The sequence below is a fragment of the Mytilus edulis genome, chromosome 6, assembly GCF_963676685.1.
Source record: "Mytilus edulis chromosome 6, xbMytEdul2.2, whole genome shotgun sequence".
In the NCBI taxonomy this organism is placed as follows: Eukaryota; Metazoa; Mollusca; class Bivalvia; order Mytilida; family Mytilidae; genus Mytilus; species Mytilus edulis.
This window is the reverse complement of record NC_092349.1, coordinates 14,100,342-14,172,430: the sequence shown is the minus strand read 5'-3', so window position 1 is coordinate 14,172,430 and position 72,089 is coordinate 14,100,342. Positions and strand designations below refer to the sequence as shown.

General features: G+C 31.8%; 3 protein-coding genes across 4 annotated transcripts; all 3 read right to left on the bottom strand.

Moving 5' to 3' along the window:
- Positions 1–21,505: 21,505 nt before the first annotated feature.
- Positions 21,506–22,459, bottom strand: LOC139526212 (endoglucanase A-like). Its single transcript, XM_071321338.1, has one exon. The coding sequence runs from the start codon at positions 22,457–22,459 to the stop codon at positions 21,506–21,508; it is 954 nt and encodes a 317-aa protein (XP_071177439.1).
- A 23,036-nt stretch (positions 22,460–45,495) lies between these two features.
- Positions 45,496–50,520, bottom strand: LOC139527197 (cellulase/esterase CelE-like). 2 transcript variants are annotated; one of them, XM_071322520.1, is made up of 2 exons: positions 50,379–50,520; positions 45,496–46,695 (listed from the first exon to the last, which is right to left on the bottom strand). In XM_071322520.1, the coding sequence occupies exon 2, from the start codon at positions 46,641–46,643 to the stop codon at positions 45,600–45,602; it is 1,044 nt and encodes a 347-aa protein (XP_071178621.1). In that variant the 5' UTR covers positions 46,644–46,695; positions 50,379–50,520; the 3' UTR covers positions 45,496–45,599. The 2 variants fall into 2 exon arrangements, with proteins under 2 accessions (XP_071178621.1, XP_071178622.1); XM_071322521.1 differs by lacking the exon at positions 50,379–50,520 and adding an exon at positions 48,665–48,869.
- Positions 50,521–62,634: 12,114 nt separating this feature from the next.
- Positions 62,635–71,716, bottom strand: LOC139527196 (uncharacterized). Its single transcript, XM_071322519.1, has 5 exons — positions 70,984–71,716; positions 68,822–68,959; positions 66,927–67,068; positions 64,274–64,471; positions 62,635–63,195 (listed from the first exon to the last, which is right to left on the bottom strand). The coding sequence occupies exons 1-5, from the start codon at positions 71,658–71,660 to the stop codon at positions 63,013–63,015; spliced, it is 1,338 nt and encodes a 445-aa protein (XP_071178620.1). The 5' UTR covers positions 71,661–71,716; the 3' UTR covers positions 62,635–63,012.
- Positions 71,717–72,089: the final 373 nt, after the last annotated feature.

Genomic DNA, 72,089 nt, shown 5'->3' with positions numbered 1-72,089 from the left:
TTTTAAACCAATCATAACGTTTTAGTGTACGCATAAGGAAATATTACCCATAATGCATTAGATTCTGAAACGGCGAATTCCTGAAGTTTTTTTTTTTAAAAGATTTTGCTTTTGATCAATAATTTAATGATGCAAACAATCATTTATGGATTCGGAGCACTTGGAACAAATCCTAGATTTTGATTGGGTTTGTGATACTAAGTTTTTTCTGTCTAGGTTTTCGAAATATTGTTTTGTAAACTTGTCTTTTGGTTTGTTTTTATCGTCGTTTTTCGTTTCGTTCTTGCGTTATCAAATTCTTTTCAAAACACGAGTTGTAAAGTTTCGCCTTGGTGCAACAACCCTTTTTCTAGCAGATTTGACAATAATGTGAACAATTAGGGCTTTTGATTATACAAATTGATTAATTCAAAATCAACAGTACAAGTTTTCAAATTTCATCAATCTATTCATATCACACAAATCAGTAGAAAATAAATCTAAGAAATTTAAAAAGAAGAGAATTAGTGAGACCGGATGCACAGAAAGAATTTATGCTGCAGTTTGGTTAAAAAAACAGTTTTTGATAAAAATTGAATGATGCAAACTATACTAGACGGATTCGGAGCATTTCAGATTGTCTCAAATTTTGATTGAATTAGAGTTGATGAGTTTTTTGCCTACGTTTTCTAAATATTGATTTGTGAACTTTTGTTTTATCGTAATCTTTCGTTTCGTGTTTGCGTTGTCAAATTTCTCTTCAAAACACGAATTACACGTGTCCCTTTGGTGTACCACCTCCTTTTTCTAGCAGCTGTAAGTGTGTTTCGATTCATTGCTTTAGTTATCTATAATACTAAAATAACGAGGTCCAATTTGTCAGCCGTCATCGGGTAAAAACGACAAATCAAAGAATTCAACTTTATATATAGCTAATAAATGACAATGGTGCAGATTAAAAATTACACCCTTCTAGACCCTTTCGTTTTCCACATAATTAATATTGCCAATAAAAAAATAAAGTTCCGGGTCGAATCCGATACCGATACCAATAGTATATTCACCTGTTACCTATTATCTGATCTGTACGTTCTGCATCTGATAGGCGCACCACCAAAGTTTAACGGTGTATTTAGAATTTTGCTATACACACGGGTCATAACCACAGGGTTGACACTTCTAAATTCAATCATTTTCTAATTGTTCCTTATTGTAGCATTTTAATCAGTAATACTTTCTAAGATAACAATACGAATACTAAAAATCTAGACTTAAAATAAGGCGTATAGGTACAGTTTTCAATTTATTAGCGGGCATGACGTAAAACAGCAAATCAAATAATTCAACTTTATTATAAATAATAAAGGACAGTGCTGTTGATTCAAAAATACTTCATTCCAGGACCTTTTGTTTTCCAAATAATTAATATTACCAATAATTGATAAGTTCCAGGTCGACGGGTTCACAAAGAAAGAGTTTTAAAGCAGAGTAAACTGTATATCTTATAATTGGCCTCACTTTTCTTAGATGACAATACCAATACTAAAATAAGGCTTACGCATAGTTATATGCTTTAATTCAGTCACGGACCCGCGATATCACGGGTGTGTTCTAGTATTATGTTATATTATTTAGGCATAGATAACCTTAGCCGTATTTGTACCCATTTTTTAGAATTTTCGGTCACCAATGATCTTCAACTTTGTACTTGTTTGGTTTTCTTAACTATTTTGATCTGAGCGTCACTGGTGATGTAGACGAAACGCACATATGGTGTATAAAAGTATAAGCCTGTTACCTTAGAAAACTATTAGCATGTCGAAATGTCCTATTCTAATGTTTATATATGTATTTCTTTGTCCTGAATGTTCTTGTATTTACTTTTACTGTAGTCCTGTCATGTAATGTTGTCATTGCAATGTTATTTTTAACATTGCCATAAAAGAACGAGGTTTGGCTGGCCGCAAAACCAGGTTAAACCCACCTTTTTCTTTTAATATGTCCTGTACCAAGTCAGGGAAATGGCCATTGTTATATCATAGTTAGTTTCTGTGTGTACAACATTTTAGTGTTGTGTTTCTGTTGTGTCGTAGTTCTCCTCTTATGTGTTTTTCTCAGTTTTAGTTTGTAACCCGAATTTGATTTTCTGAATTCATTTATGAAATTTGAACAGCGGTATACTACTGTTGCCTTTATTTACCAAGGCCAAAAATTAAATAAAGTTTGTCAATTATTTCAAAATGTCTCAAAGTAATAACAAATTCAAATAATTATGACACATTTGGTTTCGTATACTGTTATATTGCTTTCTTAATGAAACAGAATGTTTTCCAGGGGATCAAACTACATTGTAGTTATTCTAAACTTATATGATTCTGACAAAAACCGGGAAAATATGCCGACAGGAACGTAAGCTGTAAAAGATTGTTCGAAAGTTAATACGAGTTCGTCTACACCATTAATTGTATGTCTTGGAGGTATCTTATTTATCATTAAAAATATATGTAGCTTTTATTTAGTTATATCATCGGTTTTATTCGTTTTTCTTATATATATATTTAGAAAAGTTTCAAGAATGAATACAATGTAATTATGAAATACTGAAATATCATCGGTTTTATTTCTTAATAAGAAGTTTTTTTAATATATATTTTTTTAGGAAAATTTCAAGAATGAATACAAGGTTATCATGAAATCATGCTGTAGATGGACAACGAATACCGACATGTTAGACAGGAGAACACAAACACGATTAACACCAAGTTCCACTGCGGTCAAGCAGACAAGCTTGCAATGATTTAATTCCTATAGATACAGTATTCAATTAGAAGGGGACAAATAATAGTTTTTGAAGTCACCAATTCTGTTGTTTTTTCTGTAACACATATACAAATCAAAAACGAAGGAAGATATAATAGACGTAGAATACAATTGAACCTTAAACCAAATATATTTTTGTAAATTCGATTTTTTAAATGATTATCAACATTTTCCATTTCGAAAATGTCTTGTTCTTGAGTTAAAAGTACTGAAACAAGAGAACGTTTCTACACCTTCGTTATAAAGCCAAAGCTATACAATAATATAATATAATAATACTTTTGTGTTGACATGAATTATCATTGATATGGTTATAATTATAAATTAACTGAAATACTAAGACTTTTCTATCTCAGGCATAGATTACCTTAAAAGCTGTATTGAGCAAAACTTTTATGAATTTTGGTCCTCAATGGTCTTCAACTTCGTACTTTATTTGGCCTTTTTATTTTTTTTGGATTCGAGCGTTCCTGATGAGTCTTTTGTAGACGAAACGCGCGTCTGGCGTATATATAAAATTGAGTCCCGGTGTCTATGATGAGTTTATTATTATAAAGCCATAAATGCAGGAATTGTGTTTATCTAATCGTTGACAGAAATGTATCTATGTTTGCTACACAAGGATCACTTTCATTACAGAAAAGTAATACTTTACCAGTATACCAGCTCTCCGTTGACATTGACGAAATAATTCTTTCATGTCATGCTCTTTGCTCATATAACGACAATATTTCACCCCTGGTTGTGTAGGGTCAGAGTTTGCTGGGTCTTTAGTTTTCTATGCTGTGTTTTGTATACTGTTGTTTTTTTAAATCGATATGGGTGTTTTGCCTGATATCTCAGTTTGTTTTTTACTTTGGAGTCTGAATATCCCTTTGAAAACTTTCGCTGTTCTTCCTTAAATATTATAAGCGCAATATATGTCTACCATGAACAAAACCTGTTCATTAATAAACCCCGCCACATTCTGTATGTTTGTGATTGTCCCAAATCAGAAGCCTGTAATACAGTGGTCGTCATTTATTGATGTGTTACATATTTGTTTTTCGTTAAAGTTGTACATAAATTAAGCCGTTAGTTTTCTCGTTTGCATTGTTTGTATTTGTCATGTCGGCGTCTTTTATAGATGATCATGATGTATGGCCTTTGTTCATTATTGAAGGCCGTGCGGTGACCTAAAGTTGTTAATTTCTCTGTCATATGGTCTCATTGACAATCATACATCATCTTCTTTTATATATATAAGATAAAATATTTAAAAATAAAAGCGTACCAATTTCAGCATGAATGTTAGAAACCGATTAAAAAAAGTCACTATAGAGTTTTTGATTTGGAGATAGACTTACAAAACTGATAGAAATGCAAACATGTTTAATTAAAACAATTTTTTTTTTATTAAAACAATTATAGTGGAAATACCTCTTAAGAGAAGAACTTCATATAAGAACTTCATTTTTAAAAACTTCCTTACTTGATTTTAACATGATGATGACATCAAGTACTTGAATCCAATGTTTTAGTGGAAATGCGTTTTAAGAGAAGAACTTAATTTAAAAGCTACGTTTTAAAAAGCTTCCTTTCTTAATTTTAACATCACTGATTAATTCATTAACATGTATTTGTTACATGACGTTGTGGTACAAAATCAATCACAGCACGCCTTTATCATTTCCGACTAGGAACAAAATTTTAGCAATCAAAATTTTATTTAACAAAAAGAAAATACTTTGTCTTAAAGTATCTGGTCTATGTGAAGTTAATTTGTCGAAATTAAAAAAAAACCAAATAGCTTTGATGAGGATATTAAAAGTAGGATATTGATAAATATAAGGATACACCTGAATAGAATGACGTTTCTGGTAAAAGATTTTGTTCCCTCGGGTTAAGTTTGTAACCCAGACTTGTTTTCTCTCAATTAAACTGCGATGTACTACGGTTGCCTTTATTTGAAATTCGTATATGAGGCTGACGGCAAGACATTGTTTGAAACTATGTTTTGACTATGATCACATTTATCTACTTTCCTCCGAAAGTCATTCAGAATAATATGAGTTATGAGTGGTACATGTAAAAGGAAAAGAAGCCAGGGCTTCTTAAGGAGGCTCGAGGGTCTAAAAATTTCAGAAAAAAATCAAACATTTGTTTTTCATTACAAATTTTATTTATTTCCTTTTGTAGTTGTTACTTTATCATATGGTACAAAAATCATTCAAAACAATCAATTCGTGTTGGCCCCAGATGACTTTCAAAATGTATACATCATTGAAAAAGTTCCAAATTATCTCCCTTTGGTGGAAAAATGCCATTTTTTTGCTCTAAAATTGAAATATCTTTTTCAACTCATCGGTGACCTATCTTTTTTAATATAATTTCCATATAAGCTGTACTTAAGCTAAATTATTGTAAAATTTTAGAGATTTCTGTAATAAATTTCTTTTTTTTATTTCGATATAACCTTTATTTCTCCTATTACTTCAACAGAAAAAAACCACCTTTACAAAAATGTAAGCTTTTTTTGAAGGCAAATTGTGAGCGCAAATGAACGGTGACCCCAGTTTTTTATTTTATTTTTCTATTAACTATAAGATAAAGTTCATTTATAGAAAAATATAGAGATATCCTATATAAATGATTTAGACCCGCGAACCCCCTTAAGTATACCATTACGTTTGTGAGTTGGACGTGTACACCTCAACTAACTAAATATTGTTTTACTGTACATTGAAAATTAATATTATACTTAACGACGAATGGCTCTTCTTACCATTCTTGATCACCAATGATGACCCTTGGTCTTGAATGTGGCTCGTATTGCGCTGTATTGAGTTTTATATGTTATATTTTGTTTATTGTTGTTTGTCTTTATCAATTTGGTATCTTCAGCCTCCCTTTGAGAATTAATAGAAAACCAATCATTATATGATCATTAAATGAGATGATTCTGTGGCCTTAGATTATATGCGAGGATAGACATCCGATCTGTGAAAACCAGGAAGGAGACAATCAGAACTCATACATCGAAGAGAAACTGACATCACAAGGGACCAAAAACCAAGAAAAACGACGAAAAAATAAGCATGATCCACAAAGAGGTGCGAAAGATACCAGTGGAACAGTCAAATTAATAAATCGAAAATAAACTGACAACGACACGGCTAAAAAGGAATAAGACAAACAGACATAAACCTACTAAGAAAAATAATGATATAGCAACAAGAATCTTTGTAATTCTTTATTACAAATTACTAGTATTTTATATGTTTTTTTATTTGATAGCTCTTCCACTGTTTCGCTATTAAGCATGTTTTTCACATTTTTATGCATAACCTTGGAACAGTTGTATGTTGTTTAACTGTTAAAGGAGTCCGTATAGAACGTTACTACGAGATGTATATAATTGATTTGTTTTTAGTACTCACATACTTCTTGGAGCTATATAATACAAACAATTGTTTTTTAGAATAAGTATTATCATATTTATTCTTTTTGGAATCCTTTTTTCTTTATAATAAACATAAATAAATAAATAGTTTGACGTTTGACAATTTTTCTAATTGGAATTTTCCTTTGGTAGCCATTAGCAACTTATGTAGCATAACTAAATGATAATTTTTAATCTGTTACTACCATTAAAAAATAATGAAGCACATGAACGAATCATTGTTTAGGGAAACAAATGATAATAAATTTCATACAAATATTTCTCACTTTGAAGGTTTCATGATTCCGTCTTTCATTGCAGCTTACTAATGATGGAAGGATTTAATGATTTTGAGGCATTGAATACAAGTCTTATTTTATCAGATATTCATGCTATGTGTGTTTCATCATACGCGTGTTTTGCTTACGCCAGACACATATGCAATAAGGTTAAATCGAATAACGAACGAGCCAAATAATTTGGGAGATTGTGAGAAATGCACTGGGGTGGGGCTGTCTATGAATCAATGAAGTCTTAAATAGAATGTCATACAAAATGAACTACTCCTATACCAAAAGTAAATTAAGAAATTATTGCATTCATTTATTATTCATGTTATTTTTGCGATGTATTATTTAAGACCAAAATGTATTTTTTATTCCTGCGATACCGAAAATCCAAATTATTTTATAACAAGAAAAATATCTCCTTTTTCATCAATAATAAAAATATCGCTCATATTTTCAAATTTACAACAGGGAGATGTGGCATGGTTGCCAATTGGTCGTTTTAAAATCAAATGCAGCTTGGTTAATATTTCCAAAAGCGTACACCAAAACTTTGTGTTTTGTTAAAAACATTGTAAACAATGAAAATTCAACCAACGACGTAACGTTATTTTTATTTTGGTTTACGAACAATGAGATCACCCATAGTCCTGTAGATTCTGAAACGGTGAATAGGTCAATAAGAACACTGCGTAAAGAGTAAAAAATGAATCAGATGTAAGTAATTATAGGCAACCCCAGGGAAAATGAACAGAATCCATCCTGAATAGTCGGAACTAAAAGGCATCTAAGGATACAAACACCTATCACGTCATTGCAATTATCTCTGGTTTGAAAGAAGATAATCTTCTATCTAACGACTATAAAGGTCTATATCTTGACGATTGTGTGAATTACTGCTTATTGGTATTAGGCTATTTACAAAGTACACTACAACGTTTCGGTTACGACTGGAAATGTAATGACTATTTATCATGACTGTTTATTTTGGTTAAACAGATTATGCTCTCAATATCTAATTTAGAAAAAAAAACAGAACTTTTTTTATTCTACATTGACATGTGATCATGTAAACTTTGAACTTTTTGTTTTTGTCATCACATTTCAGTGTAGCCACCATCGAACATCAGCTTAGCCATCAGCATTATAAGCCATACAAACCCAACATCGAACTTCACCTTTATCTAAATGCACTCCAGGGTCAAACACGCTGGGGTAAGCTGATGACCGTAGCTGCATTCACGGTCATCCCAAGATGTCGGATGAAAAATTAGGTCAGTTTCTGTATTGTCCGTTACAGTGTTTCTATGTCATTTTCTTTACAAAGTATACATTGATACGATGTAAATTTATAAAAGATTCACACAGAAATCACAAATTACTACCGAAAAATGTTCAGGAAACGCGAAATTCAATTTGAAAAAATCGCTAAGATGTCCGTAAATCATTATCAAAATATTTTCAAGATGACCGTAACATAAAACAAGGATGACCGTAACTTGTATAAAAGATGACCGTTATTTGTAAAGAATGACTGTAATTTTTAAAGGATGATCTTAACTTTTAAATGATGACCCTCAATTCTAAGAATATCCGTATTTGTATTCATAGATTTTTGTTGTGTTTGTCTCAATAGGGGCTTAGTTAGCGGATATAAACATGTTTCATCAATTTATTTTTAACTATTTGCCGTATTTTGAGTTCATGACATTGATAGTAAATTGCAAATTTCTCGTAAACAATGAAATATTTATTGATAACGACTTTAAAATTTTAATACAAATTGACAGAGATACGACGAAAAGTTGAAGAAACAAGAATGTGTCCCTCTGAGGTGTCTATAGTACATGCCTCATCTACATGCGTATAAATTTCTATGTTCAGTGGACCATTAAAATGGGAAAAACTGTTATTTGGCATTATGATTAAAAAGATCATATCATAGAAAACATGTGTACTAAGTTTCAAGTTGATTGGACTTCAACGTCATCAAAAACATCCTCGACCAAAAACTTTAACCTGAGGTGGGACAGACGGACGAACGAGCAGACGAACGGACAAACAAACGAACGGACGCAAAGACAAGAAAACATAATGCCCATGAATGGAGCATAAAAAATGCTAATCAAACATATGAATATCCGGTAATTGAGCCCTTGTGTTTGGTTCCAGAGGAAGCAGATTAAAATCTTAGTTTGTCTTTATATATGAATAACATTGCTATACATACAAATTGACAAGGTTCCCGTCAGTGGTGGATCCAAGGGGGGTCCCTTTTTATTTACCGATCAGTGCATTTGAATGGGAACACATAGTTTGAATCCCCTTTACCCTGGGTTGGGACCCTCCTTTTTTGAAAATGGCTTAATCCACCCCTGTCCCTTGTGATATGCTATACGCACAAGACTATGTTAAGGATCTATTTTGCTGGAGCTCGCCTTCACTAGTTTGGTCGTAGTATTTTAAAAACAGGTTCTGTTATTTTACTTGCAAGACAAAATAGAAGACAAATCAAAGACGATATAATATCAATGGGTGTACATCCATTGGGATTTCTAAAAAAGTGCATTTATTATATGTCATTACAAGGAATTCCAAAAATAAAATAAATCTTTTGGCTTTTAGTTGGAGGCTGTTTTTTTATTATACTTGTAAGGTGTCATTTAATCGCGCTTTTGTTGCATGTTATCCTCACTCTTTCATGCGCATGTCTTGTTGTATGTTCATTTTAAAAATTATACTTCTACCGTAAAAAAAGATATATATGGTGAACTTTGTATTTAAAGCACGTCTTATTTTCTCCTACCTATAGGATAATACTCTCATATAAATACGTCTTATATCTACCAATGGCGGATCCAGAACGTTTCCTAAGGGGGGCGCTGACTGACCTAAAAGGGGGTGGGGGCGCTACAGTCATGCTTCAATGATTCCCTACATAATCAACCAAATTTTTCCCTCGAAAGGGGTGGACGGGCCCCCAGGGCCCACTAGATCCGCCTATGTCTACACAATTAATCATTTGATACAAAAAAGTAGTTATACAAATACGGATATTTCTTAGAATTGACGATCATCCTTTAAAAGTTACGGTCATCATTTAGAAATTACGGTCATCCTTTACAAATTACGGTCATCTTTTCACCAATTACGGTCACCCTTGTTATGAATTGCTGATTCTGTTACGGTCATCTCGATTGTGATTTACGGTCATCTTAACGATTTTTTTAAATCGAATTTCCTGTTTGATGCACATTTCTCGGAAGTAATTTGTGATTTCCGTGTGAATCTTTTATTAATTTACATCGTATCAATGTCTCCTTTGTACAGAAAATGATATAGAAACACTGTAACAGACAATACAGATACTGATCTATTTTTTCATCCGACATCTTGGGATGACCGTGAATGCAGTTACGGTCATCAGCTTTACCCCAGTGAAACAATCGCACGCACACCAGTGTTATTATGTCAGTTTGGAGTACCATAGCATCAGAGTCTAACACATATATTTCTTATTTTATGTTACAACATGTGATGCGGAATTTTGTTTTTTAAATAATGTTAACACATTTTTATATTTGATCGATCTTTTGGTTCATGATATTTGTCATTATAACGGAAAATAAATATCAAAATTATTGCGTTTATCGATATTGGTAAAATAATTCGTGTTACTGTTTATTAAAAAGAAAAAGAAACTGCAAATTCCTTAAAAGTTAGGATGGACGTTGTATTTTAGTGTTTAATGTTTAAAGATCTAGATCGTTAAATCATTATTCCAGATAAAGTGAAATCAGAATTGTCGTGTTGTTATTGTGTGATCGGGTGCAATTGAATTCTAAATGAATAACGTATTATACCAATGTCAATTCCCATAAGGCTAGGTTTCGTCCATTTCAACTTTATAGTTTTTCCAAAATGTGGTAAATTTGGTGCGATAATGAAACTTTTGGTCGACTCTTTCAAACCAATTCGTTATTAAACAAGAATCTGTATGATTAACAGCGTTCACGTGTCATAATCAGTATAGTCTATGTTTTCTGTTATTGGTTTTTCTGTTTGTCTATTATTTTTTAAAATGTTCTATGACTTAATTAACATCTCTTTTTATTTATATTTGAAAGTGAATATTAAAAGAAAACCTAAATAAGAGACATACAACGACTACAAAACAAAATCTGACATAAAACCTACAAGACAAAAAAAAGTGGTTAGAACGGAAAAAATGCAGCATGGTTAAACATTTTTTGAAAAATCACAAAAATACATAAAAATGAGGAAAAATCACAAAGGAAAGTCTCTAATCAAATGGCAAAATCTAAATATAAAAACCATCAAACTAATGGATAAAAACTGTCATATTCTTGAATTGGTACAGACATATAGAAATTGTGGATTAAACCTGGCAAAACTTCTCCCTCTCGACCCTCCGTTTTACTTGGAATAATTGAAACATAACAAAACACACAGTAAAACTCAGGTAAAAAGAAGTCCGATGTTAGCATATCTATATTTAACACAAAAAAACTAAGCAAAGTGACACTGATCAATATAAATCAACAAAGGACTAGTAAAAGTAACTGACATAATTAGATCCAGACCCCATTCAAACTGCTAGTAATATTATGTCTTCATGATATAGAAAAGCAACCACAGCACAACCATGAGGCGTTTAGTATCATACGATCATAGATTATACGAGTACAATATAAACCGTATTATGTCAACAACTTGTTATAGAATAAATGAGTTGATATCCGATGTAAAGACAGTATAAGTGAAATAACCATCTATTTTTCTCAGTTTTCACATGGCCTATATTCGAACTTTATCTCGAATATAGATGGTTTAAATGTACGAATACAATGGCCAGAGCCATGTGAAAATGAGAACAAGATCTATTGATTATAATATGACAAATATGGTAGCTTAAAAAACTGAGGCAAAGGAAAGTTTTCCGAAAGATACAGCGTAACGTAACGAAATAATCTTCACCATTAGAGTTTTTATCTATATGACCTCATGTTTTGATAGTTATGTGCCAATATAATTCATGAATTTTCGCGAAGTAGTTGTTTCTGTTATGCGTTAAAATCAGAATGACGGTTGCGTAGTTTCTTTTCTAATTTCGGTTTTAACACAACATGCACAACATATCCACATAGTGTTAACACATATGTTACGATACAAGGTGATTTACGATGGAAGTTAATAGTGACAGCCACTGATATGTACATCTCGCAGTCTGTGCTTTGTATAGATATATATATCAAGAGCTGATGGCATAAGCTGTCAAATTCATGTTCACTGATTTTATTCATATTTGATTTATAACATACTTAAACATTTATCCAAATTACAATAAGTCTGAAATTAACAATTAACTCTATAATAAATATCAATATGTCGTGTGCATTTTACTCTAGACGCAATCTGATTAACCATCTAGATTATTTCCGACTGCCTACGGTCACATAATTCGATTTCTTGTATAAGTTTTAATAAAATAAGTCAATCATTGTTTAACTGTATTACAATACATATTTTGGTGGATCATTTCAGTCGAAATGGTTTACTTTTGTATCATTTGCAATGTCGTCGTCCTTTTCCTTTTAATTGCTTAACACGTCTTATACATACGTAACCAAACTATAGTTAAGGAATTCATTTGAAGTCACAAAAATATGAACTCAAAAGGGTTGAATTATTCCCTTGCAATTAAATAATTCATCATCAATGTTACTTATGTTTATTTTGACTAATTTTAACTGTTATATCATTATTTTACTTTCATTTATAATTGAACAAAAACAAGTCATATTTAATAGAAATCATATCTCGTAGCTAATGTCCCTTTAACAACAATTTATTTCAACTATATCCCTTGTATATAAGTCTGTCTAAATTTTTGCTCAACTTTTCAGGTAAATAAAGGCAATACTGATATACAGTTCATACCGCTTTTCAAAAGTTAAATACCCGAGCGTTAAATATGTTTACGAGATATGACTTGGTACTGATGATAAAATTAAGCAAATATTTGGAAACTTTTATGATACCGAAAACCCTGGTGTATTTATTTTTCATTTAAACAGAGATTTTTCCAGTTGAAAAATAAAAACATTGATACAAGTTGGAATACATGAACATTAGTTGATAGTACTCGAGGAACTTTTATAGAAACAGACAACACATATATTTCACTATTTCACCGTCATTAATGATCGAACAAACATCAATCGTATATTTAAAAGAAATCATATCTCGTAGCTATTAAAACAGGTGGTTTGCAAGACTGAATACTACATTGATGTTAAGGTGTCAGAGATCATTTAAAAACTGATGATAAATACCGAAGGATAACATTGAACAGATGTAAGCAATATGTCGATGTTGCTGTTAAATGCATAACAATGATAAATGTTCATCTACTTTGAAAAGAAGTAATGCAACAAATAGTAAAGGGTGGTATAGTGGTAGCAATCAGGAACGTCTCTTCTTCCGTCATAACGATCTCAACAAAGTTGTATTTACTTAATTTATACCGAAACACCTGACTTTTTGTTTATACCTGTAATGTAGGTAGGATGGTGTTTGATGTTTAAGGTTGATAGTCAATAAATGTTCGATCGAATAAAAAAAAATGCTAAAATATTCACTTGCATATATTCTCAAGGAGGGTTGATGTGAAGAACAAGAAAAATCCTTAAAAACTATTGTTCGTCATCAAAGACAATGTTATTTACTCTAGTATTTTAACTTTCATTATATAGTCTTAATGTTATTACTTTTAATATCCATTCTTTTGTATTTTTACTTATTAATTTAAGAATTAAATACCTCGTTTTGAAAATTTATTGGGTTCTAAAACCGTTTACATTTTGTATAAAGTGGCTTCATTCCAAAACTCCACACGTTCAACGCTTAACAACCCTTTAAAATTACCAAAAAGAAGCATTCAATTGTTATAATTACATTTCTTTATAGCATCATTAAAACACGTTTTCTATCAAGTTTTTATTCTTTTTACCAGTACACTTTATTGTGGAATGTTACATTTCATTTTGGATTGAAGGTTAATTAACGATTGCTGCTAGCCAATCAAAATTATTTTTCAGAATGCATGTACAAAAATACTGAAATCCGAGGAAAGTTCCTCGTCAATTGGCAAAATCAAAAGCCCAAACACATTAAACGAATAGATAACAACTGTCATATTCCTGATTTGGTGAAGACATTTTCTTTTGCAGAAAACAGTTAATCAAACGTGGTTTAAACGCAAGCTAATCCTCTCACTTATATGACAGTCGCATCAAATTTCATTATATTGACAACGATGTGTGATCAAAACAAACAGTCATAAAAGTAAAAATGCCAAAAATAGGGGTACAGGGGCAGTCAACAAATTTACCATAATACAATTACGCAATGACGGGGTGTAAGTACAAAGATATATATAACAAAAAAAACATTAAAAGGCATATAGACAAAAGTACATTTAGCAAAAATAAAAGACAAGAATACAAAAATGATTTACAAGAGCACAATAACGAGACGTATAAGTACAGAGCCACGTCTTATGTATCAAAGAAACACCAAAAAGCATGTAATTAAAGCACATGTCTAATGTAATTATTGTGACTTAAATATTAATTTGATCTTCCATAAAAAAACATTTCTGATTATATGTTACAAAATATGGCAAGACAAGTTTTAACAGAAAATATAGTTAAATCATTTTAGTGTAAAGAATTGTCTGGTTATTTTTGTTGATGACATTTACTCTTAGATTCTTCAATTAGGATAATGCATATGGCATCTATTGACATTGGAAATGATTGTTGCCTCTAATGTACTTAATTTAAAAGAATGTCTGTGCAGTAAAAGTCAGGATGGACGTCGTAATATTTCGAGACTTAAATTGAATTTAGTGAGATCTTATTTCGCTAAATCGTTTATTTCATGGGTAAGTGATATGAAAATTGTCATGTTGAACTGTGATCGGGAGGAATTGAATTCACTATAATGTATTATACCGATGCCAATATCATAGAGTAAAACTTGATAAATTGATGTCTTATCTGAGATCGGTATTTGATTTTCCAGGTCAAGTATGTTGAGGATTTGTAGATTGATTGTTTTCATGAACTTAAGCAGACTGTCTGATTGACCGTTAAATTTTAATGTATGATGCAGCCTTGTTTTAACTGTAACTTCTAATTAAAAATCGAATAATATTTTTTTGTTTTTTTTTATATTCTGTCACTATAGTTGTGTGATCTGAAAGTGAATGACGATTTTTAAAATGTGAAAAGTAAAATCAAGAGAAGGAGAGTGGAACAAAGTTAGCGATAGAGAATAGACGCGTCTGTCTCTTGAACAATGTAATTTAATGAAAGTGTAAATATATAAACTTGTACATTATACATATTATGTATATATGAAAATTACTTTTTAAAGCCAGTGCCTTATAAGAGCTCAGTGACATCTATCCCCAATAAGGCTAGCTTTAGTTTTTCCAAAAAAATATTTTTCTTGTGGTGAATTTCAAAGTTTGATGTTAATATGATAGTTTTAGTTACCTCTTTCAAAGCTAATTCTTAATAAACAATACCATGAGTGATTAAAAGAGGGACGAAAGATACCAAAGGGACAGTCAAACTCGTAAATCTAAAACAAACTGACAACGCCATGGCTAAAAATGAAAAAGACAAACAAACAATAGCACACACGACACAACATAGAAAACTAAAGAATAAACAACACGAACCCCACCAAACAACTAGGGGTGATCTCAGGTGCTCCGGAAGGGTAAGCAGATCCTGCTCCACATGATTAACTACATTCACGCGTAAAAATCGCATAATCCTTTATTGATTTTGTTGGTTTTGCTCTTTCTCTCTTATATTTTACAGTGTTCAGCCACATAATGACATCTCATCTTATGTATATTCATGTGTGATTGAGTAATGGTCTCTCACTTGGGACAGGTGTATAAATGAAGCATTTTTGTAAGATCTCAACCCCCTTTGTCCTACGAAGGTACAGGTATCGACAGATTGTAGATCCATGTATGTGTATATGTATATAACAATAATATTTCGTTTGTTTATAATTTACTGATAACAAAATCAATTATAATACCAATAAAAACAATAGTCAATGATCTAATTACAGTGTTAAATTTGTAACCTATTAGAAGACATTTATTTAGATGATCGATAAGACTATAAGGATCGTTTTTAAATTTCCGGGCAAAGGCAACATTTCCGTAAAAATAAAGATGTGCTATCCCGTTTGAAATAAGTTCAACCAAACTTCAAAACCAAATCTTTATATCTATGAAAGAATTAAGTAAAAGTTTTGATTAATTTGTGGTAACGAAATCCCTGGCTTATAATTTACCAGTATTACATTTTCTATCTTCAGTACCCCGTCATTTTCTATTCCTTAGATATTTTGAGGGGACTATTTCTCTATATTTCTTATTGTTTTAGCCACTTTTAACTATTTTCTTTTTTGAATTTTCCTCGGAGTTTAGTATTTTTGTGTTTTTACTTTTTTCTTTATTCCGTAATAGACGCATAGAAATTTATCAATTTTCTATTTTTTTACTAACGTATTTCAGTGCAGTGAATTTTAATCTGTCCTTTATCCATGAAGTTCTAAATGAAAAATAGTCATCAAAGGTACCAGGATTATAGTTTAGTACGCCACACGCGCGTTTCGTCTACATAAGACTCATCAGTGACGCTCATATAAAAATATTTATAGACCCAAACAAGTACAAAGTTGTAGAGCATTGAGGATCCAAAATTCCAAAAAGTGGTGCCAAATATGGCTAAGGTAATTTATGCTTGTGATAAGAAAATCCTTGGTATTTCAAAGTTTTGTAAACAGGAAATTTATAAAAATGACCACATTATTGATATTCATGTCAACACCGAAGTGTTGACTACTAGGCTGGTGATACCCTCGGGGAAGAAACGTCCACCAGCAGTGGCATCGACCCAGTGGTTTAAATAGTTATAAAAGGTACCAGGATTATAATTTAGTACGCCAAACGCGCATTTCGTCTACATAAGACTCAAAAATTTGTTTATATTGATGTATATCTTTCTTTTAGGTATGTTAAAATAGAAAAAAAAAGGTTTCGTTGCACAAATTCAATATGATAGTAACGAATATTTAAAGACGTTTTCTGTTTAATAAATGAATAGTTGTTCAAAGAACCGCTACTCTGGCAATATGATTGAAGTTTCTTCCATAGATGACGAGGTTTTTTAACGAACTTGACTACCCATGAGCGTACTGCACGTCGGTAAAAGCTACTGTGATAATTGTTATGTTTCAAAATCATACCAAAAGCGGGGGTGATGTCATGGGCTCTGGAAAGGTAGGCGATTCATAATCCATATGTGCAACTGTCGATTTGCTCATGTAAGGACAAAGCCGGTGGTAAGCCTTCTTCAGTAGGTAACATTCGATGGAATGAACGGGATTGTGGTGACAAGTTTAATCGAATTTCATAAACCACCAGGCACAGTAAATATACGTTCTTATCTTCAATCCACAATTTTCTACATTTGAAAGTGGCTGTTCCAAGTCAGGAATATTACAGTTGTCCATACGTTTGATGTATTTTATCCTTTGATTTGCCATTGGATTAGGGACTTTCCGATCTGAATTTTCCTAGGAGTTCAGTATTTTTGAGATTTGACTTTTTACCGATCAGCCATGTACATTCGTTTATAACCTATTAAGTATAGCTAAAACTAATTAACAATACAATACATGGATAAAAAAGTAAAACCACAAAAATACTGAACTTCGAGGAAAATTCAAAACGGAAAGTCCCTTATCAAATGATAAAACACATTCTAATATGACGTGCTTCTTTCGCTTTGTAAACAACACTGTGTGAAAATTCTCGATATATCTATACTCAGCGCAGACTCAGAGATATACATAATAATGGATGTTACAATATAACTCCCACGTAAATCCACATGTATTTGAACCTACTTTGCAAACGCTTTGCCAATTTTATTGTATTAGAAATTGTAATAAAACAAAAGACAAAAAAACTTTTATTCTTATTCGGATGCATAATAAAAAGAATTAATATAATGCAACTAGTTTTGTTTATTTCCTAAATATAGTAACACAGCTATATTGTGCAATGTCAATTTCATCATGGAACACTTTCTCTACAATAAGGGGTTCATTAAGGGATGAAAATAAGCTTGATATTTATGTTACAATTTTAAAAGCTATTAATATACTAATTTCAGTTGCAGTATAAAAACAACATTTAGTCAATGTCACAAAAATATAACATTTTTTGTAACCATCGAAGTTCGTATAATATTGTATTAAAATGGAATTCTGAGTTAGGTTTTGTTTTATTTTCTATTCTATTGCATTTGATTTTAGCGAGTCAACATGGCAGCTCCTTCGTTACGAAATGTCAATTTTGGATTTGACGGTAGCTTACGAGAAAATATGTAAATTAAAAATCGGAAATATTGGGTTTTAGAATTAAACATATTTTTCCCAGCGGTTATTAACGAAATAATCAAGTTGTAAATTTACACATGGCCTGGGCCGTGATATTCGTTAATTTTATCCCTCGCTAACGCTTACGATAAAATTCGAATATCACGGCCCAGGCAATGTGCAAATTTCCAACAAATCTATGGCTTCCATGAATTATTTCTTAATTGAACAATAGACAACAAATGTTATATTCCTGACTTTGTACAGGCATTTTTACACTTTTTCTTTAGTTCATGAGTATTAAAAAGTAACAAACAGTGCTAAAACTGAATCTAAATGAAATATATTTGTTTTTGGATTGTGCTACCTCAAACAGATAATAATTGCCCATTATATATTGGATTGTCCATAAATTACACGAAGAACTATACTTGAAGATTAATATTGTGTGATGTTGTGTCAACCGGATGTGACATATTTATAGATAACTATACTTTACAGGTTTAGGCTTCCATAAAATATCATGATTTCACATTTATTGCACTTTACATGTTATTCTGGAAAGCTTGTTCTCTACTCATGTGTTTTTGTTGGTATCTTGTATTAGAATGTATTTCGTTTCCATTGACATTTGCAAAAAATATAGTTAAATGTGTTACGTGATCTAGCTATCATGCTTGAATTTATTAAATTGTACCAGAATGATGTTAAGACGTTATCTAAACAAGGTTACAAGAAATGACTTACGTACCCTTAACCGATTGTTACCTACCGAAAAAGACTGATTGCCGGGTTTGTACTAACATGAGCAACACGACATGAGGAACAGAATATGTGTACAAGTCCGGGAGCACCTTAGATCATTTCAAGTTTCTGGTGGGGTTTACATGGCTCAGTCTTGTTTGTCTGTTGATTTTTTTTACAGGCATGGCGTTGTCTGTTTATTTTCAACTTATGAGTTTGGACGTCCCTTTGATATCTTTAGCCTCTCATTTGCAGATATAAATCGTCTACTAGCAGTTTTACTGTCCAAGTGGTAAAAGATCGAAGAAAAATTGTTAAAATTCTATATGTCGACATTAGATCCACTATTCATATTTGAATCAAAATAGTTATAAACTTTACAAGCAGAGCTAAATACAATGAAAGTCCCAACTATGTACTGGCTTCCGAAGCTACACAAAACACCTTACGAATATAGATTTATTTCGTCTTCAAGCCATTGGTCCACTACTATAATTGTCTATTCTTCTTACCAGCACACTTGGTACAATTAAAAACCTGATAATGAATGTTCAAATAAGGCCTTCGAAAATAGTGGAATTAATTACTTTTGGAGTGTCAAGAATTCGTTGGAAGTACTTGATAAATTGCATGCTTATATTGGTGATTTTAAATCTGTTCAAAGTTTTGATTTTTCTACCCTGTATACCACATTGCCTCACATTCTCATTAAGAAAAAATTCACGCACCTAATTAAATGGGCATTTAAAAAGTCAGAATGTGAATATATATGTTCAAACTCTTTTAGGTCATTTATTAGTAGCAATAAACAAAAAAACTATGTCAATTGGACATGCTTTGATACTATATATGCCCTTGAATTTTTACTAGATAACATTTTTGTTCGCTTTGGGGATTCCGTATATCGTCAGATTATCGGAATTCCAATGGGGACTAACTGTGCACCACTTATTGCGGACCTGTTTTTGTATTGCTATGAGTTACAATTTATGACAAAAACAAGCAAAGACCCATCGAAACAACATCTGATAAACAAATTTAATAATACTTTTAGATATTTGGATGATATTTTGGCTCTCAATAATGACGACTTCAGTATGTATATTAAAGAAATTTATCCTGTTGAACTTACTTTAAATAAAGCTAATACTAACAATGACCCCTGCCTTTCCTCGATCATGATATCTATATCACTAACGGAAAGCTGAATACTAAAATTTATGATAAAAGAGATGATTTTTCATTTCCTATCGTTAATTATCCATTTTTAGATGGTGACGTTCCCTTGTCACCATCTTACGGTGTTTATATATCTCAACTTGTACGATTCGCTCGTGTATGTAACAATGTTTTAGATTTTAACGAGAGAAATTTATGTACTATTGAAAAATTATTACACCAGGGTTTTCGATATCACAAACTAGTCAAAACATTTACTAAATTTTATCATCGGTATAAGGACATCATTCTCCAATATAGCTCAACATGCAGACTTCTTATACGTTCAGGTATTTCACATCCAATTTTTTATGGAAATATTCTTTATAAAGCACAAAGGTGTCAGTATTCACCTCAAAAACTAACAAAACCTTTGAATAGACTTATTAAGAAGGGGTATAGTTACGATACTGTTGTCAGGTCATTAAAGATTGCATATGTTGACGTTAATATTGATTCACTTATAGGGTCTTTGCATCGGAACTTAACACATTTATTAAAAAACCAGTTGTTGGCATGACACGGGTTAATATGTTCTTCTCATATATGTTATGATGGTATGATACTAAACCCCTAACGGGAAGGATTGTGCCTGATGTTCATATGATGAAATCATAATCTTTCAGTCAGTTTAATTGAAGTCTGGAGCTGGCATGTCAGTTAACTGCTAGTAGTCTGTTGTTATTTATGTATTATTGTCATTTTGTTTATTTTCTTTGGTTACATCTTCTGACATCAGACTCGGACTTCTCTTGAACTGAATTTTAATGTGCGTATTGTTATGCGTTTACTTTTCTACATTGGCTAGAGGTATAGGGGGAGGGTTGAGATCTCACAAACATGTTTAACCCCGCCGCATTTTTGCGCCTGTCCCAAGTCAGGAGCCTCTGGCCTTTGTTAGTCTTGTATTATTTTAATTTTAGTTTCTTGTGTACAATTTGGAAATTAGTATGGCGTTCATTATCACTGAACTAGGATATATTTGTTTAGGGGCCAGTTGAAGGACGCCTCCGGGTGCGGGAATTTCTCGCTACATTGAAGACCTGTTGGTGACCTTCTGCTGTTGTTTTTTTCTATGGTCGGGTTGTTGTCTCTTTGGCACATTCCCCATTTCCATTCTCAATTTTATAGGCCGACACAATTTCAAAGTTTATAATTGATTTAATTTTACATGTCTACATTAGACCCACAAGTGATATTTGAAACAACATACGTATAGGCCAAATCAATAACAAAGATTATCAGGACTGAAAGGAACAAAAGTTTGGCATTTTATTTCTATGACATAAAAAAAAGAATACAAACACAAACATGTTGTCATAGGTCGAAGAAAAACTGATAAAATGATTACAAAAAAAAAAGAAACACAATCAAATGACAACCAACAGTCAACAAGACATTAAATGAAAAACAAACCCGACCAAAAACATTGATTCATCCTACTTCTGTTATTTAACCAAAATTAACAATAAAAACACAGCTTTCTACAACTAAATTTATTGTTTTCCAGTTTGTTGTTGTACCCATAAGTCATTTACAGATTTGCCACAATCGTATCCAATATGAGAGACATATTAAATTGTTGATCTTTGACAGTCTGTAGCCCTGTTAACCACGTGCTTTTCGTAGTATCATAAAACAAGTCGAGGGAATTCAAGGACCAAGGAATGGATTCCGTTTGAAGTGCATTTACAAAATATTTGCAAAAATCAATTACTTCCGTCTGGTTTAAGGTTCCACTTTTATTGTCGACTGCTGACCACGATCCCCAGTAAACCGGAAGCCCTGAAGTTGTTTTATTATTGGTTGCATCGTCAATATTTTTATCTACAATTACTTTGCCAATTTTGATGCCATCATCTTCCCAACATCTAGGTGGAGAGCCAGAACATTTTTCATCTTCATATTGATTTTGTGGTCCAGAAGCATATGTATTAGTTTCCACCATAACATAGTCATCATCTTTGATGGGTAATGCTAGCATTATAACTCGGTTCTTATTGTTTCCACCAGACTTACGAATTATCTTTACTGCTGATTCAGTCCAATCGGCAAATAAGCTGAAAGAAAGTCCATAGTCTTTGTCCTTCAATTGCATAGCAACATCTGTCCACCATTGCAAATAGTCCAGTTGATTAGCTGCCGTGGCATTGCCTTCCATTTCAGTATAGACCCAGGAAATGACAGGTGTGACACCAACGTCAAGACAATCGTCCACAACTGTCTCTAAATTGGTTAAAAATACTGTCATGTTCAAACCCTCAAGATTAGCTGTGCATGGTATTCTTAAGTTCCTGAATCCTTTAGCGTAAACATCCTTAACATTTTGTTTATCATAGACATTGTCAAAATTTAGAGTATTGAAATAATTTGTGGAAAATCCTTGTTTCAGCACTTTAGCATACGCCGATGGTGTTATTGGAGTGGCTGAACCTAATATTACTTCAACAGTACAGATGCAAATGAGCAGTAAAGAAAACATTGCCATTTTTGGTTAAACTTCCTGCTTGTTATGCCATTCTATAAAAAGAATACATAGCATGGTAAAAATTTGGAAAACGACAAAGTAAAATTAACATTTGCAAGAAGTGTAAAGATGAAAAAGTAAAACGTGCATACAGTTATTTTATTTTTCAGTTGAAAATTATTTGAATAAGAAGCATGTTAGGTTAACAATATCGATACAGGAAATCATAATTTGGTATTTCAAATTAGCTCACGTATTTCATCTTTTGAAATATGGTTCACTTACATGCGACGAATATATTTGAGAGGCGTATTACAAACCTTCTATAATTATACTTATTTGTAAATAACGCTATGATTCAGTTGAATGAATTTTACGAATTATTATAATATAAACATATATACTGCAGCTGTGATATTTGAGCAGTCAAATTGCATTGACCGTATATTCATATGTGATATACAGTCACTGATCGTATGTCACCTTGTTTTAAGACGTTGACAATGTGTTTCCGTAGAGTTATATTTATGACGTCAAAAAAACATACAGGTTCGCGGAAATTTTACGTCTTCCGCTCAAAATTAAGAAATGGTGGTTTTTACCCTAAATACTTCATTTCTAACAGTTATAAGAGTTGCAGTATATAAAGAATAACCATACATTGTCTCGAAATATTAATGTTATTTGTAATCGGCTCGAAACAGGGAGAAATGCTCGGCACAGCTGCGCTTTCTACCTGTTTCTAGGCCTTGTACAAATAACATTCATATTTCGAGACGATGTATGGTAATTCTATATGTAATTACCGTCAAATTTCACAAGATGATTAAAGCAGGTGATTTCGCCGATACAAATAACATATTTAAATTGAGCAAGAATGTTAAAATAATCAGTAGATTTATAAGCTCTTTTGCCCATTAAACTCTCAAAACTGCTATGAAACGGGAGTAAGAAATACCAAGGATACGATACTAGCAGCGCCCACTATTTAAAAATAAGGGACAATATCGACGTCTGGAAAATAAAGAGAGATGCCCACCATCTTCACTATACTACATAAACCAATAAAGACAGAGCAATCTAAAGCCTACCAAAACAGGAAATAATCGTAGATGTACATGAATAGTAAACTATTTGGATAGCCAAAATATAAATTTATTTTTTGTTAATATCAAAATTATAGAAAGATGATCTTATGTAAAACATGTCAAATACAGTGATTTTCATTTAAAACTTTAAAAAGATAACTAAAAAAAGGTCATGTGTATAAGAACATATGTTTTCATAACTTTTGTTTAGATATCCAATCAGTCAAATTCTGGCAGGTCCAAATAAATTGATAAATACATATATATAAAAAGAAAATGTGGTATGATTGCCAATGAGACAACTCTCCACAAGAGACAAAAATGACACAGAAATAAACAACTACAGGTCACCGTACGGCCTTCAACAATGAGCAAAGCCCATACCACATAGTCAGATATAAAAGTTTACTTGTAACTTACCGCTTTGAAACTGCTATTAGTATCCTTATAAGCAACACACAGGGTTATATATTATACGACAGCTCTTTATATATTAAATAGATATGACATTTAATCCAAAAATTAACCTTTGATATATACAGTCTAAGAAATATCCCTAATGCAACTATAACAGATGATTAATAATAAAAAGGTCAACTATGAAACAAACAACACAGAAATTGTTATTTAATTCTATAAATGTCTAGTTGAAGAAAGGAATGCATCACTAATAAACGTATTTACACTTTTGGTATTTAGCTGAATCTTGCCTTCGAATGACTTTAGATCTATTCCGAATCACCTTTTGACGTCAAGCAACAATCACTTTTAAATTGTGACGTCAAATATTTTAGATTATAATGTCAAAGTTTACGGGAACCCGAGTGATTTTACGTAATGGCGGATTTGCATACAAGTGTAAATACGTCTATTAGAAGGCGTGTAGTGTGTTGTTAATGTTATTTTATCAAGCCTTTTAAATTAAGAATACACACGTATGATCAAGATATATATTTAATTGCTGATTTCATTCAATTAAGCATTAGATATGATTTACCATGAACAATTAAAAAGAAGGTGTTTTTTTTATTTTTAATTACATGCCTATCGTTGTAGAAAATGCAACTATATTCGATCACTGTGTTCTTTATCGATTGGTCTATTCTCCACATTAAAAGAAAATAAAACGTTACAAATTGTCAAGTTCTAAAGACCTTACATTCAATAAGAAGTGCAATGTTTCAATTAAATTTTAAACATACTCCACAATCAGACCTGAGTTAGTGAGAGCTCAAATTTTGATTCTAATCGCATCAGATACTAGTAGTAGTTTTGTGACCAGACCGAATATTTTCTAAGATTTAATCGTCAAACATACTATATGGCTATATTATATATCATTGGATTCGGAAAAATGAGTACTTTTACAATATCGATGTCGTCAAAAAGAAATGTGGTAACAGTTTTGCATAAAATAAGGTCAATGATCAAATTCTGTTTTTCTTATTTTTCTTCCATACTTTCAAAATTTGAAGATATACAACAATTTAGGTTAAAAAATTTCAGAATCAGATATTTTTCAAATCAATTAGCAATGAATTATCTCATAAATGTAACAAAAAAAATAATTAGGAAATCGATTTATTATGGAAATTGGCGTTTTTCAAACCCTTGATCTATTATACACATCTTCTGTTAAAACTACAATAGCTACCTTGCCGGCTAGCATTCAATCTAGGCAATAAAGGATAAATATTATTATTTTACATGAAGGCTTCTATTATGAATGCGTATTTTGCATAAGCTCATTAATGTAATTCATTAAAACTAAAAAGCACTCAATACCTCGAAAACAGTTTCAATTCAAAAATCCAATCAAAGAGATTCACACAACAGAATTATGCCAGGAATATCTTCTAGTTCATCTATCAAGGAACATGATTTGAAAGTTCTACATAATTCTGACCCTTTACAGCAAGGAGCAAGGCTTCGGACATGTAAGTTTTTGTTGTGAACAAACACATGACTTTTTGACATGGAAATTTTCCCTTCGATGAAAACACGAGATCCTACAGGAATTCTGCTGAGATATGCCCTTGAAATACACGGGGTGTAATGAATCATTTAACTCTAGCCATCAATATTGTAAAATTGACTGAATAGGGGGTTTAGCAATGTGTAATACGGACCAAATTTTTAATTCAAAACGAAGTACGTAAAACATGCGGTTTCAGTGCCGCCTCACAGGGAGGGCGGTAACGTGACTAAACTAACATCTTTACTGGTGGCAAACTTGACGCCCATTAGATAATTATCATAATGAAATGGTTTTAAAGAGATATTTTTATCATAAAGCTTTGAAATTAACTTTCATGCCCAAACAAGGGCTTCATCTTTGTCAATATTACCAAAACTCTAAAAAAAAAAACCACTGAAATAGTCGTATGTGTCCTTGAAAGTCTTGTAGACAGTTTGTTGAAAGACAGACACATAGTTAGTGAATGAGTGAAAATCTTCGCCCAATTCTTTACACTGCTAATGTTCCCCATCTGCACCCACAACTTGCTTGTATGTGTCATATATTCATATATAGTAGTGAACACACAGAACAGGCACATTTGTATTAGAGGTCCGTATGATTGTTCTTCCGCTCTTTTCCATTTCTCTAAACTTCGTGTCAAAGTTTAAGGCATTGAGTATCGGCCTCCTCTTGGGTGCTAAACAAGTTACGACAGCCATTAACAGTGTTGGTATAAATAACTTTGACAATTTCAGAATTTACAAAGGTTCTTGCTATGTGAAGCTCACATCAGGTGGAATCATAGGGTATTTGTTAAAGTTTTCCAGTCAGGAATACCTCTCCCCTCAATAATCTGATACACGTTAGTGGAAGCTGTAGTCTTTGTATGGCGTTCCCTTTCGGCAGACTTTATAGAGTTTTCATGTCGTAGCGGTCAAAAGCATCTGCTACTGTGTGCGCTATAGAAATTCTTTGGGACATATTTTTTTAATAGTCAGCTGCAAGGTCATCGAATGTTTAACATTTCTTAACATCAATACATTGAACAAATGCCGTACAATCTCTGATGCAAGTTGTGAGTGATGGTACAAAGGAAGATAGGGAAAGTGCACAAGAGACTTCAGATTCTAATTGCTTCACCAAATCAGACATGCATGATTTTCTCATGGTGCCGTCATCTTGAAAAGGGGGAATTGGAATGGAACCTACAGGGTGCGACATCACATATTCTATATATGGTAACATCATCTCTACATTTTGCCAAAATCAGTGCACGTCTACATACAAGTTATTGATTTATGTGACCTGAAAGTATTTCCCCCCAATTTAAATTTAAGGTTTGTTTTTGTGGTCATGTTTTCAAACGTTTTTATTTTTTACTTCGGTATTTGACTATAAAAACTCCTTGATTGATCTAAATAAAGACCACGAGTGATAACATGTTTAGACATGTTTTATCCCCTTCGACAGCTGTGAGCAAAGAATCTCGAAAATCCCTTGTAGCATGCATTCTAGAAGAGATATTGATAAGACATGAAGGATGGAATTCCACATCAAAGGTATCAGTCATTGATCATTCAGATGGTTCACAATGGCAATCGTTGCTCCTTTATTATATAATTCACTAACAAAACAATTATGAAGCTTAGAAATGGAAAACTACTAAATACTAAACTTGTTCAAAGGGTATCTACACGTCTCAATCTTCAAAATCGGTTATCTAAAAATACTACCATCGCTAACATTTTTAACAATAAAAATCGTGGTTACCCTTCTATCGATAAGTGTCATGCCAAAAAATGACTTACATGTCCCCGTCTTTCCACCAACAATACGGTAAGGTCAACGTTTAATGGTCGCTTATTTTCTTTAAATTTTGAAACTGATATAACTTGAAAAACAAACAGCATTATTTATTTACTCACATGAAACAAACCGGGGTGTGGTATTCAGTACGTAGGAGAAACTGGACGATATTTATCTAAACGCACTCAAGAACATCTGTATCGTTTTAAAAGACCCAATAAATTCAAAAGTATCATTTACCAACACCTTAAGAAGCACAACCATCCTTTTAAATATTTAGCAGTTCAACCTTTAGAAGTAGTAAATAAGCAGCCTGGTGAATCGCATTCAAAGTTTGTACGATCACGGAAAATAATTGAATTAAATTGGATTAAAAAAATTACAGACAGTTTACCCTCTCGGTCTAAATGATAATATCATGGGAATTGGTAATATATCTAGAACCAATTCCGTTAACATTTTGGATATAGTTTCTAAAACTGTTCGTAAAAAACGTTCTCACGGTCGTAGAACAAATCGCAATCAAAGAAAATTTCGGGCCAATCATACCAATATTTCGGACCTAATTTCTATTTCAAAAAACAACGGCAGACATTATCTGTTAACAAAACTCTGTTCGTTACCGGTTAATAAGTTAAATAAAATTTTGGAGGATTGCAACACAATTTCATATAGCAGTCCTAAGTATGAAATAGTTCAAATTATTATGGCATATTGTCATCCTAAATTATTCCCCAAATTGATCGCCCTGAAGATCATAAAAACATTTTATTAAAATTAAGTATGTCAATAAAGGCTTTGAATTTGTAAATATTGCCGGTATATTTAACGACCATTCTGTTAAAGAACAAATTCCTGTATATTTTGACAATACTGAGCTACCTCTTATTTGTTATATTTACAAGAAATCTACCCGGAAATTTGTGTTTAATTATAGTCAATTGTGTAAAGATGTTAATATCAGTGAAAATACACCTACTTCATGTAATTGCCGTAATTCCGAATATATTTATGGACCCATTTCCCATGTTATAACAGGAGATCTTAACATCGTTCAAGACCGAGAGTTAAAATTATTCCTCAGTAAAGGACCTAAATATCGCCCCCCGTCAATTATTAATTGGAATGAGTGTCGTAATATCATCCACGACTCACTCCATACTTACTGTATGAAATGGATAAAACGGGAAAAAGCTGACAAAAAATCTTTGGACTCTTTTTTTAATTCAGTAATGAAGATAGTTGATATACGTATTCAACATTTTAAAGGACATTTTACTATTAACAATAACCACAATAAACCTATTTCTCGTATCAAACATAAGCTAAAAGAACTAGCCAAGGAATTTGTTTTTGTCCCGGGCGATAAAGCTGCTAATAATATTATTATTGTTTGACGTAAATTTTACATTGAGGTTCTGAAAAAGGAAATCACCAATTCACCAACATTCCAACTGACTCCATTTTCAGAAAACGAAATCTGTAACAAACATAAACTTTTAGTCACCGCTTTACAAGCAGAGCCAAATACAATGAAAGTCCCAACTATGTATTGGCTTCCGAAGCTACAAAACCCCTTACAAATATAGATTTATTTCGTCTTCAAGCCATTTTTCAACTACTAAATTGTCTATTCTTCTTACCAGCACACTTGGTACAATTAAAAACCTGATAATAAATTGTTCAAATAAGGCCTTCGAAAATAGTGGAATAAATTACTTTTGGAGTGTCAAGAACTCGTTGGAAGTACTTGATAAATTGCATGCTTATATTGGTGATTTTGAATCAGTTCAAAGTTTTGATTTTTCTACCCTGTATACCACATTGCCTCACATTCTCATTAAGAAAAAATTCACACACCTAATTAAATGGGCATTCAAAAAATCAGAATGTGAATATATATCTTCAAACTCTTTTAGGTCATTTTTTAGTAGCAATAAACAAAAAAACTATGTTAATTGGACATACTTTGATACTATATATGCCCTTGAATTTTTACTAGATAACATTTTTGTTCGCTTTGGGGATTCCGTATATCGTCAGATTATCGGAATTCCAATGGGGACTAACTGTGCACCACTTATTGCGGACCTGTTTTTGTATTGTTACGAGTTACAATTTATGATAAAAATAAGCAAAGACCCATCGAAACAACATCTGATAAACAAATTTAATAATACTTTTAGATATTTGGATGATATTTTGGCTCTCAATAATGACGACTTCAGTATGTATATTAATGAAATTTATCCTGTTGAACTTACTTTAAATAAAGCTAATACTAACAATGACCACTGCCCTTTTCTCGATCTTGATATCTATATGACTTATGGAAAGCTGAATACTAAAATTTATGATAAAAGGGGTGATTTTTCATTTCCTATCGTTAATTATCCATTTTTAGATGGTGACGTTCCCTTGTCGCCATCTTAGTGTTTATATATCTCAACTTGTACGATTCGCTCGTGTATGTAACAATGTTTTAGATTTTAACGAGAGAAATTTATGTATTACTGAAAAATTATTACACCAGGGTTTTCGATATCACATACTAGTCAAAACATTTCCTAAATTTTATCATCGGTATAAAGACATCATTCGTAAATATAGCTCAACATGAAGACTTCTAATACGTTCAGGTATTATACATCCAATTTTTTATGGAAATATTCTTTATAAAGCACAAAGGTGTCAGTATTTACCTCAGAAACTTACAAAACCTTTGAATATACTTATTAAGAAGGGATATAATTACGATACTGTTGTCAAGTCATTAAAGATTGCATATTTTGGCGTTAATATTGAGTCACTGATAAGGTCTTTGCATCGGAACTAAACACATTTATTCTAAAACAGTTGTTGGCATGACACGGGTTATGTTCTTCTCATATATGTTATGATGGTATGATACTAAACCCCTAACGGGAAGGATTGTGCCTGATGTTCATATGATGAAATCATAATCTTTCAGTCAGTTTAATTGAAGTCTGGAGCTGGCATGTCAGTTAACTGCTAGTAGTCTGTTGTTATTTATGTATTATTGTCATTTTGTTTATTTTCTTTGGTTACATCTTCTGACATCAGACTCGGACTTCTCTTGAACTGAATTTTAATGTGCGTATTGTTATGCGTTTACTTTTCTACATTGGTTAGAGGTATAGGGGGAGGGTTGAGATCTCACAAACATGTTTAACCCCGCCGCATTTTTGCGCCTGTCCCAATTCAGGAGCCTCTGGCCTTGTTAGTCTTGTATTATTTTAATTTTAGTTTCTTGTGTACAATTTGGAAATTAGTATGGCGTTCATTATCACTGGACTAGTATATATTTGTTTAGGGGCCAGCTGAAGGACGCCTCCGGGTGCGGGAATTTCTCGCTACATTGAAGACCTGTTGGTGACCCTCTGCTGTTGTTTTTTATTTGGTCGGGTTGTTGTCTCTTTGGCACATTCCCCATTTCCATTCTCAATTTTATTATTATCTTCATCTCTTTTCATTGCTGTTGGTTTTGTTTCCTCTTGTATATTTGCATTATTTGCAGCAATTTCAGCCCTATTCAGCATTACACGACTAAGGGATTCTAGGAAATATCTAGTAAGGGTCCATCTAACAGATGCAGACTTTTGATTTATTATGCCAAAAGTGCCACCTGATCCCCTTGAGCCTTTTATAACTGTCTTTTCTGTTGCAATGTTGGTCCAGGTACCGTTTAAATGCCCAGGAGTCTGTCTAGAAGCAAAGTAGCCATGTATAAAAGGTGATCAAATATTCTCAGAAAGTTTAAACACATCGAGTATGTAAACTGGTATCCACTTTAAGTAATATGTACGGTTGGTTACAAAAACATAAGGTTACATTTGAGATGACGATCTAAAAAACGTGACCAATTTCCCTCTCGTTCTGCTCTTCCATTTGACAGCAAAATGTCTACAGCTTTAAGGAACATATTCCAGTATTTGAATGTAAGTAATACAGCACATCCCCATCGCTTATATGTATCTATAAGAGGCTGTTTATGAGCTTCGAATAGCTCCGTCATATGAGCGTTAGGACTTGTGTCTGGCTTGAATTGCTAAAATATTGCTTCTGAGATAAATGAATTTGATATCATTGATTACTAAAGATATGAAATATCATATAAATGTTAATTATTTTACATTTTGCATTAAAAAAAATGATGAAATTGAATTGAAACGTACTCTATTAAAAGAAAAATATTCGTAGTGTTAATCTCTTGTATAAACTCTTTAATAACGGACTAATTTTGTTAAACTTTATTTGAAATCGTTAAATAAGGTGTAACAACAATGTATATAATAACAGAAATCATATCACGGCTGTTATTTTACAATGTAGACTTTAAAACTTTTCAAAGTTGATTTTTCGTTCAAATAAACTAACGTACTTCAAAGCCTATTTTACAAAAATTGCACCGTACGATTTTATGACGACAAGTCAAAATGTTAAGTTTAACCTTTGAACTACCAATATTGTGATTCATAGCCGTATAGTCCGAGTGACAATTAAACTCCTTAAATAAGCGACTTTTCCTTATTCGGTCACCGTACTATAGATGCTCTTTTTTTTAATTGCATTAGTTAATATCCGATGTTTTGTCCAATGCACATACAAATGCTTGCTGTTCTTTTTAGAATGCAATATTTGCATTTGATTGATATCATAGGTGAATGATATCCTTCTGATAGATTCTTGGAATGTGAACAATTGGTATTGAAAAATTACAATTACCGAATTCTGACGAGGAAAATTCAAAACGGAAGGTCCGTGATCAAATTGCAAAATCAAAAGCTCAAACACATGAAACCAATTCATAACAACTGTCACATCCCTAACTTGGTACAGAAATTTTCGTATGTTGAAAATGGTGGATTAAACCTGGTTTTATAGCTAGTAGAGGTATCCTGCTGGTAGAAAGTCTATTCGGGTCTATAATTCTCATTGAACAGAAAGAAGTCCCTCTATATATAAGATTCACAGTGAAGAAATATTCGTACATATATTATTTTACTGTAAGATAAATAAGATTTTGTTTACCTAATTGAATATTATATAGGGTATACAATATTTTACCAATAGTCACAGGTATTATAGAACTGTTTAGTTTCTCAAGTCAGGAGTATGGCAGTTGTAATTAATTAAAAAGGTCGTTTGTACGCATGTTGGCGTTTGTGTTTGCTGGACTTTAAAGTGTTCCTGTTGTTCCTTTTTCCCCTCTTACAGTTGGTGTTAGTTTGAAACCCGAATTTGTTTTCTCCCAATCGATTTATTGATTTTGAACACCGGTATACCCCAGTTGTCTTTATTTATTCAGAAGTGTTTAAAAAAAATCTGTAAGGAGGAATATATTAAAGTTGACATTACAATATATACTAGAGCGTTCGATAATCGTTATTTCGGCAAAATAAAACTTTGGCCGTTCTATCATGTTGATAGATGCATCAGTTTAATTGGAAAAGTCCATAAGAAATGACATAACCAAACCATCAACTTAATCAACCGGCTGGAATACAACTGTCGTATTCCGAACTTGGAGCAAGCATTGTCTGGAAAAAACATAGGGGTTGTGAAATCTGGTATCATAGCTAGCTAGATTTCCCACTTGTATGACAGTTGAATAAAGTTCTATTATATTGATAAACACGAGTCAGAAACCAAATCAGACTTAACCGGGTTCGTGACAATAGTAAAATAATAAAATTATTTTGCTTTCACATTACCATCAAACTAATGAGCTAAGGATGAATGAAAAGAATAATTTATTACGATGCAGAATTGGATTATTGAAAAAAATATCATCTGTCAGCATTATTCTATGGATAGCGAGAAACCATAGTGACAGATATTGTAAAAGATAAATAATTTAATGAATGATTTTATCAGCCATTATTCGTAATGAAATGGTTTCTTCTCAAGATAGAAAATTACCAATAATGATTAAACTAAATATAATTGATATTTTTTTTAATTGCTTGGAGCTACTTTCTACTGCATATTGAACAGTAAGACTGTTTATAGATGCAGTGCAGTCGACAGTTCTGAACTATTTTTCGTATGACAACTAACGTGGAGAACGTCAAAAACTATATATATATATATCTGTTTCCAAAAATTAATTGTTATTTGTTTGATCAACAAGGTCTTACAACGTGCAAACAAATTGATGAAATAATTGTCTAAATAGATAAAAGAAGGTGTGGAATAAGTGCCATTAAACAAATCCCCATACAAGTCCAATTTCTAAAAGTACAAGTTATATATTACCAAACATGTTTTTTATAAGAAAACAAGAATGGAAAACAAATCTAAAGTACAAAATCAATTTTTGTTAAATAACATAGTTTATGAAAACAACTACATGCGAGCAACTTACTCATGACAGATGCAATGTGAAACACATAATAAGAGTCTAATAGATACTCTTAAAGAAAGGGTTAATTCATGCGCGTCGTCTGTTATTTGCATATCGTATTCTGTAATCTTATTCGACATACAACTGTGTATTTCTTACTCGATCAGCCATGACGGTTACTGACAAGAAACCTTATATCTGTTATCTTCATCTTGTTTGCTGGCTTATTGTGGTGAAACATTTCTTGTTAAATAATTGAAGGTTTCATAGCAGATCTACAGCGGACGGCATCACGCGTTTGTTGACTGTTATGGAAATCTGTTTCAAAGATTATATCGGATATGTTCCTAATGTAGTAACTACAATCCTGTTCCCTTTTCACGGATGTGTCCTACCGAGTTAGACTATTTACACCTATAAATGACATTTTAACCTATTGTGTCTGTTTGTATTGTTCACTTCGTTGTCAATATAATGGAATTTGATGCGACTGTACCTGAGATCACCCCTAGTTTTTGGTGGGGTTCGTGTTGTTTATTCTTTAGTTTTCTATGTTGTGTCGTGTGTACTATTGTTTTTCTGTTTGTCTTTTTTATTTTTAGCCATGGCGTTGTCAGTTTGTTTTAGATTTTTGAGTTTGACTGTCCCTTTGGTATCTTTCGTCCCTCTTTTATATAAGTTAGATGTTTAGCTAGCTTTAAAACAAGGTCCAATCCAACGTCTTCTACATTAGAAAATGCCTTTACCAAGTCAGGAATATGACAGTTGTTATCCATTCGCTTGATCTGTTTGAACTTTTGATTTTGTCATTTGAATACGGACTTTCCATTGTGAATTTTCCTCGTTTGTTTATATGTTCTATGACATAAAATTGAGAATGGAAATGGGGAATGTGCCAAAGAGACAACAACCCGACCATAGAAAAAGACAACAGCAGAAGGTCACCAACAGGTCTTCAATGTAGCGAGAAATTCCCGCACCCGGAGGCGTCCTTCAACTGGCCCCTAAACAAATATATACTAGTTCAGTGATAATGAACGCCATACTAATTTCCAAATTGTACACAAGGGGCGGCGGGGTTAAACATGTTTGTGAGATCTCAACCCTCCCCCTATACCTCTAGCCAATGTAGAAAAGTAAACGCATAGCAATACGCACATTAAAATTCTATTCAAGAGAAGTCCGAGTCTGATGTCAGAAGATGTAACCAAAGAAAATAAACAAAATGACAATAATACATAAATAACAACAGACTACTAGCAGTTAACTGACATGCCAGCTCCAGATTTCAATTAAACTGACTGAAAGATTATGATTTCATCATATGAACATCAGGCACAATCCTTCCCGTTAGGGGTTTAGTATCATACCATCATAACATATATGAGAAGAACATAACCCGTGTCATGCCAACAACTGGTTTTTGAATAAATGTGTTTAGTTCCGATGCAAAGACCCTATAAGTGAATCAATATTAACGCCAAAATATGCAATCTTTAATGACCTGGCAACAGTATCGTAACTATATCCCTTCTTAATAAGTATATTCAAAGGTTTTGTTAGTTTTTAAGGTGAATACTGACACCTTTGTGATTTATAAAGAATATTTCCATAAAAAATTGGATGTGAAATATCTGAACGTATAAGAAGTCTGCATGTTGAGCTATATTTACGAATGATGTCCTTATACCGATGCTAAAATTTAGTAAATGTTTTGACTAGTTTGTGATATCGAAAACCCTGGTGTAATAATTTTTCAGTAATAAATAAATTTTCTCGTTAAAATCTAAAACATTGTTACATACACGAGCGAATCGTTGGGTCCTCAATTACGTTAAATAATATAAAAAAAAACTCAATATGAAGCTATAATATGATTTATAGTACTAAAAAAGGATATTTATTTCACTATAAATGTGAACGTGTTTTCCCTGAGAAAGAGGGGTGAAATATACCAAAGGATATTTAAACTCAAAAGTCGAAATCAAACTCTTAACACCTAGGCAAAAAATATAATAAAAACCAAAAGACAAACAACGGTATTCAAAACACAATATTGAACACTAAAAACTACCCACACGAAACACATCAAAACAGTGGGTGATCTATGTGTTTACGACGGTTAAGCCGATCCAGCGTCACATATACTAGTCATTTGATAATCATCTAATATACTAAATCTCCGACCTATGAAAGCTATACTTATGACTAATACTAGTCTTGTGCGTTTACTTGAAACAATGAAAATAACAGGATTAGATAATGTTGAGCTGCATATTGATTGTAAAGGTAGTAAAGCAAAGGAAACACATTGGGATATTGTTTTCCAATTAGCTACATATAATTTAAGGCGAAAGTAATTTACCGATGTTTAAAACCCATATAAACCGCTTATCAATTCAATCTTTTAAAAATATGCATGTAAATAATAAGATTACCTGATGTGCAAAAGAATATAATTAATTTGGATATAACTTGTCTTCCGATTAGCTGACAGTGTTAGGTTTATCAGCTCATAGACATATTTAGACATGTTACCGTGACGTCATTAACGTTTTTTTCATTATTTATTTAGGCTTAAAATGAAATTTTGAAATAAAATTTTAAGAATGACTGTAAAAATGTTTCTGTCTATTTGAAATTACATAAAAAATGTGGTGCACAATTTAAAATAACACTATAACATTTTTTATGTTATTTCTTCAAAGACGCTCAAAATATTACAGTCATTCCTTAAATATACATTGTTTTACCGGAAACAGTGTATCTTTATATTGCTATCAAATTTAAACCTATTTATTCGCAGTAATTCACCAATATTTTTTTTATCATTCAAATACACTAATTAAGGAAATGTAAGTCTGCAGTCACTGATAAAGGAATGCAAGAAAATGTTGAACTTTCAGATGATTGAAAAATATAAAACAACACGTTTAATAATTTATTGCGTCCGAAGCGCTTTTCTGGATTTACCTTCATCAGGAACGCTCAAAGCCAAACATGTGAAATCCGAAGATGTATAAGTACCGAAAATCGTTGAAGAGCTATACGTAGTTATTTCATAGTTATTTCATAGTTGAAGAGCTATACGTAGTTATTGACATAGTTATTTCTTTACAATTTTGATATATAACACAATTGCTCCCAAACATCAATATTTAAAATATTTAAAAGCGTATTGGTTTGTAATAACGAGATTAATTATTATTTAAGTTCAACTTCCACATTGTCAAGATGAGAATAATTTGACATCTTAGTTATGACGGGTTTAGTTATCCGAAATAATTAATATTTAATATTTTTTAATAATTAACATTTGTTCATGATTTTACCATTTTTTGTTTGGTGATGTTGTACCGTTTTGTGTACTGCTTATTGTATAATATATATTATAGTGTACTGTATCACACCTATACGACGCATCACCTCGTTAGATTTATCGTAAGCTTATATTCAGACGTTAAATACTATGTATAGATTATAACATGCCCTTTTCCATATTGGCCCTGGTATCATCCCGAGACTCCCATATCGGCCTCGAGGCTTTAGCACATATTTAATTTCTGCAGAAAAGAGAAACAAAGGTCAATTATAACAATTTAATGAAAGATAAAAACATTTTATAACAAACGTGTCGTTAAGGACACAGTGACGTCACGTCATTTAGAATCAGGGCACAATATCAATATGTTTTTTTTGCCCCGGGCAATTTTGAGGTTATTGCATATGCAAAACCAGACGTATTCGTAACAAATATGTGATAAAGTGTTATACACTGGCTGTTTCTGTATTGGCACTGGTATAAATTCAAGGTTTGCTGTATTGTCCTCGAGACCCGTAGGGTCGAGAGCCAATACAGATGACCAAAAATCTATACCAGTGCCAATACAGAAACAGCCAATTCATAACACCTTTATTAAATAATCCTACTTTTTCAATACAGACTTGTTCTGAATGCTGTATTACATACATCAAATGTGAATATAGGGCCAATATTTTCAACGCGGACTGGCAATGAATCCTGAATTACATGCTCAATATATGTTTACATGTAATTCAGGATTCATTGCTAGTCCGTATTGGAAATATTGGACTGGGCCGAAAAGCAATATACATCACGTGATTTATATGACCAGGACGACGTCACCAGTATGACACATGCCGTTTTGGTAGTATTAGGGCTGTTTTAATGGTATTATTTAATAATTACGCATATACAATTGGATTAAAACTGTGTATGTTAGATGTTAGTTGACAAAAGACTCATCAGTGACGTTCGAATCAAAACGGGTAAAAATGCAAAAAGTGCGAAGTTGAAGAGCATTTGGATGCAAAACTCCATATTTATCTTAAGTAATTTGTCATGGATAAGAAAATTCTCGAAATTCCAAATTTAGTTATAAACAGTTAATTTACTAGTATTGCCCAAAGTCATGTCAATTTATGCCAAACAGTATTGCTAAAGCTAAATGTTCAAATTATTAGTTCTGATTTAATTGTCAAAATGTTACTAGGTACAACAACTATGAGTTAAACAAGTGTCCTAATTGTTATCCTGGTGAATAATATTAGAAGTGTATAAAATGAAGATTCCTTATTTCTACTTTAAAAATATGAAAACACATCCGTCAACAATCAGTTCTCTACTGACAAAATTGTATATACACATGATTTTATTGATAACGTTGAATTGATTTATAAAAATAACTATAGAATTGATAAAAGTATTTTTCTATGAAACGATTAAACCGAAAACCACTTAACACACAGCATGAAGATCTAGATTTTGTCGCTAAAATTTATAATGTTTGGTTGATGTCGGTCACTCCGGTCGATGGAAAATTGCTTTATCCTGTTCTTAATGAAAATTAAAACAACTTCAAATAACTCGTCAATGTAATTGTTTTGTATAAATTGTATTCGTAGAAAAAACAATCACCCGAAACATCACTTCATACCATCGGAATAAAAAACACTTTTGGAAAGGGAGTTGGGAACATGTTGTACTAAAGAATGCAATAAAACAATTGTTAGTATAATGAAATTGAACAGCCTAAGGTGAAGTGATCCATATACTTGAATACATAATTATTTTTTTAATCAGAAAATCCTGATCATGAAATGGATACTCTTATGTTCACAAAATGTGAAAGGATATACATTAATTTCATTTCAGATATTTCTACGCTTTTTTCACAAGGATACCTATATATTTTATAAAATTATATGCTAAACTAAAGCAGGAAATTCCAATATTTTTTCACTTTGCTCAAGTAGGTTTTAAATTTTTTTTACTGCTACTGATAACAGCATTTAAAAGCATACTTCCCTTAAAAAAAGTTATTGACAATGTTTTAATATCTATCAATATATTAATATATTCTCTTTGTACTAATAAAAATGAGTCAAGAAAAATAAAATTAAGTGTCTTCGAAGATAAACATAAATTTTACAATCTCGAACCTTGAAAACTTGAATCTGATTATTATGTTTGCTCTTTTCATTTGTACAATGAGAAAAAAAGTCTTTGGTAATATGATGTCGAATGTGACCTTAACATTTATTATGATTTATACACTCTTTGTATGATTTTGCCATGATATTTTCGTGTTCTGTGTGATAAGTATGTTGTTGTGTGAGCTGCAAAGCCTCCGGCAGTAATGAGTTTATATATCGCACATTTCACAAAAGTACATTTAATTAGACTATACTCTAAAACTTCATAAAACATTTCACGCGAAATGAATGTTAATGACATAACAATCCTTAATTAGACTAAACTAGACAAATTCTACCTTTTATTTGTCAACTTAAGATATTCAACAATAAGCAAACACATATTGCATATTTAGCTATGAAAGGCTCCGAAATGACAACATGTAAAACAACTGACATGAATAATTCAAGATTCTTTCAACTACTTGCAATGCAAGAAGATCTGTAAACACTAGTGTGGGAAGAAATATACTCTTGTTGGGGTATTAACCAGAAATTCACATTGTCAATAATTCCTTCTTTTACTTTCCTTCCAATTAAATACAATTCACTTGCTTTTAGATTAAGGACTTTCCTTTTTTTAATTTTCCTATTTCAGTATAGTTCAGTATTTTTGTGATTTTACTTTTTAAACAATTTTTACCACTATCTCTCTTTATTTATATTTGTTCGAGTTAAATCTTTCTTTAGCCTTAGAGTTAGTTCCTGCAGGGTTTGCACTTTTGCGAGCCCGTGAATCTGTCTGGAATCTCCATTTTCATTTTGTTGAAATACGTAACGAAGCATTGATGACCAAATGATCAGAAATATTTCTGTGAAACCAAGGGAACTAATACGAGTAAAGTCACGTTAAACTAAAAGTCTGCATACTAGTATACTTTATTCAACTAAGATATATATCTAACTTGAAAATGTCCCGTATCATGTCTGGAAAATAGCAGTTGTTATCTTATAGTTCGTTTCTGTGTGTGTTTCATTGTCGGTTTTTTTCTGTTGCACTTCAGTGTTTCTGTTGTTTCGTTGTTTTCCTCTTATAGTTGATGTGTTTCCCTATGTTTTTGTTTGTAAACCAGATTTGTTTTCTCTTAACCGATTTATGACTTTCGAACAGCGGTATACTACTGTTGCCTATACTTGTTTTTCTGACGTCATGGACACCTTTTAAGGATAAGAAATCTGTTATAAGGAAAACCAGTTGACTCTTGAAAATTAAATATCAAATAAAACCAAATTTCATGACAAATTCAAAACAGAAAGACTTCTCTAATTGCAAAATTAGAAGTCCAAACACACCAAACGTATGGAAAGTAAAATAACTGTGATATAAACTTCCAAAATAAGATTATATGTTGTGGCCCAAACGACAACGACGAAAAACTACATAAATCAAATAAGTTCTAAACAAATTGAAAAAAAAAACTCATGTAAAGTGGCTAATTCATTCCTATGAACATTGTTTTAATTTAGCGTACCAAACTATTAAGTGAAAGAATTCATTTGTAAAACGAGTGAAATTCTTACATGTATGAATGCATTATAATGATGAATTGGTAAATCCACCGTTTCACATATTAAATGTTAAAATATTTGTAACGTCTTTGAAAGGACAAAAATTGCTAAACTGCTTACTAAACAGATGATATGTGTAATTTATTTAGTATTATAAACGAGGTTTGGATACGCTATTTGACACAGACAATATGCTACAGTATCAAGACAGCTTTTTCATAGATATCCTAAAAAATTTCACAAAAACAAACCGAATCCCATGGGGTCGAATATAGAAAAGGAAAGTCTGTAAAAATTGACAAACTTAAATGTAAAACAAACGGAAGGAATGAAACTGTCGTATGACTGACTTGGTACTGGCTTTACAATTGTATGTTCAACTGGATATAAAATTAATAGTAAAAGGATCGAAATTGCAGTCGGTAAGTATGTTTGATATAGAATAAATTTCGAGAGAAGTATGTGACAAAAATTGATTATCGGCAAAATGATAACTTTTCTTTAGTATTTTAGAACTTGACTATTGTTCTTAACTTTCTATTTTAAATTGATAAACATTCACTTTTTTGTAAAAAGGTATGACGTTGCGCACGATGTTGTTACTATTTAACATTTCACGACGTTCCTCCAAATAAGTCTGAAAAAATGCATAGTTTTAGAAATAAAACTCAAAGCGGTCGTATAGATATATATATTTTTTTAAGAATATTCTTCAACAGGAGTTGTCAGTCTTTCCAGGCCATTTTTTGGTAATTTTCCTTTCGACAGCATTTCACATTCAATTTAATGAATCTGATACATACATTTCCAAATTCACACAGATTTATTTTTGATATAAATCAGATTTTGAATTCATATTCTCCATTTTTTGCATATTTATACATTTTTATATAATACTTTGTTGCATTTCTTCACGTTTCCGTTTCCTTTCTATAGTTTATCATTACTTGATGCTTTCTCTCAAACTCCATACAGCGTTATCGCTCGGGTCATACTTCCCTTTCTCTGTAAAGAAGCGTAGCCAGATGTCACCACTGTTTCGGAATTTGGCTTTCTTTGTCGCAAAATATTTAGGAAGTTAAACTTCCGGGATTCATGTTTATTCTCATTTCCGCATTTTTGTGGCATTACAATATGTATATCCTTTGTTTGTTATAATTGCCAGCAGTGGTTTTTCTCTTTTTTATTTTATTAACAAATTAATTATACCATTATATATGTTACTTTTGACGATTTAAACTTGCAGATGGACAACGTTCCTCATATAAAACTAATATGCTATAAAAAAAAAAAAAAAAATCCCGATGTATTTTATTTTTACATCAATCTCATTTGGTCAACATTTGAATTTAAACTTAAACTATTCCTTCACATACATCGGTTGTATTGTAACTTAAACATGTATTTTTATTTTAATTCGAATTGAACTGGAAATACTAATTACGATATAAAATTAAAAACCAGAGCATGACATCTATTACGGTTTGCGAAAGTTTGGACAAAACGGCTACACTTTTTGAAACGATCTAAAAACCTTGTTGTCTAAAGAAAAAATATTAAACACTATATTGTTTAAAAAGACAAATAGAAAAACACTTACCGACACGTTTCATTTGCTATGATCTCACTGTGCTTTTTGATAGACAGCTGGTTAAAACCTCAATCTTAAAGAAAATACAGCGATGTTTTCGTCGGGACAAGATGGCTAGTCTTTTTGAAGTCATTGCAATAAAAAATTTACGCATGGTTTCCGGCAAAAAAATATGAACCGGGAGAAAAGTAAAAACAAATTCAAAATATAATAAATATTTTTCCTCTCAGCTTAATCAATTTCACGGCATAAATGCGCAAACCCGAAATATACTTACCTTGCATATGCTTGTACATTTTTCAAACCGTTTTCAAAAATAACAGTTTCCGGATTTCGGTTTCAGTGATACTTATTTTCTTGAACATTCGAATAACAATATTAATAGCAATATTCTTGTTTTTAACGACGATCGGAGAAAAAATACCGTAGGAAAGAAACGGAACTCTGATCTTTTGTACCATAATGAAACGTTGGAGATTATGTTTTTGCGTTGGGATAATTAAGTGCTATGATTTAAATTTTGGTCCCTTTTTTTCGTTAATTTCAAGTCTAATGTAATGAACTGAATCAGAAATCACTGTATTTTTTTGGACTGACCAGTCTACGTATTTATCTTTATGCTAAGCTATAGAAAAATGAATTTGGTACTAACATCGTGCGCAACGTCATATAGATTCCAATCTTTAAACCAAAACGTGTTGTTTTATCAGAATATTAGAAACGGAACTAATCGTTTAGAATATAATGGCATTCTATGGATTGAACTGCAATACTATGACAAAACAAAAAACTAAAAATAATCACAAAAAATCATACTAGAATATTGTCTCCTGGGTGGTTGGTACCATGTGGTTGGTCTACAGTGTCAATCATAATGAGATATTCGCTTAAAGACAATTTTCACATATCGAGTATGACACTAATGTGTACTCCTTCCTGTGTTTTGTCTGGTTCCTTTTATTAAACACTGCAGCTAGTACTAACACGAATCGCGCCGATCAGATGGATAAAGTCATTTCAAACTAAATTGTTGCATTTGTTCCTATAATGAACTATTACATACTTATACCCTAGGATTTAGCACTTACAAACATATTTAACCCCACTGCTTTAAATATGTGCTTGTCTAAAGTCAGTAGTGAGTACTTCCATTTTTGTTGGTTTTTCCTTGTTTTATGTGTGGGCTTTGTTTTGTTTATTGATTTGTAAAAATTAAGGCAAAAACTACTTTTCTTTGTTTGAATATTTAAAAAGTTTTATCGTGTGAAGGCTATTATAGTCGTCTATATCTTCTGGGTTGCGATCAGTATTGAAGGTCGTGTGGTTGTCTATAACTGCTTAAACTAACGTCCCGAGACATTTAATCTTGACAATTATATTGTTAAGGTTTGCATCCCCATGTAAGTTATCTTTTAACTAGCTTGTACCATCACTTTTTTGTAACTTTTGGTTAATTTCTATTCAAAATTTGATAAATTTAGATTACCACTAGTTGGTTTCCCTGAAAGAATAATTTTTAATTTTCATCGGCTTTCATACCGATGTTGGACAGCATGTCTCCTAGGGGGTGACTTGTCTGTCACATAGTCATCTAACTGGCTTTTATACGTTATTATTCTCATTTAAAGGTCATCCACAAAGATTTTTAACGGTTATTTGGGGCGATATGTTAGATTTTCTAAATGTTGCATATTTGATTTTTTTTTTTTTTTATGTTTTGATTAGTTGTTTATTACAAAAAATATCGTTTAATGTTATATGCGTACTTAACAAAGATGAAAATTTGATTTGTTATTTCTTTGCCTTCTACCATTCTTCGATCTAAATTCAAATATAATGCATTTTGTAAGTACAATCATTCCGTTTAAGATTTCCTTATTAAAACAAGAAAGAACTGTAAACTAATATTTCCTTTTAAAGTTTGATTAACATAACTTATGTTTAATATACCTCCTGCTAACTATATTCATATTAAAAGTCTTATTTTTTTGCTAGGTTACTTTCTGTAGTGCGTGCTCTTCTTGTCTCTTTGTTCTTTATTTTGGTCTTTTATTCATCTAATCTAAAGTACCTTATCAAATGGCAAAATCAAAAGCTCAAACACATCAAACAACTGTCATATTCCTCACTTGTTATATAAAGACATTTTCTTATGTAGAAAATGGTGGATTAAACCTGGTTTTATAGCTAGCTAAACCTCTTATTTGTATGAAAGTCTCATAAAATTCCATTATATTGACAACGATGTGTGAACAAAACAAACAGACATAATAGGATAAAATGTCAAACAGTCAACATTGTGTTATAATCTAAATCAAAGCAGAGAAATAACCTATGTGATATACAACGTCACGGTTCCCAACTTCTAACTACTAACTATTCCCACATATGGTAGTAGAATTTGATTATCCTGACAGAGTATTCTTTTTGGTTGATTTTCTTTATTGTTTACTGTTTTTTGGGGAAAAAAAAGTAAGTTTCAATATAGAACCTATACACCTAAATTAATGGAAGATTGGTAATTTGCTTTTTTTCAATTGCATAATTTATTGCGACATTTTTTTAACTTCGCAGTCAATTAAATAATTCTGATCAGTCGATATTTTTTGTGTTAGCCATTTCGTTTTAGTATGTATCATTTTTATTCCAGAGATAATTGATGTATGCAAAATTAAATATACTAGTCATCAAAAGAAACGATACACAAGTTTGAACTCCAATTTATCATAAATACAATAAAAAGGAAACACTGATAAATTTTCCAATGAAAACATTCAAAAACAAATCGCGTTTTTGCCTTAAATAAAAAGTTTAATAAAAAAAATAATACTCAATAAAATTTAGATCAATTGGTCAATTTTTTACCTTGGTGTAGTGTATCCAATTTCATTATGTATGTATAATACATTGCCTTGTATCGTTTATTGTGTTGACTAGTATACACTGCTAGATAAGAAAGAAATCTCTAAGAGACACTTTACGAGAGAAAAAACAGTGCTGGTGTTAAATAGCCATCCTCAACATCTGATTATGTTCATGATATTTTATGTGAATTCGTATTGTCCTCTTTTTAACTTTCATTCTCGTTTGTATTTGCAAATGTCATGTCAATTGTTTGATAGTCTTGAATAATATTGTCTTTGTTTTCCTTTTCAATATTTTGGTTACTCATCGCTTTAGCAAGAATAAGGGAGATTTAGGATATAATTCAATGAAACAAGAAAGTTAACAAAACAGTTCAATAGTATTACAGTTATATTTAATCAATATTTTTTCACAGGCATACAACAACTTGCACGTTATATTATCAACTCGCAAATTTTTGCCTTTTAAAATAGATCAAATCACATATTTTCAACAATTGCGTCCAATACGAGTGTCGTATTAAACTCCTGCCCTTTGATGGTTGATAACTCTGTTTTCCACTGGCTTTCCATGATATCATAAAATTTGTCCAGGTCATTCAAAGACCAAGGAATTGACGCATCTTTAAGACTTTGAACAAAATAGGTACTAAAATCAATCACTTCTGTTTGGTTTAAAGTTCCTGATGTACTGTCAAACGGCATCCATGACCCCCAGACGATCTCAATACCATTGTCTCTTGTGAAGTTTGTTGCGAATTCTATGCTTTGGTCCACAAGACTTTTACCCATTGTGTCACCATCACCTGTCCAACAGCTTGGAGGGGAACTCGTACATGTACCATTCTCAAATACGTTTTGTGGTCCTGCTGCATATGTGTGGGCTTCTATCATCAAATATGTATCATTCTGGTAAATTGTCGGGTCTATTTTCTGTAGGCCTTCTGCAGATTTTTCAGGAGATGCAAGAATAAGAATACGTTTCTCGTTATTGCCACCTGTTTCACGGATGATTTCAATGACAGAACGAGTCCAATCATTGTAGCTGGATGCGTTTTTACGTAGGCTGTTATCTGTGTCAATTTCATTGAATAAGTTAAATGATACTGTGTAATCTTTATCCTTTAATTGTATTGCAACAGCTTTCCACCAATCCAAAAAACCTTGTCGATATTCTTCAGTGGCATCGAGTTCCGCTGCTTGGTTTATCCAAGAAATGTAAGGTGTGACATTGAGACTAAGGCAATCATCTACAACCGTCTCCAAATTAGCTAAAAAGTCTGTCATATTAGAACCGTCAAGATCTTGTCTGCATCGTAATCTTATGTTTGTGAATCCTCTTTCAGCAACATCTTCGATGTCCTTTTTGTCGTAAACTTCGTCAAAATTTAATTGTTCAAAATATGTTGTTGCAAATCCTTGTTTCAGAACATTTTTGTAATCCTGTGGTGAAATTGGGCTGCTTGAAGCAAATACTACCTCTAGGCTAAAGGAGCAGAGGACCACTAGCAAAAGCATAATCATCTTGGTATGGCGCCTGTCTGTATGCTATCTCTGTGTGACTTCAAATAGGACACTATATATAAGAAAAAAACATTATTGTTGGATAGCAGAAATTATTCGAATTCAAAATAATCTTAAATAAAGAAAAGGTCATGTACGTACAAAAATAAAGGCTTATTGATGTCTATTATCTTCCACGTATTCAATCACTCCCATTCCACCTTAACCACCATCATGCATTAATCCTCTATGTTAGTCTTCTCCCATATGATATACTAGTATTGTAAGAATTTAGACATCAATCAAAAAGTAACAGAAAGACAAATAACTATAGATTGAACATTATATTGTTGTCTTTGAGTTCCAGTAAATTTGCCTTTGATTATATATTAGTAATACAAAAAAAGGTAAATTACAAAAATTCTGAATTCCGAAGAAAATTTAAAACAGAAAGTTCCTAATCAAATGGCAAAATCAAAGCACAAACACATCAAACGAATGGATAACAACTGTCATATTCCTGACTTGGTACATGTATTCTCTTATGTAAACATTGGTGGATTAAATCTAGTTTTAAAGCTAGCTAAACCTCTTGTATGACAGTCGCATTCAATTCCATTACATCGATAACGATTCGTGACCAATACGAACAGACACAATAAGTAAAAATGTCACAAATCCACCTCTATTCTTTACATTTTATACAAATAATGTTCGTGACCTCTATCATAGGTAAAATGTTATAGGCAATTAAATAAAAACGTTATTGTAAGTAACAACTGCTATATGTTGACACCAATGGCCTAGGAATATCGACAAGGTTGTTTTACATATATATATATATATATTTACATGAATATACAATATTTAATCAAGCAAAATCATTTCGAGGACTTACATGGTGCTTGTTCATCTAGTGCAAATCGTTAAAATCGTTAAAATTTTAATATCAGTTTCCACTTTAGATTATAACAGTCATTACTATAACTTAAAGCTGTGTTTTTTTGTATTTCTTAATTTACAGGTTGACGTCCAAAAAAAAAAGTTTTTGCAAAAAAATGTTGGAATTTTCTACACAATACAAAAAAAAATCATTTATCACCTTCATCCTTAAAAAATGAATTAAAAAGAATTCGAGTCGGTAAGTATCACAAAAACCTATCTTTATTCAAAACTGTGCCATGAATGACCTCATGACACTGTTTTGAATAAAGATAGGTTTTTTTTCAAAACTGTGCTATAAATGAGCTTACAATAGAAACCAGGATAGTAGTTTTTAACGTTAGATATGTGTTTCGTCTACATAAGACTCATCGGTGACACTCGAGACAAATAAAATACGAAGTTCAAGTGCATTGAGAATTCAAAATTCTGAATAACAGCTAAAGTAATCTATGAATAAATTCATTATGATTCTTATTTGTTAACTAATATTCCGTACAATGACCTAAAATAGTTAACTTTTAACAAATTGTGACTTGAATAGGGGTTGTCTTATTGGCACTCATACCACATCTTCATATATATATATTTACGATCCAGGTCAACAAATTAATATTTATGTATTCAACATAGTTAAATGTGTAAAAATCTTGAAATAAACATACTACAGGATACATTCTGATTATCTTACGGAATTGAAATGATGAATCAAATGTGTTACTAGTAGTTTGAAAAAAGAAATGCGTAATGTTAAAAGATACATTTAACTAACCCATTACGGAAGATACTAAAATACTATATTAATGCATGCTAGTTAAAATAAAAAAAGTTACAGAATAAGAAATAATAGGCAAAAGAAAGAATAGAGAATAATTTGGGTGCTAAAATATAAAGAATGAATGCAAAAATTACAGAATAAGATAAAATATACTGATTATTGTAAATGACAATGTCCTGATGTACATTTGTCAAATAAATACAGAAAAGTTCTTTTTTTAAAAATACAAAATAATGAGCGATAAAAAAGAATACAGAAACGTGAACTCCCCACTTTCCTAAAATGAATTGTACTTATTCGAGAGTAAAAAGAATTTACTCACCTTTGTTTTAAGCCTTCAACTTTAAATGTCCAGCACAATCAGTGTACGCGTTTGCACTTTTTTATAATATTGCTAAACTCTTTTAAAAATCATATAAATCCTTTATTGCAATCTATTAGTTAATATGTATTTATATGCGCTGTTCCGTATGATTTTGTGTATGTGCATGTTAAATTAGACATGAAGCAATAAGTTATAGAATGACACATAAATCAGAAATGCACATTTTATATTATGCAATTCCAGTTTAAAAAGACATCAGTCAAAATTTGCATCTGGTGCAGTAAAATTGGTTGCGTTTATTGCGAAAATTTGATCGTTCACGAAAAAAGGCGTTATTTTCCATTATGACTAATAACATTTAAGGTGGTATCCAACACTTTCACTTAAATTAATTTGGCTCGTTTGATTTTGATAAAACATTTGACAAAGTATTTACTTTGACCCTTTAACAAAAATATAAAAATTTCAAAAATTTTGAACCAACCATTATATCAGAAAAAATACACTGGTCATATAGCAGTTTGAGAAACACCAATTTTGATCATTGAGAAGCTTAATATTTCCTTTACAAGACAACGTAATTAAAACGTTTAGCTGACTTTACAGAGTTATCTCCCTGTAGTGTTAAGTACCACGGTAAGTTAAGAGTTTATGGTTCTAAAAAGTTATACAAAAAAATGTATTCTTTAGAAGTTTCAGTCTCGTTGAAATCTCGTTCTCGAATTATTTCCAAAACATGTGATTCGAGAGGAAAATATCAGTGAATTTAAAAAAAAAGACATTTACAATTAAATTTAACTCTGTGAATAAAAGTATTTAGAATGAGTAGGTTTTGAGTGATAAATTATTCAAATTTTATAACCAATCAAGTCAGTCTCTTTAGCCAAAATGTTGAAAGTAGATTAGGGGTACATGAAAGGATTTAACCGGAAACATGTACATTCCATATTTTAATTTTGTTTTCAATTTTCTTAGATATGTATTTTTTCAATGATTTAAAACAAAGAAATTGAAATCATATGCTTTTAGTACTAATTAAATAAAGGGGAAAATACTAAATTGACAGCATGATAAATTTGACAAGCGAAAAACACAAAAAGTCAAATTTATTCAGATTGGTACAATTCAACTTTAGTGAAAGTTTAGAAAAATGTTTAATTATGAAACTGATTGTTTTTTTCATGACGATAGCCAAAAAAGGGGTACAAATTGATAAAAATAGAAAAATCATTCAAATTTTGTAATTTCAAAAGGCCGTAGCAAAATACAAGTGCACTGAAATGCTTATTTATTCACCAATTACTTTTTGCAGTCATAATTGACAAAAGAAACAGGTTAGAAAAAGTGTGATTCTAGAAATGTTTGACTCCTAAGAGGTATATGTCCTTAACCAAAAACATTCTTACAGATAATTCAAAATATTTATGAACGAAAAATTATAAATGGCAAATTAAATCGTCTATTTCGAATGTAAAAAGTAAAAAGAAGTCATCTTTACCAGGACTAAGATTTTGTACGTCAGATGAGTGGTTTGCTTCTACAAAAGACTCATCAGTGACGCTAGAATTAAAATGTTAAGAAGGCCAAATAAAGAATGAAGATGGAAAGCATTGAGTCACTAAAATTTCAGATGTATTTTGTAAAATACAACTACGGTCATCTTTTCCTAGGGTAGAAAATCCCTTAAATTTGTCAAGAAGATCCGACTTACCGTTGTTATGAATTTACAACTGTTTGTGTCCAGAAAAATCTGCGTTTGTACTCATCTTATGACTAAATCTCCTTATATATCATATAATTCCCACATTGAAATAAACGTTACATTTAATTAATATATACAAATGCCTTGTTCCGTATGATTCTGTTGTCGAGCATGTTAAATTGAACATTAAATAAATTTAGAAGAAAACACATAATGCGGCAATGCACATTTTTATTTATGGCATTTTTAGTTTGAATGGACAATAATGGTCGGCACAAGCACCTGGTGCGTTAAAATGGATACCGTTAAATGAAACTGAAACGAAATGTTTGGTCAAACCTTGAATAGGCGTTTAATGTCATCACGATTTTATATTTCTCAAAAGATGACTAAGAACATTAAAGGTATCACTTTTAATGCACAGGATTCAAGGTTTTGAAAAAAAATCCTCAGTGCTGTTGAGTTAAATATTCAAAGCCCAGAATATAATAAAGACGACAAAATCTATATCAAATATAAAGACAGAATCAGAAAAATAATATACAGCAATAAGTGTGGCGGGATTAAATATGTTTGCAGTCTTACCTGGGGCATTGGTGTTATAGCACAATATGTGATCAAACCATAAACATCGGTTGAAAATGGCTTAATAAATTATCAAAGGTTCCAGGATTATAATTTAATACGCCAGACGCGCGTTTCGTCTACATAAGACTCATCAGTGACGCTCAGATCAAAACACTTAAAAAGCCAAGTAACAAATACAAAGTACACATAAACAAGTACAAAGTTGAAGAGCATTGAGGACCGAAAATTCCAAAAAGTTGTGCCAAATAAGGCTAAGGTAATCTACTCCTGGGATAAGAAAATCCTTAGATTTTCCAAAAATTCAAAGTTTTGTAAACAGGAAATTTATAAAAATGACCATATAATTGATATTCATGTCAACCCCGAAGTGCTGACTACTAGGCTGGTGATACCCTTGGGGACGAAACGTCCACCAGCAGTGGCATCGACTCAACACGTCAGATCGATGAAAAGCAGAACAGTAAGTAACAAGATAACAGGACGTGGCAGGAAGGGTATTTATAATCCCCATAGCAAAACAGACACTGAGTTTAAATTTTAAAGTAGTCGCAGTTCTGATAGTTATTTCAAACCCAATAACACTAATAAAATGATCATGTTTATAAGACTAAAAATTCAATTAGTACACATAAAGCATTCAATGGATTAAGTGTGATGACGGATTTATCAGTCAGAGAGAACATGACCTTTCAAAAGCCAGGATATAGGTATTGACAAGTTTCAGACTGTGCATATGAATACAATAATATTAGTTTTGTTTTAATTTTCTAATAATACAAACAATATGTATACCAATAAAAACAATATTTACCGTTGTGACATATATGGTCATTTTGGTTTCTGGTGAATAATTGTCACATTCACAATTGAACTACATTTTCTTATTTTCATGTTTTCTTTCATATTTTGGTAACCTTGTTCAAAGGATCGTTAAGTTAGCGGTATCGTATTTAAATTTCCGAGCTCTGTAAACAAATCAATTTTCCGTAAAAAAATAGGATGAACTTCCTCGTTTGAAATAAATTTCAACAGGTACAGCAAAAAATAGAAACCAAATATTTAGTATCTATAGAACAATTTATTAATGATGTTAAGTAATGTGTGGAAACGTATTTCCGACGAAATAATAGACATATTTGTACATCCAACATTCATGTTTCTGTTATGTTTTGGTTGGATAATCTGTTATGTCTTAGCGTTTGTAGACCAAATAATTATAAAATTTTCTTTCCATAACATCATTGTCATGAAAATTGTTTTGACGAGGACTGTGTAAATAATTGTAGAAAGTTCGAGATTACATGTTGTTACGCAAGCGCTGATATATTGTGATGTATGTCATTGATGGAATATGTGTGTTGAAGTTATGCAGTTTGCATAATGTATCGACTATTACAATATTTATTTGTACGCTTCTCACTGATGAATTTTCTTGTGTGTGTTTGTGCTGTATTTCTGTCACGTAGGTTTGACTATCCATTAAATCAGGTTCTACCTACCATTTTTCTCAAACTTTAAATTTCCTGTACCATGTCAGGAATGTGGCAGTTGTTATCAAATAGTTTGTTTCTATATATTTTAGCGTTGTTTTTTTTTTTACACTTAAGTGTTTCCTTTTTTTCCCTCCTGTAGTTGATAGACGACAATGGGTGGACAAAACAAACAGACATATTAGGTAAAAATGTCAAAAATAGAGGTACAACAGTCAGCATAGTGTTACTATCTTTACCACTTTAGAAACAAACAAACAATAACAAAGTCTTATAAAGACATATTACATAAGCAAAACTGAAAGAACACAAAATGACTATAGAACAATAACACAATGGCGGGATGTAAAAGTGCCAAGCAACGCCACACCTAAAGGATATTTCCAAAATGGACTAAACAGTAAAGGTTGCTAATTTGTAAACACAAATAAATGAAGACTTCAACACGTAAATATATTTATGTACGTGGCGGAAGAATTTTATCGTATGATAATTCTATTAATATAACAATAGAATTGTTACAGGTTTTATGAACCCGAGTGTATTTAAGTACGGTGGACTCGGTTTGAAATTATCGATAAGGGCATTGATCATTCGCATGTACACACTTAGTTTTTGTTAGCTATACTTTAGCACATATATATTCGAAAACAGTATTAAATACTTTTTGTAACATTTTTTGTTGTTTTTTTTTGTAGATTGTTGAGGCAACCTTTTTTAGTTTATTTAAACAGAGGACTTATTCTGTGATGTGGACTGTATTTACACAATGACAAACCTTTGTAATTTGTTATCATTTGATAAAAATGTATTGCTTTATTTGATATTATATAAAAAAAAATGGTCATCGTGCCTGACAAGTTCTAAAACTAGTGTTTTAGTTTTTTATATTATGAATTAGATAAGAAACAGATTGGGCCGAGGTATATAGAAATTATATAGTCTAGTATATAAATAATTTATGTTCGTTTGAACGAAGAGAATTTAGAAAATAAGTATGATGATAAACAAACTCAGTACCTAGAATCTATATTTTAAGACACTCATGTAATCATATGTGAAGTTGATACGGCATATTTATCAACAAGGTCTTCTTATCTTCCGATGCACTTTTTAGATAAAAGACGAGACGATCTTTGACATAATCCTGGTTCATCAACTTTCTGTACAGAAATGTATATCGCATATGCAGGTGAATTTGGTATATTGCAAATAAGGTGGAAACATCACCATTTACAGAATGGGAAATTAATAATAGGAAAAGAAAATCGAGAGATTCCCGTGTAAAACTGAAATATATGAATAAAGGAAAGGATCATCATAACCGTTATATTTGATTTGTGCAAAGCTCCATTTTGTAAACGTCGGAAGTATTTTAAAAAAAGTGGTTTATCGGTATCATACATTTGCCAGGATTTGTTTGGATTTATCTGGCTTGTGCTTAATCAATTTTCTGGATTTTTATATAACTGTAGTCGGAATTTCTTCTTTCAGTTTTCTAATTGAGTCATTTGACTTGGTCTTCTGTGTTTTGAATTACAATAATTTATGAATTGCATGATACGTTTTCTCCGGTTTAACACTAAAAAAAAACCAGAACAACCAAATTTTGATGCATAGAAAAGAAACTTCGTAATGCGTACCAATGCCCCTGTTTCTATGAATATTCAACGGAACAAAGGATCAATACCAACAATCGTCACCATTGAGAGCAACAACCTTCTAGAGTCAAATGCCTGCAATTTGAAATAATGTAGAAATTGAATTAATTGAGTGAAAAAATAGGTTTGTAACTGAAAACAGTGAAACAGATTGCTATATTCATGATATCAATTAATTCATATGCAGATTTCCGAAAGAAATTATTTACTTTTCATTTGTATGTATAATTCAATTATATTTAAATAAAGGAAATTACAACGTATGTTACATGTTTACAGAGAAAAGAGGTGCCTCTATACCACTGACAAGTTGTGATCAGTATTTCTGTACTGACATGATTTAACAAACTTTTCTAAAATTGTATATATACGTAATTATTTAGAAACTAAGGTTTCAACTCCCTCAGGCAAAGTTGACTTTAGATGAATTTGGCTATGTATTCTAGTTATTTTTTTTCATATAGCTCTTCAACGGTTTCGGTACTTTTACATCTTCAGATTTCAAATGTTTGGCTTTGAGCGTTCCTGGTGAAGGTAAATCCAGAAAAGCGCTTCGGACGCATAGACTTATTAAACGTGTTGTTTTCAATTTGTTAACTGTTGTTTAATAAACCGTTATTTATATTTAATGATAATTTAGTATCAATGTTGAACCATACTTACTTTTTCTTCACATTGAATTGTTAAGTGCGTACTTCGACATGTATTTGCACTTTTAGGGCAAAAAAAATTATAGTCAACATTATCTTGACTTGAAGAAGAACTTATCGCGTTGCAATTAATTTTAAGATCTTGACACAATAAGCAAAATTTGGCAAAATGGGTTACCGATGTATAAATCTCATAAGGAAAATACAATTCAAGGTCACAGGTAATAAGCAAGGTCACAATCAATAATCAAGGTCACAAGCAATAATCGAGGTCACAAACAATAATTGAGTAAAAAGCAAACTGAACCATCAAAGCCTCGATACCAGGAATCAGCAACCATTAGAATGAACAGTCAGTCAAAATGCCACAATCGGGAATTGGACTCAACGGATAGAATTACAGATTAGCGGACTTCTAAAAATCAAGACAGCAAAAATATTTTATCAGTCAACCAATTTGTGATGTGATCGTAAATTCATGTAGTACTAATATCCACATAACTCTGTTGTATCAAGTTTGTACAAAAAAAGCAACCATGTTAATGAAGTCCTACAAAGTTGCAAGAGACTTAAGTATAAACATTGAAATATCTATAAACACCATCCAATGGGGAAGAAGGTATGTAACTGCTGGGAAATTGAAAGTTGACAATAAGAGTGTTTAAATAATCCCTTTTGACAAACATTTTAGTTTAAAATCTTTAAGCAATGTCAAGATCGATCAAGATGCGAAACCATTAAGGTTCGGTAGTATCCTTAATCTCAAGTTTCTTTTGATATATGCGATGCAGGCATATTTATACATCTGAAAGTGAAATTAAGAATCCTGGAAAATGCCTTTTCTTTTTGTCTTTGAAAATGTTTTGCTTTATACAAGAAGCACTGAAAACATGATAAAAATAAGGACACAGCTCATAATATAAACTACAATTAACAACCGTCAACAAAACACAACATCGATAGATGATCATTGAACATTATAATTAGATTTCAGAAAATAAACCAGAAAGGAACTTTATATTATGAGAGGGTTATTATATCCAGCTTCTCTGTATACATGTAACTACCGTGTTCCCTGTAACAAACAAAATTATAAATATGAGTCAGATTCGGTGGTGACTCTTGAACAAACAGCAGAGTACCGAACTGGTACTTAATAAATATGGGTGTGGCAAAGATTTAATGTAGTAGCCAACCTGGTCATTAAGGGGGGTTGTTTATCTTTCTAAATTATTATTTTTACACTACAGTCGAACCCAGTGAGTAAGTATCGTCTTTCAAGGAGCAATTTTTTTTCCGAACTTTCATATACCTCATATGCAATGATACGTGGAGTCATAAAAATTGCTTTACTTTAGGATTAGTACAAACATTTAAACTTAATCATTTGACAGGGCCAGAAACACCTATGTTCATAAAATGTTCGTTGAGAGTCGATAAAGATAGTCAATTATGTAAAAAATGTGAAAAGTGTATAATCATTATCAATAAAAATGACTAAATTATAATCTTGATAATGACTCATAGAAATCGACAACTTAAATCTATGATTTTAGTTTGCAAACGCTAACATCGGATAAACGTTATTGTGTTAAATACAAGCTTACAGCAACTAATTCGAAAATTATTTCCTGTTAAGATTTTTCTGTTGACAAAACAATTTCAATGATGAAGTAATTTGATTTATATTAATACTTTTAAAACATTTGTTTGATTTCTATTTATTACAAGGTTTGTTTCATGTCAAATAATGATTAAACTGTACTATATGATACCTGAAAAGTATAATAGCAGTGTTGAATGGATGGGGTTTTATCGTCACAAAAAAACTCTTTTGTTTTTCAAAGTTTCATATATGAAATCGTCCAAAAATTCTTCGCCTCTCTCCGCTTGCCAGTTTATTTAATTGTCAATGAATATGTCCGTTTAAACAAAATGGATCCGCTGCTGAAAGGTATAGTTTATCCCATAAAACAAATGTTTAAAGTTAAAGATGAAAGACATCAAAATTATAATTTCTTTATTTCATTAGGTTTACTATGCATGTTTTAGCCCAGCAATTATTCAATTTGTTGTAAAAAGATTGACCAATAAGTTCTTTAGGAATACTCCTTTTGGTTAAATGAAAATTCTGCTGAAGGATCTTTCCTCCATTAGGATATCACCACCCAATATGTATTACTGCATCAGATGAGCATTACTACATGTAGTGCCTCTTCAGTGATCATGGTAACCAAAAGATTTTGAAAGTACAAAAAGTACCACAAACGTTTAAGTGCTGGAAAATCTTGAACAAAGAACCAAAACAGAAAGTCATAAGGTAACCAGCCCTTTGCATGCGGGAGATAATACCTTAATTTGAAATTATTTCGAAATTTTTAAAACAGCATGTCTATCTTACGAACCTGTAATTACACTTGTTATGATATTGTAATTATTGTATTTATTTATGTTGGCCTAATTTGTGTTGTATGGCCTGATAGTGTTTACAGAATAATCTTAGAACTGTGCAGTTTGGAAATCACTGGAACAATTACAGAATGATTGGAACTTTCCAGAATGATCCTAATAAAAGATGCGTTACATAAACTTTTACATTTTACTAGAAACTTCTGTTGTAACTTTCTAGGATGTTCCATTATAGACTGTTCTGGAATCTTCCATGACATATATGTATATACAGACACTAAAGTTAAACACACTCTTGGACTTAGACTTAGACATCGATAGACATTAATATTCATAGCATTTGGATTGACACTTTTATTCTACAAACAACATCGTACTGGATTGTGATCTTAGTAGTGAACATAATATTCAGATTGGATTCCTAGAAGATTTCCGAATACAGATAAAGATAAAAGATTGGACTCATATTTTGACAGTTAAGTTGACAGTAATATTTGTGTAATACTTCTTGCAAACTTTTGTATAATAAATATTGTTAAATTTTACTATTGATTTGTGTCTTTTGTTGGCTACAATTTAAAGGCGATTTCTGGCCGTAACACACTTGATATCAACAGTTCACCATCAGTAATTTTGGCCTAGTTGTTGTTATAGAATTAATGATATCCTTTTTATTGCACAAGATGAGCATTCCGACATTTTAATGTTCGTCTCTGATTGTCGAACCCGACATATTTAACAGTCAAAACGATACGAACGAGGAAAATTGTCAACACTCAAGGTTCTACATCCTGAGTATACATATAATTACATACAGGTAATAGGTGTAGCTGGAAATAAAACCAGTTTTGATCCATCATATTTTTTGCATTGTTATCCATTTATTTGATATGTTTAAGGTGGTACCTAACACTACAGGGAGATAACTCTGTAAAGTCATCTAAACGTTTTAGTTACGTTGTGTTGTAAAAGGAATATTAAGCTTCTCAATGATCAAAATTGGTGTTTAAACTGCTATATAACCAGTGTTATTTTTCTGACAAAACGGTTGGTTCAAAATTTTTGAAATTTTTATATTTTTGTTAAAGGGTCAAAGTACTTTGATTAAATTTAATGAAAATTAAACGAGCCGAATTAATTTTAGTGAAAGTGTTGGGTACCACCTTAAGCTTTTGATTTTCACAAATGATAAGGGACTTTCCGTTTTGAATTTTCAGTTCAGTATTGTTGAAGTTTTACTTTTTCGCGTGCAAAGGCGATATTTTTCCTAGATTGCTTATGGCGTCTGTACAATTAATCAGGTGGGATAATATTGATCATTTTTCGAGAACATTGTATATTAATACATATAGTTGAAATTGGGTTTTGAAAAACTTTCAGTAACTGCAAGAACCTGGGTAAGTTGTTTTTGTGCTGAATACCGATCTGATTATGCAAGTCCTTTCAAAAAAAAAATACAGATTGTACTCTTGGGAATGTTGTTCCAGATTGGGGGATTTGCTTACTCATATGACTGTGACTGACTTAAGCCAGGAGTCTGTACTCAATGGTCGTCATATGTATGTCTGTCTGAACTGTTTTAAAAGGACGTTTGTAATCACTTATAAATTAGTTCAGTGTCATCGAGTGGCGTCTTATATCTTAACATATGGTATGAATTTTACCTATTAATATACATCCAATAGTGAAATTCTTTAGCTTAGTTTTCAATTTGGTTTAGTCTGATATATAGTTTGCAATCATAAAAGATTTTCCTTATTTTCAAGTTTCGATATAAAGATATGAAGTGTGATTATAGGTCAATGAAACTAAAATGAATCTTGGAAAGCGTATATATTTCGATATATGTATCTTTTAACCAGGTTATATGCGTGTATTTTACATAGAACCTGACATAAAAACATGACAGGTAATCAGTATCATTGAGAATGTAGACCCATTAATCAGTGAAGCTAAACATGTGATCAATGAAGCAAACCCAGTGATCAATGAAGCTGAACATGTGATCAGGAAAGCAAACTAGAGGCTCTAAAGAGCCTGTGTCGCTCACCTTGGTCTATGTACATATTAAACAAAGGACACAGATAAGATTAATGACAAAATTGTGTTTTAATGATGGTGATGTGTTTGTAGATCTTATTTTACTGAACATTCTTGTTGCTATCTATAATAAACTTGGCCAAGTAGTAACAGTGGAATATATTTAGTAAAAATTTATAAAATTGTTGAAAATTGACTATAAAGGTCAATAAATCCTTAAGAGGTCATCTGACCATTTCGGTCATGTTGCTTATTTGTAGATCGCACTTTGCTGGACCTTATTGCTGTTTACAGTTTATCTCTATCTATAATAATATTCAAGATAATAACCAAAAACGACAAAATTTTCTAAAAATTACCGATTGAGGGGCAGCAACCTAACAACGGGTTGTCTGATTCATCTAAAAATTTCAGGGTAGATAGATCTTGATCTAATAAACAATTTACCACTTGTCAGATTTGCTCTAAGGCAGCAACCATTTGATTTTCTGGGGGGGCTATGGTTTTTTTTGGAAAAAAAAGTTTGTTTCCAGTTTTTGGAGAAAAAAATAATTTGTTTTTGATTCTGAGAAAAAAAAATTGTTTGTTTCACCCTCAGCTGCCACTAAATGTAATGCTAAAATTGAAAGAAAAAAATTGCTTTCGACTTGTCGTGAAAAAAATAGATTGTTTTTCGCCGCAGGCGAAAAAAAAAATTTGTCCAGAAAAACAAAACCATAGCCCCCCCCCAGAAAATCAAATGGTTGCTGCCTAAATGCTTTTATCCCTATGTTCTATTTTTAGCCATGTCGGCCATCTTAGTGGGTTGACCTGGTCACAGGACACATTTTTTAAACGAGATAACCCAATGATGATTTGGGCCAGGTGGGCTAAAAAGGTAATCAGTGACTTATTATTGTAGGATAATGCTATGCTCGCCTAGATGCATTCTTACACTAAGTGAAATCACTGTGTGAACCTTAAAATCTCAGATCAGAACAAGGACACACAAACTTAAAGATTTCACTACCAATGGTTGGACGTTTTCTCCTAGCACGTCAACATTTTCCACCATTAAAACCTGACCACCATAGAATAGCCAGTAGTGCTGACCGTGGTGTAAAAGACCAAATAATCATTCAAAACTAGCGATTAAAGTGTGATTAAAAGTTAAATGCATTTTTGGTTTGATGTGCACTGTAAACATCTGGATGTCTTCATGTCATTCTTAACTGAGTTGGACAGAGGATTCTTTGTTGCATAGATGTTCAAAACTATACACTACCCATGAGGATAATAATACAAAAAACAATGATTGCATTTAATAAATGACTACATTCCATAAACATGTAACATTTTACAAATGTGTACTTTATTTTGAATGTAAACTAACAAAAACACAGAATTTTAAAATTACAATTATATGAAAAAAAACAAGAGAAAGAAGTTTGAACTATTTTCTTCTGCATAACATTTACTTTAATACCTTTTACAGCTTTAAAAGTTACTCATCAGCAGTGTAATAGGAGGATTTTGGCAGGTATTCAATTCAAATATCAGCTTAAGACAATCTGCATAGACAAATTGATTTCTTAATTATTTTAATATACCTTCATTTTAGCAACAAATTTTGCTTAGGTTGATGGTAGAAATAACAGACACTTGATGGTATTAGTATCAGAAGATTGATAGTAGAAATAGCAGATGGTGGACATTAATCAGACCATATAGTATTACTGGGCTGTACTGGAGACTCATGGCCACAATGTGAGCCTGCAGTGTATTATGTGGGTGACAAGAAGCATTTTAATTAACATGATTACCAATTGTTTGTTATCTTAAAGTGTTTTCAATTAATTCATTATTCCCTGTATATGAAAAACTTTTCATCAGCATTTTGAAGCCAAATATTAATTTATTCACCATATTTTATTTGTCTTAGCTATGACATGCATAACTATTACATAAATAATGGAGAATGTGTACATAGGACACTGACAATGCCCCGGTTTGCATATTACATTATGAAAAGGCATAACTCAAAAAAAGTAAGAGAGGCATTCGCAAATTCGTACTTGATCTGTATTTTGTGGTTATAAGCATTGTGTATAAGTTTCATAACATTTGGTTGAGGCAAACTACTGTTAGAAAGCAGAAACGCATATACAGACCGACAGACACATAAAGGTAAACTAAATGCCCCCTCCTCTGTGGCAGGGCATAAAAATTTCAAAAGAATTTCTTAAAATGCTGTCTTGTACCAAATCAGGAAAAATGGTCCTTGTTATATTATAGTTCGTTTCTGAGCGTGTTTCATTTTAATGTTGTGTTTCTGTTGTTGTAGTTCTGCTCTTATATTTGATGTGTTTCTCTCAGTTTTAGTTTGTAAGGCAGCAACCATTTGATTTTCTGGGGGGGGGCTATGGTTTTTTTTTCTGGACAAATTTTGTTTTCCGCCTGCGGCGAAAAACAATCTATTTTTTACGCGACAAGTCGAAAACAACTTTTTTCTTTCAATTTTAGCATTACATATAGTGGCAGCTGAGGGTGAAACAAACAATTTTTTTTTCTCAGAATCAAAAACAAATTATTTTTTTCTCCAAATACTGGAAACAAACTTTTTTTTCCAAAAAAAACCATAGCCCCCCCCCCCAGAAAATCTAATGGTTGCTGCCTAACCTGGGTTTGTTTTTTTCTCAATCAATTGATGAATTTCTCGGTATACTACTGTTGCCCTTATCTACAACCGTTCCTTCAATCATAGAATTTAAGTATAATGAACATGATAAGTAAATATTCCAATGAAGTCTGTTTTATATTTATCTATCACTTTATTGTTTGAAATAAAGTGATATATCACTTCTTTGTTACTCAACCAGTTCAATAGTAAAATGTTTGAGATTTTAAAGGTCTTCCAAAAAATTTCATTCAATTTTACATGTTTTGTACATACTTCCATATCTATAGTAAATAGTTATCAAAGGTACCAGGATTATAATCTAGTATGCCAGACGCGCGTTTCGTCTATATAAGACTCATCAGTGATGCTCATATCAAAATATTTATAAAGCCAAACAAGTACAAAGTTGAAGAGCATTGAGGATCCAAAATTCCAAAAAGTTGTGCCAAATAGGGCTAAGGTAATCTATGCCTGGGATAAGAAAATCCTTAGTTTTTCGAAAAACTCAAAAGTTTTGTAGACAGGAAATTCATACAAATGACCACATTATTGATATTCATGTCAAAACCGAAGTGTTGACTACTGGGCTGGTGATACCCTCGGGGACGAAACGTCCATTAGCATTGGCATTGACCCAGTGGTGTAAATAGTTATCAAAGGTACCAGGATTATAATTTAGTAAGCAATACTATGTAGTTGAATCATTAAATAGTGTAGGTACATAAGGGGGTAAAAAACTCCTAAACAAGAAATACGACAAACTGCTACTTTAGTTTTAAGTCTTATTTCTACACATAATTTCTTGGGGAAAAAAGCATCGAGGCAACATCAGCTACACCTGCAGGCAAAACACACACTTTTAAAAGACAGAATCTTTTCATGTTCCAAACTCCTATTACCGGATATATCTTTTATAGTACTGGGTGTATTGTTTCCACACAAAATTCCTTGAAAAAAGCAGTGAGACAAAACTACAACATGTAGTTACACAGGCAGGCAAAACACACCCTTCTACAAGGATCTTTCCATGCTCCAAACTCCTTTTATAACTCTTACAGTAGTGGGGTGTTGATTGTACATTCTAATCATTTTTGAAGAGTGTGGCCATGCTTAACATCACTGGAATAAGTTCATGTCTGCCGCGTTCTAATCGTTTTTGAAGAGGGTGGCCATGCTTAACATCACTGGAATAAGTTCATGTCTGCCGCGTTTTAATAAAATGTTACACTGTTTACTGTAATTCACTGTTCCATTAATTCCGTTAGCTGCTACAGAAAAACCTTTACTTTCAAAGAAATCATCACCAACTTTCAATGAAGTTAACGTGACCTAAAATTATAAATCATAGATTGAAAGCATTTCATTTGTACTAATTCATGACAACTCATTTTTTTTATTTTTAATATTTAGTCAAGTCTGCTATTTAAGCAAATTAATAGGGAATGTGTCCATGATGCCCCCACTTGTATATCTAATAAAGCTAAAAATAGACATAAATGAAGAATAATAAAAGTTATGCTATGTAAATTTCTTACTGAGCGGATTTTATTATTAATAAGTATTGGGTATAAGTTTTATAACATTTGCTTGAGGCAAAATTAAGTAAGAGAACTGAAACGAAAAATTCAGCAATTTTTCCATTTATAAAGGGGCACAACTCTACAATGGTGTCGGTGATCCCACCAAAATTCAAACTTGATCTGTATTTTGTGGTAATTAGCATTGTGAAAAAGTTTCATAACAAATGATTGAGGCAAACTTAAGTTAGAGAAAGGAAACGAAAACTGTTGTGTAAGGGACATAACTCAAGAACAGTTAACGTGACACCAACAAAATTATAACTTGATCTGTATTTTGTGGTAATACATATTATGATAAGGATTCATAACATTTAGTTGAGGCAAACTAAAGTAAGAGAAAGGAAACGAAAAATTCAGCAATTTTTCCATTTATAAAGAAACTCCAGAACGGTTAATAAAGTGAAGTCACCAAAATTCAAACTTGAAAATCTGTGTTTTGTAGTAATAAGCATAGTGTATAAGTTTCATGTCATTTGGTTGATCCAAACTAAAGTTATAGAACAAAACCAACTTTGGGAGGTACCTATGTACGGATGCAGACAGACTAGGGTTAAACGCCCTTTGCTACGGTGGGGGCATAAAAATGATCTAACACATAAGTACATAACATATAATTAGTTTGAAACCATCTATGAAAATAACATAAAATTGAGATGTAACAATTAAATAGAGACAATAACTAGAGGATAATCTAGGACTGTACTTTTGATTATTTGATTATTTTGTTTTAAAAAAAATCAATGATTGTATTATTATACTGGCAAAACATTTGTGATTATGTGATTACTTGGACACCCGCATGAGGGCCTCATAGATGATCCCATTACCTTTGTTCCTTGAACAATAAACCCAAACACTCCATTGTTTCCCAAAGCTGATGATGACTGTGTCACTGCCAACATATCTCCAATGTGTTGACCTTTAACATTACTAGCAATATGATCAGCAACTTGTGCCAAATCGTCTGACGCATGTCTCAAATTACTGGTTCTGTCTTTCTTTTTATCTTTACAGTATTGCTTTACCTTGACAGAAAAAAAGATGTCAATCATTAAAACATTATGAGGTGAAATCAACATCATGACCTGAAACCTGGTGATTCATTATTATTCATTGAATAGACAAATCAAAAAAAATCATGGACTTAAATCAAGGGTAAATGTATATGTGAACAACAAATTTAAGCATAAAACGAAGTACAACTTTTTCTTAGACTTGTATGCACACTTTGGCAAAACCAGGAAATTAAATATCCATGAAAATGGACAACCAAGTAAATAAATGAATCCATAGTTGTATATACATGTATTAGATTTAAGGAATAACAGTACTGTAGTTGAAGAGTTGCCACCGTCAATTGTAGATTTGACGGTCGCAAATGCAGTTTTACTGGCGACGCGTAGCGGAGACAGTAAAACGGAGGTTTGCGACCGTCAAATTAAAATTGACGGTGGCAACTCTTCAACTACAGTACTGTTATTCCGATTCTAATGCATTACAGAAAGAAAAAGTACGATAAAACTTTAAAAAAAGTCTAAATTAGATAAATAGAAAAAAATCCGCGAAACTTCATGAATTAATTTGGCACAAAGAAGTCATTGCTAAACGTGACGTCATACAAATGAAAACTTACAAACTGGAGGTTATCACGTTACCCGTACGCTTCAAATTCGGATAAAATATCAATAAAACGGCGAATTTGAGGTAGGTGTTGTTTTATTTTTCGATTATATAGAAGTAATCGAACATTTGTTGATTCATCAATTCAAAATGGCGGGTCCCTCCTTAGTTACGTCTGGTCAACTGTGGATTTGACGGCAACTTTTAGCCAATGAAAAAAATTGTTACATCCAAATTGCATTAGAATGATTAATTGATGGTTATTATCATTATTTCAGCACAGTTGGCTATTTTACCCAGGCCAGTAATGGGCTATATTACCCAGGCCAGTAATGGAGGAAGACTTCTTGTAAAGAGAACCTCACACCAATTTTTGTTTATTTTCTTGCTTGTCACAAGAGTACAAAATATTGGCGAAAAAAGATAATCTGTTTCCAGTCTGATACATTCACCATACACCTCACATGAGTTGTCTCCCATAGACCTAGGACTATACATTGATTAAGGGATACATTCACCATACACCTCACATGAGTTGTCTCCCATAGACCTAGGACTATACTTTGATTAAGAAATGTAATTTCTCAAGGTCACTGTAGCTTCCTAGGTAGAAACCCAGTTGAAATAGAACAAAAGAATAGAAGTTCTTTTTTAGAGAAGGCTATAACTGCTTACTGTAATGTTTGCTACAGTAACCAAAATTTTAAAAGTTAATAGAAACAAATAAAACGACAATTTTCTTCTCAATTACGAAGTGTTTTATTTCAAAAACTCCATTTGCATAAGTTTTCAATTTATCTATTACAAAGTAGTGCAGAATAATTAGCTATCAAGTCAACGACATGGGTATCTATCAAGTTGGATGTAGAAAATACATAGTCTCAGATTTTTTTTTTTAATTACCACAGACAGAGAACATATCAATCTATTTGTTCAGTAATTTTCGTGTCTGCCTTTCCATTATGTGACTCAGGAAAAAAATCCCAAAAATGGGTAACAATTGTATCGAAAAGAGAAAATTGAGTGCACCTTTCTTTGTTAGGGCGTGTTTGAGGTGTATATTTTGTCTTTAAAATGTACAAAGCAAGAGTATTTAATATGTCATCTCGCTTCAGATTCTATCATTTTATATATTAAAGCTACAGGTTGACTTTATAACAAAAAAAAATAACAGTACGAAAAGATGAAATATATGGGTCAAGTGAAATACCTATCTTATGAATCACAAAAACAGAGTAGGTGTGTTCGAATAGCTATTTTTTTTACTAAAAGAACTTGAAGACAGTCTTTTAAGTTGGATGATGAAAATGCATATCTTCTAAAAAATATTTTTTGTTTGTGTGTGATAACTAGGCTTTATAATCTTCAACCACTGAAAATTTTTAGTCTGCCCTTCCAAAAAAAATTTAATTAGAATTTTTTTAAATGTTTAAGAATTTTCAAAATTCCAACTTACAACCAATCAGACAATAGTTTAAGTTGAATCAATGCAAACAAGATCATTAACTGATGCTCATTAGCTAGTTGATACATTTTTCTTTTAAAATACAACCAACATATAAGGATCTTAATGGTGCTACATGTATGTGGATAAATTTATTGGTTTTCAAGAGCAAAATTGGCAGGGCGTCATCCCTACAATGGCTTCCATTTCTACGATTGTGAAAATGAACTGGCGTAATAGGGAGATAATTTTGACAAAGTAGAATCCTGACTGTTCCAAAATAACTTACGTGATTTGGTGTGTGACTAGATATTCTATTTCCTTTGAATACTGTAAATTCAAAACTGCATGTATTGCAATTATAACCCTGTTGCATTTTTTGCAATAACAAAATCATTGCAATAATTTCTACTTACCTTGGCAACAACAAACACAGATGATTCTAGTCTAGCAGCATCACAAGACTCAGACTCTGTAAACTTATATATTATTGCATCAGGTTCTGAAATAAACTCTCTCTCTCCTATTGTAAAATAGTGTTCTGTTTTTGTAGTATCACTGTAAAGTAAGGAAAATGACTTTTAAATTTCAACAAAATAACAAGGTAAAATTGTCATTCTATAAACCAATAACATTGCGAATGGAATTGAGGAATATGTCAAAATGAATAAAATACTGTTTAGGGTTCTCACTGAGGCTAGTTCATGAGCCCTGTACTCGTAAAGATTTGTTTTAACCAATTATTTTCAAAACTGATGAGTAAACATATGCATCAAGATTATCAAATGTGACACATCAACTGCACACATTTATATACATGTACATATATATATATGGGAAAAAAAACATCATTTATAACAAAAGTTGTTTTAATTCCATTGCTCTACTTTGTCATGGCGACTGAAATAATACATTATTTTATTTTAGACTTACTTAATTTAGCCCTTTTAACCATTTTGGATTCAAGCATCGATCGATGATGGGTCTTTTATAGACAAAATGCGCATCTGGTATTTACATGTACATGTAAAATGAGTATTTATATAGCCATGAAATTTTATTTTCTCACTATTGGACTTGCCACGGACAAAAATGACAAGTCCTTGCACTGCTCTTTCAAAATCCTCATGAGAACACTGCAGTCTTTTTTTATTTTCAGCTATACATGCAGCTTAACAACACAAATTTTATGCAAAACACTTTAACATAGAATTGAGAATGGAAACAGGGAACATATAGATATAGGAAGATGTGGTATGAGTGCCAATGAGACAACTCTCTATCCAAGTCACAATTTATAAAAGTAAACCATTACAGGTCAAGGTACGGTATTCAACACTGAGGCTAAAACAGAACAGCAAGCTATAAAGGGCCCCAAAAATTACTAATGTAAAACCATTCAAACCTAAAAACCAATGGTCTAATCTATATAGACTATTAACTGCCTGCACCATATCCTTCATACATCCCGTCATACTTTGAACCACACAATTATTTTATTAATTATTATAATTACTTTTACTGTTAAATCTGTTTTCTGTTATATCTACTTAACGTGACTCTGCATTTATGTATGCCGTCATACTTTGAACGACAAAATTATTTTTATGTCTACCTGTGCGAATTTCAAACGTGCAATTTTACACCAGTACTGAAAACCTTCTATCCTTTATGGGTAGACTTTTCATAGATAAATTAAGTCGTATAAGAAAAACAAAATGAGTATGTTAAATTTGATGTATGCCTTTTTGTGCCTCTTCATTACATTTGTTGTTTTTATAGTGATATTAAGATGATAACACAATATTGACTGCTGTACCCCTATTTTTGACATTTTTTACTCTTTGAGTATGTTTGTTTTGTTCATGCATCGTTGACAATGTAATGGAATTTGATACGACTGTCATACAAGTGAGAGGTTTAGCTAGCTATAAAACCAGGTTCAATCCACCATTTTCTACATTAGAGAATGCCTGTACCAAGTCAGGAATATGACAGTTGTTATCCATTCGTTTGATGTGTTTGGACTTTTGATTTTGCCTTTTGATTTTTGATTTTCCTTTTTGAATTTTCCTCGGAGTTCAGTATTTTTGTGTTTTTACTTTTTTCAGTATGTATCAAATGTCTATACCAAAATAAACAAATCCAAAGTATATATACTGCATTGATATTACATTTTTTGGGGTGGTTTGTTTAAATATTTGTGATAAAAAAAGGTCCATACATTCACGACAATGCATCATGATGCATTATTTCCATACAATATTTTATTAACACTTTTAAAACATGTACATGAAAAGCAAATACTTACTAAATCTTTAAATGAAAAATTCTAACAAAAGCTGTGAATAAATCTAGAAACATCTTTTCTGTCACTGGATCACCATTATGGCTGTGGTTCATCATAAAGAGCAACTGGTCATAAAATAATTTCAGTCCATAAAAAATGCTGAAAGAAAGACAATCATCAGGTTCATAGTTTAGAGATAATTATATAAATGGAAACACAATGAAAGAGCAAAAAATAGCCAAAGACCACCAATGGATCTTCAACACAGCACAAAATATCCTGCATAGGTATTACATGTAACTGACATGGATGCTTACATGTGAACTTGTAAACGGTGAATGTACTATTGTGGACTTTGTACGACGTGTTGGCTACAAATACTCTGCCAGAACTGACTTATGAACTTATTGAAGATATATCTGATTCGAACATACCTTTTCATATATATTTTAATGATGAATCTTCCTTGCATGTTATGATGACCCTTAACTTGATAAATATTTATTTTTTATTATGGCTTTGCTTTCGGACAACAGGTTAATTAATTATTTGCGGAAAAGTAATAATTGATTTTTTTTCCGGAATAGTTACTTTTTTTTCGGAAAAGTAAGATATTTATTTGCGGAAACGCAAACTTTTTTTTCCGGAAAAGTAATGCCAATTTGCGGAAACGTAAAACACCGAATATAAACATGATTATCAGATCTATCTATACAAATAGGAATTGTAAGTTACATACTGTACAGTACTTTATGTGATTTGTCAACAGGGCCGTTACCTACCTATGAATATTTTTTTTGAAGTAATAAAATGAAATATGTACAGGAAGAACTTGAATTTATATTATATACTTGACACAAGTTTACAGTTTTAACAGTGTTATCTAGATACGTGATATATCTGTCATTTTTCAGATTAATTTTGATCGAAAGTTAACCGTTTCAGTATAGTTTTATTTATTTTTCGTGTGGCTGTCTGTCTGTTATTCAGTATATATTCGTACGAGAACACATATGAAACTTTGCTTTCGACAATTTTGAATAAAACTTACTGACTATTCACATTCATTTAGGGGCCCAATTAAGCAGAGGAAGTTCCCTTCGTATTGTGAATCTTTAATGATATCGGAAATTCGTTACCGGCTGAATCAGCTGTTGAATCGTTTTTTTAACGTCAACCGATCGTACGAGAACATCGTGGTCAATGCCTTAGTTGTTAAACACTCCCATTCATTGTAGCAGGGACTTTCTATACTAAGTATATACTTAGAATAGAAAGTCCCTGGTTGTAGTTATATACATGTCTGTTCAGCTTACAACGATATTAAAATTCAAGGTCCTCGATAAAAAAAAAATATCTTGCGTTCTATGATCTTGCTTTATATGTTTTTTTAAAACTTACCAGTTTTATATTTAAAAAAATTATCTTTAAATACAGATAATAATTGTTTGCATAAAAATTGCTTCCAGGATCCAGCAATACTGATGTGTTTCTTAAAGTAAGGAAATCGAAGGGAACGGGTTATTTTTAGACATTTTATTGTGAGAACAAAATTGGTTGTCACAATTTATTTAACGTTAATAATTATAGGTCAAAGGACTTCCATCAAGACGAAGCCTTGGCTTACCCCGAACAGCAATCTCAGGCTCAGACAGCTTGTTTTTGCATAAAGATTGCTTCCAGGTTCAAGCAATACTGATGTTTCTAAAAGTAAAGAAATTGAAGGAATACAGGTTATTTTTAGCCATTTTAACGAGAAGAAAAAATCGGCGGGGGGGGGGGGGGTCTGTGCCCCGCAACCCCCCTCTCTTGGGCCTCAATCGTCGATCCCCAAACCCCTGCCTCTCCTAAATTCGAACCCTAGTTACGGCCCAGGTCAAACAATGTCATATATAGGGAAGAAGACTCAACTTATACAAAAAAAAATGTATACACTTGAATTTGCAAGTGTTACAAAAGAAAATTAAGGCAAGCACTTTATATTTATTTTATTAACAATCTTTAAGACACACAAACTGTCACCATGGTCAATAATATTTATATTTTCGATTACATAGTAGATATTGACATGCAGAAATGATCATGATGACAGAACCCATTGAAGATTTAAAGTTTGGATATATGACACCGTTTCAAAAAGGTTTTGTCGATTCAAATATATATGATCATGTGCATACACTTACCAACGACACATTTCCAGCACAATAACTTTCTTCTCTTTACTTTTTCGATTAAACCATTCACATAAATATAATGATGAATTCTCAAATTGACAATCAAGTTCTTGAACCTTTTTCAAGGCATGGCCAATATTAATCTGATTGATATATTCACAATCCAAGTCATCCCAACAATTAAGAACGTACTCAAAGCATTCAATTCTTAATTTGAAAGAATCGTCAAATTTTGCTAGTTGCTTTTCAATTATTTGCTTTTGTTGATTAGCAATGTTGCTTGTGTTTATTTCATCTTGACCAGTGATGTCAACAATGAACGTTGGTGCCACTGGTGGATCAGGATCTTTGATAAGGTTCGGAAATTGTTCCAAAATACAATTACAGAACTTAGAATCCTGTTTTATCTTTAAATATTCTTTCATGAAGTGTGAATACAGATCTAAATATTCCCTATAAGTTACATGTATGTGCAAACGATTAGAGATCAGTTCTGCATTCCATTCGTTTGTTTTTGATGGAATATCCCCATCACCTATGACACTGGTGTTACTGTTTGATGTTGAGGACAGTTCTTCAAAATCGTCATTTGACACAGGACGCTTCCTTTTACCAAGAGCAGACTTTTGCGTCATTTTCGAACAGACAGATGAGCTAGAAGATGGATCGTCATTGTTTTGAGACATTTTTGTTTATGTATAGGAAAATAAAAGCTAAGGGACCGAAACGTATGTGATTGTGTTAGTGGCGATGCCGCCCGTTTCGGCACACCGTCGTTTCGGTCACACTGGCAGTTCGGCCGTATTTTGTAAAGTCGTTTCGGACCATGGTTTTAAGATCTATTAATTTTCAAAAAGTGAGGAAAATACCTAGAATCAGATATTAATAAACCTAAGAAACAGATGGATAATATATTTTAATCATACATTTTTCATTTGACAAATGTGTGAATCACATGATTTATGAATGTTTAGACGTTACGCACGGTAATGCTTTCGGATTAAAATTACGTAATTATATGATTTAAGAACATCAACCATTTGCCTATACAAAATAAAATCACCAACATCCATATATCTACAGAAAGGCCCGGACATGTTTTTCTTATTTTAAGC

What these genes read in the sequence shown, in the direction of transcription:
- LOC139526212 (XM_071321338.1), bottom strand. Translation starts at nt 22,459, where the DNA reads ATGGCAATGTTTTCTTTACTGCTCATTTGCATCTGTACTGTTGAAGTA.
- LOC139527196 (XM_071322519.1), bottom strand. Translation starts at nt 71,660, where the DNA reads ATGTCTCAAAACAATGACGATCCATCTTCTAGCTCATCTGTCTGTTCG. An exon ending in GTGCTGGAAATGTGTCGTTG is followed by an intron (nt 68,960 to 70,983) that starts GTAAGTGTATGC and finishes TCTTTCTTTCAG; the next exon opens with CATTTTTTATGGACTGAAAT. An exon ending in CTGTGTTTGTTGTTGCCAAG is followed by an intron (nt 64,472 to 66,926) that starts GTAAGTAGAAAT and finishes TTTTCTGTCAAG; the next exon opens with GTAAAGCAATACTGTAAAGA.
- LOC139527197 (XM_071322520.1), bottom strand. Translation starts at nt 46,643, where the DNA reads ATGATTATGCTTTTGCTAGTGGTCCTCTGCTCCTTTAGCCTAGAGGTA.